The sequence below is a fragment of the Diuraphis noxia genome, unplaced genomic scaffold (genome assembly GCF_037042655.1).
Source record: "Diuraphis noxia isolate RWA-SAM2 unplaced genomic scaffold, SU_Dnox_SAM2 contig0005, whole genome shotgun sequence".
Classification (NCBI taxonomy): Eukaryota; Metazoa; Arthropoda; class Insecta; order Hemiptera; family Aphididae; genus Diuraphis; species Diuraphis noxia.
Window position 1 is genome coordinate 7,766,401 of NW_028301715.1, and position 65,210 is coordinate 7,831,610.

Consider the following 65,210-nt stretch of genomic DNA (forward strand, 5'->3'; position numbering starts at 1 on the left):
AACCAGTACCAGAGTTTTAGTAGCCAGTTACTGGCTGCCAGTAGGTAACTTGTCATCGCTAATGAAGAAATGTTATATCTTTATATTCATATAAAATTAAAAGGTTCTTGAATAAAATATTTAAAACGCATTATAACTGGTTAGATACAATAAAAATCAAACAGTTAACGGGTTGTTTAACTATCTATTATCTGTAATGGTTAAAACTGAATAGGTCATAAAATATTGTTTGAACATTTTTATTGAAATTTCAGAGATGATATTCGTCAGTGAAAATATGTCAACTATAAATATCATATTCGTTGTGTAGCCTGTGTGAAATGAGTTAACATAATGTTTTGGAGATGAAGTTTTAAAGTAGATCCAAATATGGGATGGGGCAAGTCATTTTCTATTTTTCAGTAGGTTTTTTTTATATTGTTAATTAATTAACTGATCAGGGGATAAATTGCCTGACATTTTAAATTAATTGTTTTGTAACCACTGGTAAAACACTATTCAGGCTATCAACAAAATCATGATCAAAATTAAGAAATTGGTCTGGTATAATATTAAAAAAAAAATTTTTTTTAGTAATTTCCTCAATGATATTTAAATATTTTCACCAATTATCAGGTATGATGACCTGTAGGTACTATAGTGACTGGGAGTGTGAGAGTGGGGAGTGAGTGAGAGGGTAGTGTATGATAGGGTGAAAGGGGGAACAGAGAGACAGGTAGAGAGTGAGGTAGAAGTGGTGTAAAGAGGTGGGAGAGAAGCAGAAAAAAAGCGAGAAAGAAAGAGTGAGAGGGCGAGTAAGAGATTGATATGGTGATTGAGAGGGAGTGGTTGTGGGGGAGATAGTGAGAGAGATAGTTGAGAGGGAGGGTGTTAGTGGTAGAGGATTAGGTTAGGGTGGGGAAGGGGAATAGTTAGGTAGAATAGTTATGTTTACAATTTCGAATACGTAGGAAAGGATCTTGAATTGCAAAGGTCACTCGACCCATTGAGTGAAACTACCAGATTAGGTAAGGTTTACATCCTTCGACTTATAGGATAGAATAAAAAGAGAAGGTTGGTTAGGCCGATTAAGAGGATATCAGTGCAATTTTTTCTCTCCGACTCGTGCATTTTTTGTTTACAATAATATAAAAATATTATGATTATAGTGAATGTATTTTGTGCGTGGGTCAGAGGGAGAAAAAAGAAATGCACTGACAGACTTAAGTGTTATCAAGTTGAAAAATCTCTTGATTGTTAATTGTTTAGGTATATTATCACAGTCTTGTAAAAAGCATGATTTTGGTCATTACATGTAATGTTGTTTAGACATTTAAAAAAATGTATTGTTTTTCATGTATGTATTTATTACCTATTCAATATTTTAAGTGACACACGTGTTGTTATTATTAACTAAATTAACAAAAAAACATTCTTGAACTTGATGAAAAATAGACGTACAAGTACTAATTATCTCATATAATAGATAAGGTTATGGTTTATATGTGTTTAAAAAGTAAATTTGGGACCTGCAGGTGTGGTACGGTGGTTGGCCGAAGTCACTTGTTCTGATATCTGAAGTCAATTCATCGACCGGCGTCGCTAGCTCCTGGATGGATGACCACCTAGGTTCTTAGTGACGAATCCTCGTCCTATTTACATAATGTGAAACCAAACAATAATATCAAGTTAAACAGTATTGATCATTTGAAAAAAATTGCCATTGGCCTGGTAGGTATATGCAGTACACACTAGTCATATACTAATATAAGAATACAAAAAATAACATTTATATTTAGAATACACAAAAGTGTATTTTGGGGCCTGGTGTGGCGCGATGGTTTGCCGTGGTCTAACATCGTCTGACGTCAGTAGCTCCTGGATGGGTGACCACCTGGGTTCTTAGTGACGAATCCTTGCCCCATATGGTCACGTGTTTCTAAAAAAAACACATGATGTAATTATGGCTATAATTGATGATGGTTTTGTTAAAAAAAAAATCTATTATGTAATTTAAAAAAATAATACGGATCCAATAGTACATTGTTTAAGTCTATATAAGATATTATAGTTCATAGATTATAACTTATCAATAATATTTAACAATAAGTCTGCAATTTAAATAATTTTAGATGACTAAATTTTCTTCTAGACACTTTGGTCTTTATTACCATATAAAAAAATACGGACATTGCAATGTAAAGATTACATATCATACAGCAAAATGTTATGTTGAAATAATAAAAAATAATATTTTATAGGAGAAAAAATTTTGTAAACATTGTTATAGAACATTTCACTTAAACAATATTCAAAATCGTAATAATTCAGCTTCTGGTGTCGAGGGTCGTTTATTTAAGTTACCATATAAAAATTAAAAATAAATTATCATGATGCCACATGAAGTTTTTGGGGTCAGAAAAGTATAATAACTATAATTTTAGTGTGTTGAAAGGGGACATAATTTAGATATTACCCCATTTATATAATCATATTACAAAAGTTGTTTAGCTTTAATGAGGATGTCTCACTTGTCCAAGTATTCAGTTATATTCATACAAGTGCAAGACTATATAAAAAATATATGCTCAGCAATTACCAATAAGTTGATAATTTTTTAATAATAATAGGTAAATTCTCTTCAACAGGACTTTTGTAAGTCGGAGACAATACAAACACATAAATCTTTAATACTTATTAGTTATCACTTCTACAATTTACGTCCAATCATACTTCCGAGTTCAGATCATATTTTTTGATCAGACCTTGATAATAATATGTACTATGGGTGAGCCTATATTCATTACACTTCAAGTATACGTATTTATGCACTCATTACGACCAGACACTTGTCTGATAGATATGTGCTTAAAATTATATACACCAAAAAGTTGGGCATGGCTCTATTCATAATATACGTAGATATTATCAAAGAGCAAGTGGCACCGAAGTCCTAAAAATCTAGTAGGGCGAAAACTATTTCAAGAGGCCCATATATCTTTATAATTAAAGGTGTTTCTAAGAGGTTAACAATCAATAGAACAACTTGATAAGTAAACACTTTTATCGGAAACCAACTAAGGATCTTTTTATTCAAAGTGTCCTAGTTAACCATCCGTATGTCGCGCGTTACACAAATACTATTTATTTTTCTACAATCATTTAGATTGATACTTATTAAACCCAGTGTCGTAGTTAGCCTTCCGCGCCGAGGGGTATTGGGTGTATACTGTATACACATTTCCCCTCCCTAAATCCTAACCCTGGCTACGGCACAGCCTTCCCCGCGGACATGCAGATGGTTAATTAAGTCATAAGGAGGTCTGTTTAGGTTATAGGTACCTATAGCCAATGGTAAGTTAAGCTCAGTTGATGATAGAAGACTATCATCACTGGTAGTGACTTTTGCATTGATTTTTTCCTACTAACTAACAAGGTATTCGAGTATTCGACATTGTAAACATAACAATGAAAGAAAATATTTAAAAATTAACGAGGAAAATATTGATAGCATACCTACTTAATATCATATTAAATAGCGTATACTTTTTATTAAACTTTTATAATTAAATAATTAAAACTTGAAAACAAAATTTTTAATATTAGTTATACCATATGGTTAATATTTTCGTAATTTTTAACACGATTTTAGCGCCATATTAGTGTTATACCAGTATTTCATAACAATTAACAACTGTTAATTACAGTAAATATTGAATCCTCTGATCAAAATTTGTTCTATTGTTATGAACTTATTGTTCTCAAGAGTAAATGCCATTTATTTTCTTGGAATTACATACTGGAGTCTGCAATTGTATAATGTATATACTTATATTATAGTTGTTTTCAAATTATATTTTTGACTATTGAAAAACAATTGCCTGCGGGCGACAGTTCCCCACCTTTTAATTTTTTTTTTCATAATTTAATTATAATTGTTTTTTTGTGTACACAATTTTCTAAAAAATTATACCAATTTTCATTATAAGTTATCACTACTAAAACCCTCCAAGCATTCCAATCCATATGCCTACGGCTAATAACCTCTGCCCCTTGGTATGTTACCAATAAAAATCTACATAAAGACCTGAACATACCAACCCTAAACGACTTAGCCAAATCCTATTACTCAAAATTCCACTCAACGCTCCGCACTCATTCAAACCCCATAATTAAAAGTTTATCGTCTATCTCAATCATTCTTAGAAGGTTAAAAAGGCAATGGCCAAGAGATCTGCTCAATACCTAATTAAAAAAAAATAAAAAATATTAAAAACCCTAATTATAAAAAATAAAATAAATAAACTCAAACCCTAACTTCTTGTCAGGTGGCACTGCTGGGAGCCTTCCTTCTCTGTAACTAATGTTATTTTTTTTTCTTTTTAAGTCACCACACTGACTTATTATACACTGTATGTATAGATTATAAATAAACTTTTATCGTCAATAATAAAAAAAAAAAAAAAAAAAAAGTTATCATTAAATCATGAATTAATTGATTTTAAGAGTAAATCGCATTTATTTTCTTGAAATTACATATACTGCAGATATTCAGTGTGTATTCTTACATTATAATTTTTTTTAAAAGTACAATAATTGGTTGTTACATTATGGTGAGCGGTGTTTCGTCCTGACTAGGAAATGTAATTTGCTAAGACTGTGAATGGTCCGTCTCCAAGTGTCTTGTTTAGTCCCATCTGCCTAATCATCTGATGAGCTCTTGTCCTCGTCTGTCTTGTATGTATATGATTCGGTCATTAGGAGTGGTTGTGACTTTCCTGCTATACGTCGAAATTCGGGTCTCGAACTTAATATGCTGGCCGTTTCGTATTCTTTCACATGGGCCTACAATTGTTTACTAAGAAGAAACGTGTGAAAACACTTTAATAGTCTGATTAATTTTATATCTTATTCACCACATTCCATTGTTGACCTCCACATGATTTTGATATCAATGACTTAATAGTTTTAGTCATAGTTAAGTACCCCTATATTATAGTCACAATTGCGTGCCATCTCATACATACTTTTGTACTTTTTAGGTAGGTAACAGTAGTAATCCCAAATCTAAAATGTCGTCTTGTATTTCACATCTATATAGCTATTTGTCAGTATGCATCATTGTTTGTACTTTTAAACATGTTCTCATGGATATTTATATGGCTTTTAAACAGCATGTGTTCTCATATGGGTTTTTAAATGATCTGCACGAGAAAACGTTCGTTTACATATATCACATTTAAAGGGTTTTTCTCCTGTATGTGATCTCATATGGGTTTTTAAATTTCCAGCTTGAGAAAACATTTGATGACAAATCTCACATTTAAATCGCTTTTCACCAGTATGTGTCCTATTATGTTTACTTAAATTTGATGAATTAGAAAACCCTTTATCACATAAAACACATTTATAATAACACTTATTTGGGGAATGTGTTCTCATATGGGTTTTAAAATTTGCTTTATGAGAAAAAGCTCGTTCACATATTTTACATTTATATGGCTTTTCACCAGTATGTGTTCTTAGATGGACTATTAAATGTATCAATTGAGAATACTCTCGATCACAGGTATCACATTTAAACCGCTTTAGTCCAGCATGAACCTTTTTATGCCTTGATAAACTTGATGCCGAAGGAAACCTTTTGCTACATGTATCACATTTATATGGCTTATCTCCGGTATGTATCCTAGAATGAGTTACTAAATTTGATGAGTAAGTAAATTTTTTATCACACACATCACATTTAAATGGCTTTTCTCCTGTGTGTGTCCTGGTATGGAGTCGTAAACTGTCTAAACGAGAGAAAGTTTTCTTACATATATCACATTTATGAGGCTTTTCTCCAGTATGTATTATCATATGACCTCTTATAGCTGATTTAGTATAATATGATTTATTACAAATGTCACAAACAAATGCCTTTTCTCTTTTACTGCTATGAATCTTCTCTTTTGACGTCAATAATTTATCATTCACATTGTATGTCTGATGATTATTTTCAGTATGAATTTTCTTACGCCTTTGATATTTATTTGAATTAGATCTCATGTCCGAATTCATTTGAGTAATAAATTCAGAAGTATGGTTTTCATTAGAAACAGTTCCTTCAAACACATTACCATTGATATAATCAGTTTCTATTTTTATTTTTGTTTCAGTTTTGTTAACTTCATCTTCAAATTGACTTACAGTTCTAAAAATAAAAATAAATATTAAGTACAATTTTATTTTATTGATTTAAATATAAAATTTGAGAATTATTTTAGTTAGTTTCTAAACTAAAACAGGGTACCATGTTAAAATATCTTTTTTTTAAATACAATAAATAATTTCAGCACATTTTTCAATTCACCTTTCAAGCTTTTCAATCTTAATAAAATGTTTATAGAAATTTAAAGAAACAAGCTAAATATTTTTTCAAATTTCAAATTTCTATAGATATATTGCTCAAAATATTTTTAAAACACTACCATATACATATATAAAATATAAACATTATATGAAAAAGTCAAGTACCTATGGCTATTATTATTATTATTTTTTTTTTAAGTTACACTCTTCTTTTCTTACAATTTATCTTAAGCGGAAAGTGTTTAAAACCTTATAAATCCACCTGAATGATGTGTAAACTAATATAAACAATGAAGACTATGATAAGATGATCAAACTCATACAACTGCCTAAATGAAAAACATCCCATAATGATTCTCACTATTAAATGGGCTGTACTTGTCCCTAGGGTTGCTACTTTAACCCGTGTAGTATAGAAATATTTTATTAAGTTTTTTTTTGAAACTATATATATGATATTGAACCATGACCTTTTTTAAGTTGTATAGCTTGTACAATTATACATTTATATACTTTAAACATGCGCATGTGTGCATATTTCATAAATATATTTTTTTTATTTCAATATTCTGTAAATAATCAAATTATATAATCCGTGTTAACACTATACTTAATTATTTCATACCTGAATTCATAGTAAGACTGAGCATAATATTCCACGACGCACCTTATATATATTGTCTCCTTGAACAATCATTTTATATTAATATGTATTGTTATTTGTAACACTAAAATTTGTTTCTTAAGAATTTTGAATGTTTAATGTGTAATCGTACAAGCTATATTGTTTAAAAAGGGTCATAGTTCAAAATAATGTATATATTTTCTAAGAAACTTAAAAAAACATGAATTATCCTTAAATTACACAGATTTAGGTAGCAACCCTAGATCCCGTGGTCTCCTTATTCTAGTCTTCATTCTTACAAGTAATAATTTGATGCAAAATCAGTTTCAAATATTAAAAGATAGTTTTGTTATAAAGTTATTTTGGCCAGTCATTGGCTACCACTACAGCGCTCCATAGCAGCTAACAGCGGGTCGTCACAAGTTACAAATGTTACCAAGTAACTTCTAACTTGATAAATTTATATTTTTCTTCAATGATTGTTTATAAATGTTTCAATTTCTACTAGATATCACAATTCACATTATGATGTAGAAAGAAACATAATTTCTAAAAAAAAGTACCAACCAAAAGTTAACCTAAGTAATTAATAATTTCTGTTACTAGTGTCTAGTACCTATAGTATACACGTACTAATGTGATTCTCTAATTAGATGACTCCTATTTTTATGATAAATTTATTAGTTTGTTGGTTAGGTTAGTAAATAGTTTCATTCAATTTTATATTAAACTATAAAGCAAATACAATTCTTACCCTATTTTTGATAAATGATTATCATCATTTTGGTCTGTTTCATCTATAATTTCCTGTTTAATAACTTGATCATCACATCTGATATATGGAATTACTATAGAACTGCGAATCATATCATATTTATGGTTTATTTCATCTATAATTTCCCGTTTGATAATTTGATCATCACATCTAATTAGTGGAATTTTCAACATTCTAGAACTGTATAAATTGCAGAAAAAAAAATATTAATTATTATTCAGTATTAAATCAGATACAATGAATTAATTACATATATAATATTTAGGTTAAAATTTCATATTATTGTAATGTTCCACTACCTAATAGTGTACTTGCTTACTTGGAATTTATTACTGGATCACTAGAAGATGTTCTTAAAGGTTCCATATTGAAGTAGGTATGTCCTTATTGGTTTTCAATTCCTGTAAATATGAACCATTAAAATTATGTATATTTCAGGATAAATCGGTCATTTGGAGGGAGGGATTGCAGAAGGATTTTATCAATTAATGATTGATAGTTCAAAACAGCGAGGTATTTATTTTTTAGATTCTGAGCGGAGCGAGGAATGTATTGATTTTACCATGATGTGTTTTTATTTTTTTTGTGTCTGTCTTCTGTCATCACGTTTTGGGACAGTAAAAGTCCTTTGATTTTTGACTTCAGAAATTCGTTCGATCAAAAAGTGAATCCAGTTAGTACTTTGGGGGGTCAAAAGTAAAAAATATTTTTCAATATTTTTCTATATAATCGGGATAAACAAACTATAAATTAAGGGAAAAACAGGAAATCTTACGCACAATCAGTTTTTGACAAAATCGATTTTGGTTTTTGATGTAACTTTAAAACAAAGGACCATAGATACATGAAATTTTCACCGAATGTTTATATAAGTATATTCTATCCACCATGCAGTTATCAAAAAATTTTGATTTAAGTTTAACTATTTATAGGCATATGCATTTTTGATAATTATTAGTTTTTTTTAAATTAATATTGATAAAAATGTATTTGTTGGGTAGAAAAGCTTGAAAATAATATAAGGCTCCTAACATATTGTTACAATAGGAGTTGAAAAATGAAATAAATTCATAATCACAATTTTTTTTTTATACCTAAGCATTCAAAGTTTGAATTTTGACAAAATACGTTAAAATCACAAAAATTCGCAAATTATTTTAAGCTAGAAATTCATAAAAATGTTCTCTTTAAATCTAAGATTTCAAAATTTAATACAAGATTCCTTACAAGTTTGTCAATCTTTATCACAAAAAAAATGTCCACCAGAAATTCAAATTAAATTTTTATGAGCATTTGAAATTTAAACTTTTACAACATTGGATTTTCACTAGATTTCTCATTTAGCAATTTTTTTTATTTTGGTGTAACTCTGAAACAAATGACAGCAGATACTTGAAATTTCCACTGAATGTTTATATTATAGGCATTTTATATATTTTATAAAATTTTCAAAATATTTTGATTTGTTTTGAGCTGTTTACTGACATTTTACTTTTTTTTTCTATAAATATTGATAAAAATTGATTTGTTCCTTTTATATCTAAGATTTGAAAATTTTTAATAATCTATAATTTATCGTAGACAAATAAACCGTCTTCACTCAGAATCATTTTTCGTATACAATGATATATTATTGAATTCAAATTTAATTACATCCATAATTACAGTAACCCACTCGTAGCCTACTGTACAGCAGAGCGACATCCACGACTTACCAGCTTTAAAAAAAATGTTCTTGTCACTATAAGACGTGTCGTGTAGTTATTAACACATAAAAGTTGATTCTATAATATTGTTAATTTAGTAAAAACTAAATTAAACTTTTTAATATATACAATATTACGTATAATCGTAGTGAAGTTGTAAATCAATTAAAACAAAAATGCTTTCAAAACTTTAACCTTAAAATTAGGCAGGTAGATATTAAATTTGTATTTTATTACAATAGACTGTCGAAAAGGGATGCATTTATAGAAGTTACAAAGTACTTACTAGTTACTGATCATTCACAATGACACTGTGTTACTGTATTATGATTTAGCTGCTAGGTAACTAATTTAGAGATGTTGTAGCAATTCGGGATAGTACTTGGTGCTGAATGATGTGTCGAATTTTAGTAGCAATAGATACGAAAATAAAAACAAACCATATATAATTGTAGAAACCATTTAAATTATAAATAATTACTATTCGACATTAGTTGTTAAGACAGTAAAGTTGTAGCTCAGGCACAGAAATACAGATTATAAGAATATTGTGATTTGCGGTAGCTGCAGCAAGACGCAAGACAAAAAAGCATGGTTAATGGTTATATTATAGTAGAGCACTAAAAATTGTCACTTACCTATCAGACAATTAGTACTTGGCAACGCACGACGTCTTGGAGAGAGAAATTAGAATTCGAATTCGATCATGTCATCATGGACCACGATACAAGCTTAGCAGCCGGGTAGGTCGAGTGTCGGCCACGGAACCAACCGCGCTCAGCCTTGCCGATTGGCATTCCGAAAAACGGGCATGAAACCATAGATATTAAATATCCTTTAATATTTATGCATGAATAATATGCTTATAACATAAATTTCAAATTTTCACCGAAAAGATAATACTGATAGTAGTACCACTAGTACCGATAAAATGTTACTGTCTGGTTTTTCCTTCGTGCATAGTGCATAAAATATGATAACATTGATGACTAACGATAATGTTATCATTGAATGTCAGAATTAACTATTACTTATTAGACACATAATATGTTTGTTCTTTGATAATATAATATTAATTATTATGCCTTAAGAATTACTCTCCTGTATTATTTTCCTCGTTGATGAACTGATATTTTGTATTTTTGTTGCTACTCAATCGATTTCTTTAAATTATCTTCATTTTAATACGTTATTTTAAATAATGATGTGCATAAATTACTCAATCATATTATTTAGTCACATTTTTTAAATAATTGCATATAAGTAATCATAGGTACTTATTACATTACGTTATTATGATAATTTGTGTTACACATTTTTTTTTTTTAATTAGATAAATATGGACGAAGACTGTTCCGTGCTCCAAGAAGAAGAAAGAGAAGCCTTGCTTTCTATTTATGATGGCGATGAAGCTTTTAAGCAAGTTTCTCCTACTGTTTATCAATACAAGGTAAGAAAATATTGACAAGCAAGTTTTCTTTTTTAAAAATGAAAATGTTTTTGACAATGTAATCCAATTTCATTTAAACTAAAAATTTGGAATTCTGGATCTAATTTGTTATTAAATATTTCATAATTTGTGCAAGTTCAATATTTTTGTAACTTTTTTCAAATGATTTTTGTCATAACTATTCAAAAACAAACATAGAACTTTAAAATATATTTGAATCTATACATATTCACTTTGCTTGTTAATATTTGTTCTGAATAGTACACGTCATTATTAGTTTATTATTATTTTATTTATAATATACCTACTTTACTATTTTTTTCTTTTACAGTATGGAGAAGATAACGATAATAAATCTTTTCTATTGGAGGTTGAATGGCACAACAATTATCCAAGTGAAGCACCTAAAATAAATTTAGACATGTTCTACAATAAACACATGTATGGATAAATTTGATTATGAAATAAACTTGTGTAATATAACGTGTAAGGTTTGGATGATGTAACAAGTTAAGTTTAGATATACAGCATTGATGCCCAACCTTTTTTGTTCAGCTCGCCACTTTGGTAAGCAATCATCTTGGAACGGGCCACCAAATATATGTATTTTTTTTTATTATTATTATCATTACTATTATAAAATAAATAAATATAACTTTACTTTTTTTAGAATATGTTGTTCGATTTAAAAATTTGTGATGCGGGTTGGGCACCACTGGTATAGTGTCAAATCATTCATAAAAAGTATTCTAAAATTATTTTATTTTCACATTAAAGTAAATGAATTAATCAATTAATTATTTGTTTAAAACTGTTGGTTAATATTTTATAGTTTTATTGAGGGATAAACTTAAATATCAATGGTTATTTTATTAAAACATAAGCAATTTTCAACTTCAGATTATCAGAATCAAGACTAACTTATAGTTACTTCACTCTTAAACATACTGAATATTACTTCTTAGAAGAATTTAATTTAATTTATAAAAATATTAATATTAAATAAACATTTTAGAGTAAGTTCAGTCAAAGAAAATATTAAAGATAAAATTTCAAAAGAGGCTGACCACTATTTGGGAGAGTCTATGACATTCACTCTTTTTGAATTTCTTAAAGATTTTGCTGAGGAACTCGTTGCTGATCAACCAGAAAAAGAAGTTACTGAAAGTATAACTAAACTTGTATGTATTTTAGTATATTATTTTTAACATTAATAAAATACATTATAATAAATGTTACAATATATAATTTGTACTTTTTAGTCTATAGATGATGACGATTCTGCAAAAAAGACAACAAAGAAAGAAGTTATGAGCAAATCTCAAAAGAGAAAACAATGGGATCGTTTAGATTCCAAAGGAGAAAAACCACGAGGATATGATTGGATAGATGTTGTCAAACATTTATCACAAACGGGATCATCCAAGGTAGAAATATCTACGTAATTAAGTTAAATAACACTGTGATATGAATTATGAATTTTTATGTTTTTGTGAAAAAATATTTTCATTTACAATATTAACACTGATTAATATTTTTATCCGAATGTCTATAATTAATCCATTAAATCCTATCACCAAGAAGCCCTCCATTCATCAACTACTAGGTGATGACTTGTACAGCTCCAATCTAAAACAATATTAAAATGTTAGTAGTGAGTCATTGATAAAATAATAATACATAAATACCTGACATTTTAGCATGTAGGAGAAACTTATCAAAGTTTTTATTAACAAATTCGCATGACAGTTTAACATACTCTGAATGTGTGCAACAAAATTGAGTGTTGTTCAATGTATATTTCATCTATAATTTTTTTTTTAAATATATTAAGTATTATGCTACTATTCACTAATGGAACTATTCTATTTAATACTTACAGAACGAAGAGAATTGAGTTTTATCATTGAAAATTTATTCTTGGGACAAATTAAATGACCTAATATGTTAGCATGAAAATATGCTTTTAAAATATTTTCAGTATTAATATTTTTATCTAAGACTACGCGTATGATGTCTTTATGCGTATCCACAATTAATATATAAAGATAATCTTTATACAATTCAATGTGATCTATTATATCCCACGTCGTTAATGTGTTTGTATACAACAAATCATGGACAGATGTTCCCAATTGTATTTTAAAAGAAGACAGCTTTTCATCTAAAAAAAATTAGTTAAAATTTTTTAATCTAACCATAAATTGTTAAGTTTTTGTTATTAAAGAAAATTCTACATATTAATATCAATGATTAAATTTAAATTAATATCTGTAAACAAGTGTCTTCAACCTGCCTTGTCTTTAATTGTGGTCTATGAACACATTTTAAGCACAACACATATTTTTTATTATATTATTTAATATAATAGGCTGTTACGCTTAAAAGATTGAAGAACCCTGATATAAATTTAAACTAAAAAAAAAAGTTTTACCATAAATCTGTTAAGCTGTAATAGGTGCTTTAATTTTATACGAACATATAACAATTAAAAATTATATAAGTAAGATTAATAGCAAATACAATTTACCTTCTAAAAAACAAGCTTCTCGTTTATTGATATAATCAGGTTTTTGTACATCATGGTTTTGCGAATCATTAGACAAATAATATTTAAGAGTCAAATCATAACGGGCACTGTTGAAAACATTGATGTTTAAACTTTTGACTGCTTTGTAATTGGCAAACAAATGCAAAGAAGTTACTACTAAGTATATTATCCATATCAATCTAAAAAAGTTGTAATTAACATTTATCATTAAGATTTTATAAAAAAAATAAAACTAAAAGGATATTGTATCTGTAATGACAAAAAATAATAAATGTTTGAGTGTGAAGACCTTCATACTTACAAAATACGGTTTTCAACAATAGGTAACATAATTAATCCGATGAGAAATGCAATTAGATTAATACAAGTTTCTTGACTACCGTCTTTTGCTGAAACATCTCCCATATTTTCACGAATAGCCTGTTTAAAGTAAAAATGTATTGTATAAACATAATATATTATTTTAATAAATAAATACCTGGTGCTGAGTTAATGCTGCACGTGTGGCTCCTCCAGCAACACCTACAATGGACTTAGCACAGCTTGAAAATGATAGGATTATTAATGAAAATTGTCTAATCCATGGTATACTTAAAAGTAATTCAATGAAAATTGCAAAATCGTTAAGTGCATCGGCTCGAAGTCTCCATTTTTTACATTGTGTATCTAATTCAGATCTGAAATCAACAAATTTTACTAATCAATGTTTTTGCAAACATAACTAATACAAGTGCTTAAATATACTATTTAAATAAAAACAATTAAATTAATAACTAGTGAATATCTATATTAATAAGTTAAAAAATAAAATAAAACTATTGGCATCGGTGCATCAATTCTACATTTTAATAAATATGGAAGTTTACCCTTTCCACCACGCAAAACTAATGCGCCCGACCATGCCAGCTCCATCTTTGAGTATATAAGTAATGGATGCAGCAAGAGCTGTAGCTTGAGCATCGCCTACACCGACACCTTTCAGAATAGCATTTGTGGCTAATATGTTTGAAATTGTACTACAAAACGCCTAAAACCGAATTTAGGTACAGTTAATCTACTGAAGTAATAATTTGTACACCAATCAAAACTAAATTTCCATTAAATTATATATAGGTCAATAGTTGATTTTTTTTTAATACTTTAATAGATAAATACTTCAAATGTTTAACATAAATATAATAGTATTAATCGATACCTAAAATGCATTATTTTAGGAATACTAATATGTCACCTGTATGGTATCCCACATTTGATATTCCGTATAGTCTTTGCTCACACTATTTGGAAATCCTCTGGGCAAAAATACTTCTTTTAGTATATTAACCGAATTACGAATGAAGCCAGTAGACTGTTTCCGTCTTTCAGATTCCAATATCAATTGTCGTTGGTCTAAAAAAATAAAACCAGTGATGAGAGTGCAGTTATTAACTGAACTATAATACGGGAATAAGGCGCTATATCATATTTTCTAAATCTTCCAAAATATAATTGTACCACGTACTATTATGGGCATATTGGTTTTTAGCAATGAAAAAATTATACGAATCTTAAGTTATTAAATACCTACCTACAATTTTACATTTTATATCAAAATTTGAGGGCGATATTTCATTCTCTACTGCGCTGAATCAGATTTGGGGGGGGGGGGGACTAAAGTTATTAGAGCTTGTCATAACCAAAGCGGTAAGTAAATCGTTTTCAAATACCGTGTCTTTTGTATATGACATTGCACTCTTCCGGTCCGTATTCTTCGCTCAGAAGTATTTCGTCGTGATTTTTCGACATCCTCTTTGTAGGTCGGCGCCCGTTGACGGTTGACAATCAGTGAGAAAGATATGAAACGGTGTTCAAAGAAGTGCGTTCGGAAGCCAAAATAAGGCGGCCATAAATCGTGAACATAGTGGGGTCAGCGGGTGCTGATTTTTTTCGCAAGCACTGCGCGACTTAGCGACAACTCGAAAGCTTCAGAAAAAAGTCGTATTCCGATATCCGATAAAGATTGGCGGCGTTTGGTGAATTGTTCCATGACACGAACGTCGATTCAGTGACGGTTCGACAGTCCGCACGAACTTCGGTCACGGAATAAATAAATAATGATAATAATAATATTATGTTTGACGGCCGAGTCAACCACGACAGCCGCTGATATAGTGTTATCACGATTCGCGACATGACGACAACTTACTTACTACAGAGACAGACGTCCTTTGATCATGATATAATTATTATTTATTATGATCCAAGAAACAAACAAACCGTACAAAACTGAAAACACAAGCCATTAAAATTATTTCAACGACGTAGGCAAAAAACACATCAATATTATTTCCACAAAATTCGTCTTCGCTGTCTCTTGTTCGGTTATTGGAAGCTGGTACCCGATCCTACGACGGACCATTTTGTAAACAGTAGTAATGTAAAAAAGAGGCGAACTTGCGATATATACCTATTATATATATATGTATGTGTGTTTACCTCTTTTGTGTATATCGCGTATACACATGCAAATTCATATAATATGCAAATCATAATAGTTTGATTATTTGTACATTAAATTAACTTACCCCACTTCGACTCAAGTCTTTTTTAGTGTTTGATGGACGAAGGAAGGAGAAGTAGGTTCAACACTAATATTAATAATTTATAATTCAATATTAATTGACAACACAACTGTTAATTTAGAGATATCTAAAATGAGCATATTTTATTATTTAAGACACAGAAAAATTACATTTTATATATTATATAGAACGGCTCTTGTATAAAAGGACATAACGATGTGTGACCACAGATGTTTATTATAATATAAATATCTGTTTGGCTGTACCTATTATACCATATTATAATATAATAATATGTATTATGTGGAGGGGCGTGATGATTTGGCGCCCAGGGAAAAATTAAAAATGTTCGCCCTCTTAAAGTTTAAAATGTTATCAAAAAAAATGTCTGGCGCCCCTTTAAACGATGCGCCCGGGGCATATGCACCCTAGCCCCCCCCCCCACAACGGCACGGCTCTTATGACACTCTTTTTAGTATTACCTAGTTGTGGAGGGTGGCAAAACATTTGTTATGTACCCAACACAACGTTCAACTTAGAATAAAGATAGAGATAGTCTTTATGTTAACCATGATAATTGATAATATCATATTATAGTAAATGGCTAGACGCTGTTATGTGTAATGGCGTCTGATTTCTTTCTTTTTTTGCTCTTACGCGACAGGACGACTGTATATCGGCCTTGTCAACTTACTGTTCAGTCCTGCAGCAGTGACCGACTCATTCGTAGAGTGCTTACGCAGAATAAATGATCACAACTTAAAGAGTTGATAAAATATATATATATGTATATATTATTAGTCATTACATTAATTTAAAGTGTGTAGGTTATTTTATTATTCTTTTCTAAACAATCGCCTGATAAACGAAGCATCATTTGGTTTTCACCTACTGCAGAGAACGGAACAACAAATTGTCGTCTTTCGGATATAACTGAATACGACACAATATAAAATATAACGCAGCAATTGGCAGCATCACAGTCCATAAACGCGGTGCTCATAACACATTCGTTTACAGGTAATTACCACGTACTTACCGTTATAAAATTACACTAGAACAGTGAAAATCGTTAATTCGGATCGATATGCTGCAGTTACAATGAATATTATGATCTAGAAAACAATCGAATAATATTAAAATTGAATTTAGCAGGTTTGGCAATTATTTCAGGAGTCGAAGCCTAAACAGTCGTTAGCAATCGTTCAAAAATTCGTATAACATTAATAGTTTTGACAAGTCGTCTTTTGAAAAACGTAGCCTATAATATACGTTTGTACTATAAGTAGACATTATTGGGTAATTACCTTAAAAGTTTTAACGCCCACCAAAGTTATCGGTATGATAATTACTATAATCATAATTAGTGACGACACGTGGGTACTTTCAAGGCTAAATAATTAGGTATGATAATAGTTTTCCGTTTCTATTTTATTCTATTTACATTGTCAAAAAATGAAAAATGGAAAACTACGAGTAATGGTTTTGTGTGTAGAATAGTGTGGGGGGGGGAGGAGGCGCCAGCCGAATAAAAAGTGTTTTTTTTTTTGTGATGATACCTAATTATTTAGCCATGGCCTAATCTAGCCTAAGCCTAACCTATTTACTTAAATTATAAATTATAAAATGTACCAACTACGCTGAGATAAAAAAAAGTGTTATGCATTTAGTAACTAAATTTTAGTTGGACGGCGCTTTTTTATCGTATTTTAATTTTTGATATCCAGGCTTTTTTTCCGAATACCAATAATACCATACACATACCTAGTTTTATGTATCACATCTAACTACAATGAACTAAACATTCATGTGTCAAAATAATTGGTATATGACTTTAATATAAAAAGTATAAACATAGCCATATTATAGCATGTTGAGCTTGAGACGCGTATTAAAAATAATTGTAGGTATTTATTCTAATATTTAGTTTAATCGGAAATTAATAAATCTATTGTATTGAAAGTATTTGTTAGTAAACAGTAGATTGACAGATTCGAGTATACCGTTTAAACATGACATTTTCATTATTAGTATTTCCATGTATTTAATGGATAAATGTTAATCAAACTGTCTTTAATAATTGATGTTAAAATAGTTTGCAGGTTAATTTTAGTCGTTTTTGATATACAGTTTGGATGGTTTTGTTTTGAATTTCTTAATTGGTGGTAATATAATGGCTTGCATTCTATTTCTTTTGAACAGATTTTATCTACGACATCCCTGTGATAGTTATAGTTGGGAGACCTTATTAAATTACGGGTTTTTTTTTTAGATTATTAATTGATCGATTTACCATAACATGTTTTGAAAGTTATCCGAACAGACCAATTTTTGTTGCATAATTCTTTTCTCTTGTTGAAAGTTATGCTTTTTTATGTTATCTTTTGCTTCATTTGTCCATTTGCTAAATTCATCGTTTATTCTGACATAAATGTACAGGACTAAATGTTTTTCTTGTGGCTGTTTTTCTATTTTCATGTTTAATTTCTAAAAACATTTCATAGAAGGTATAGGTATTGGTCAGTATATACAATTTTAATAATAATCTTAATTTTATGTTACATATTATAATGTAATCATTTTTATTTTTGTATACGACAATTATTGATAAGAAGATGCCACACGTTTTAAAAAAACCTTTCGTGCGAAAAATATACACTCAAGCCTCAAGCTTTACAGTCATATATAGTTACAAACTACATACTATTTTTATACATCACCATAAAACGGTACAGAGAACAATTCATTAGTATCTAGTATTAAATATATTTTTTTATTATTAATATTATACTCGTGTGTTAAGATTTTCAAACTGATTACTTAAGTTATTAACACTGTACTGTGGTACGCGATATTAACAATAAATTATGTGTGATTTTGATAATTTATAATTAATAATATAATATATAATTAATTTATGTGATATTTTTATTTTTTGTCAATTATATAGCACGTATTATAAAAATAAAATATCCTTAGAATTAAAACAGACATTTGAAATTCTTACTGATTTGTAATTGCCGTATTCGTCGATTTTGAAATATCCTTCGAGTCTCTTTTTATTTATATTATAGTTTTTTAACGACTGTTCATAATTTTTAATTTCAGAAACAAACTTATAGCTAATATTCAACATTATCGTTAAGATAGCTGGCTCGTTATAACTGGTAATAGAAATTTCAAATACTTGACTTCTATGTTTTTTTAAATTTCCTTTAAGCGGACATATTACAGCTGTTAAAATGTTGTCGACTGTACACCTAAATCACATTATTTTTGAACAACCCCTACCTATTATATATCAAGTAAATAAGAAAATCATACTTTTTCCATTCGTAAATAATTTCTTCATCACTATTATTATACAGGCAAAACATGGATTTAATATTTGATAGTGTAAATATCGGTTTAAGTATTATGTTTTCTATTGATAAAAATATTTCTCTATCATTTTGGATCGGTAAAAATGATGACAAACCATGTCCTGGTGAAATAGCAGTTCTGGTATACGATTCGCCTTGTCCTAAAAGGGTTATTTGGCGTCTGTAATAATTGTTTGTTAGTAACATAATTGTAGCCTATAAAAATATAATGTTATTTATTTGAAAAATTATTATTATTTCCGTTAAATTTGTTTTGTTTTTTAAACTACCTCAAACGCACATAGTCTGTCGGGTGAAAATACAAATAGTATTGGATTTACAGATTTAGGGCTGAATACTCCACTTGGGTTTAAACAACGGAAATATGGATGTGCGGGTGTTAATGAATCATCAATTATTGAATATGTTACATTGCAATTATTGCTGTTATACACCCAAAAGGCCTGCAAAGTTTAATGAATTATTATATTGTTATTGATTACATAGTGACATATATCATAATGCACTTGTGCTGGTGGATTAGGATGAGCAATGAATATTGGTACAAAATTGAATTCTAGTTGGTCGGTTGTGCCGTATTTTGGATCAAATGATATCAAACCATCTTCGAACGTTTTGGGTTCTATTAGCAACTCAGTGTTATAAAATAACGTTTTGTAGAATCCAATCGACCAATTATAACTCAAATTAGCTTCTTTGTCTATAGTATTTAATTCAATTTGCATTTTTGAAAAATGTTCCATCTAAAATATTATCATTTTCATAAGTATTTAGTATACATATTGATATTATTATACTAAATAACTAATAATAAACGTAAAGCATATATTACGAAGGTAATCAGTAATTACTGTGAAATTTGTTTTGAATTACTTTCAAGTTTACAGTTGGGGTGATTTTAACACTCTTGTAATGCATGCATTTATTGGACAGAGTATTACAGTTTTTGTGATTATTATTGTTGTTTTTGTTCTCTGAAGTGCAGTTTATGCATTCGTTGTATTTTATTTCCCAACTAATTGGAACTTTAGAACGATTATATAACTGAATGTCATAAGTGGTCGATTCAGAAATTACAGGTAAAGTCCATATTAATCGTGATATATTCTTTTTATAAATTTTACCGAGTTCGTTGTTTATCCTGTAATCAGTTTTGTGCTTATATATAATATAATAATAATAATATATTAGGTACCTATAAACTAGGTGATGAAAATATGACCTCTCTTGTTAATCTTCATTATAATTACTTTAAGTGATGAAAAAGTTTGTTCAAAGCCAACTTTCCGAAATAAGGAATAGAATCGTTAGATATTCTTAAGATTTGCAGTGCACACGTTTTGACGTTCATACTGACCGTTATTGTATTCTCGTTTTCCGGATAAGGTTCCACATTAGGATCAAATTGTATGTTGACGAAAAACTTTTGAAATCCCACCTCTGTAGGGTATATAGATAAATCCATTTTCTAAAAATAATTTAGCATAAAAGTTAACGCGTGCAATCATTGAGAATATTAAAACTTAAAAACGATTAACGTACACACTGGTTTTGCTGGGGCGTGAATCGAAAAGTTTGCGGATTTATTTTACTAGTCGGTATAGGCCAAATCATAGAATTGGCTGAAGTCGTAACAAATTTGATGTTTGCGTAAGAACGACTTTTATTTTCGATTATAAATCGTTGTGTTCTTTTCGTGTTTACTATCATATTGTTCAAATAACATTTTTCTGGCGTTATCTATAGTAAAAAGAAGAAAATTATGTTACCAAATCATTTATTCTTATTTTTCGTAGGTATAAATAAAATGTAGGAGTGGATTTATAAGTTATTGTACCTGTCTACTGTATTCTGTACCTATGATATTCACTATTATCCAGAGAATAAAGTATTTATTTTACAATAAATTACAAGATCTTAATAACAGTAGGTTAGGTTAGGTATATTAAGAAATCGTGAATGGCAAAAATGTAATAAATAAATAAATGGTGATGTTTAAAAAACAACTTATTTAAACTTTTTTGAAAAAAATTAGATATATTTCCATCTAAATATTGATGTATTATATTAGAAGCTATTAGAATTATTATTTATGTTTATTTTTTAATGTCTTGGATTTATGGTAGTAACTAATAAATGGTTTCTTGTTAGGTGGCACTACTGAGGGCCTTCCTTTTCTAATCTCCTTAATGTCATATAAATAAAATTTTGTCATCATACTTACTGATTATTGTAAAAATAGATTGTAAATATATTCTTCTAAATAAATAAATTAAAAAAAAAAAAAACTAATAAATAATGATAACAATAATATATTGCACCAAATTCCACCTAGCATATATATGACAATTTTTTGATTGTAAATGCGAATTTTGATATAAATTATTCCGAAAAAAAAACACTGACCGATACAGTGTTTCTCGGTATCCATCAGGTATGTATAAAATATACCTATGTATGGGATTATTAAAGTATTATTAAATATAGATAAACGAATGGATTTATCACTGTTTTTGACTTTTATTTAAAATAAATGACTAAGTCACGCCAAATGATTTTATAAAATATTTTAATAATTTATCGGTAAAATGGCTTAGTGATTGATGATGGCAACTTTGAAAATTTTAAGCTCACCTGGAACCGCGTTCTGCATCCTGTGCCTTCGATGGTGATGGGTAACGCGTTGACGATTTTGGGATAGTCGTCGCGGTCGCACGTCAAGTAGCATGTCGCGTCTACCGTGTACGTTAAGTTGGCCGTCGGGCAGAACGACAAACGCAAGTTGCGTCTCTCGTTGGGTCCCAACTCGCCGACTAGCGAATCGAACGCAAACACGAACGGCCAAGGCGTCGTCCTCTCGGCGTCTCCCTGCAGCATCGATGACAGTGGTCCGAACTTTGTCGGAGACGCCATCGAAGAACTGATTGAGTACATGTCATAGCTCCGATTCGTTACCGTCGACGAACTTTCATCGTCCGCTTCAGGTCCGGCTTCCCCCTCGTCCGGTTCAGCGTACTTCGATTTGACGTGCTTTTCCGGTTTAGTGTGCTTTTCCGGTTTAGTGTGCTTTTCCGGTGCGGCATGCTTTCCCGGTGCAGCATGCTTTTCAGGTGCGGCATGCATTTCTGGTCCAGCGACCATTCCCAATCCACCTTCTTCATTTTTCGATTCGTCGTCGTTTTCTGATCCGACGTCAATTTCCGATTCGGTATAGCTCTGGTATTCGTCGCCGATCTCTTCGTCATCGAATTCTTGCTCGGCCACTGAAGCCCACGAATAACGACGTTTAGTGGACGGAAACTCCATCAGCTCGTTGTTCACCGAATGGTGCTGACCGCTCACTTTTATGCAGTACCGCAACCAATGTCGGGTCGTGTTCACTATCGGCACGCGTTCGTCCCGTATTTCACACCCCACTTGAACGTCGTTCGGCACTTCCACGTGATTTCCATCTCCGATCGTCACGCACCCGAATTCTGCGCTCGCGTAGATGTCTATGGTGACCTGCAACCGATTGTTGATTTTCTTTTAGTTCGAATTTATCATCAACGGCGTCATGCCCTGCACTGCTGTACAGTGTGGCGCAATTTAGACTATACTTTTTGGTGATCGTTTGAGTTTATGAGATGGCATGGATGGGGGGGGGGGGGAGAGAAAAAGCTCATTCGAGACCTGCTGTTAAATCATCATATAGAATCCCTCTCCGCTACACAAAAAAAAACCAATTGGTGCAACAAACTTTTTAACATTATCAATAATAATATAATATTAATCGATTATGAGTTTATGACACACAGTGCAATATTATTCAGTGTCGAGCGAAATTTCAAAGACAGTTATTTTATGTCATCGTTACTGACGTTACTTAAAATATAACATAATACGTTCAAATTTTTATGACAATTATTATGAACTATGCAAATTAGACTAATGATTATTCGTTTAGTAAAAGTAAGGATTGCTTCACCCGCCCCTCACGCCACTGACATTGAAATTAATATTAATAAATAATTATTTATTTATAAAAGTAACGTACCGAATTATTTTTGGAATCTGCATCGAACACTACGTTCCACCGTTCAGCGTAAAGTGACTGTTTATTGCTTGTTTTCATGAGTTGAAACACTACAATTTGGTAATCGCTATTTATCATTCCCATCATGGGTTTTGCTAAAAACTTTCTATAATATAAATATTTAGCGTCAGTGCTTCATACACGACTGACCACATGACCATATTATAATGTATATTGTGTATATAAAAATTATAAAAATTATAAAATAAATAACGATAGAATTGTCACGGGTATTCAATTTCAGCTGCAAACGGATTGTCCTCAAGTTTTTTTTTTTTGTTTCCACGAGTTGTGTCCCCTCAATTTTTTTTTGAGATTACACGAGTTTCTTTTAACTTATATAAATAAAAAGTAAACAATAAATACACAAATAATCATTATAATAATATTTCAATATTGATTTTAATACACAAATATGAATTTAATGACAAATATTGTTTCGTAATACTCGTTACTAATATATCTAAATTAAAAATAAAATAATTACACATTGAGAAAAAATTCAAATAGGTACAATTTTTTTTATAAATTCTGATTGAGAAATTTGTCCATTACAATATTATGCATTGTGTTTTGCATGAAAAAAAATCGATTTGAATTTATCAGCACACAACTCATCAACTCAACTTGTCTGAAACCTAATAGAACTGCCGGGACACAACTCGTGTACCAGAAATTTGGTCTGGACACAACTGCGTAGATTTCAACAATAATTTAAGATATACTTAAAAATTAGATAGGTATCCTTTAATCGTGATTCTAACTCTTTCAACATAATATAGGTACCTATATAGTACATGAGTGCTAACTGACGATATATAAATATATTTTTGTGTATTTATGTGGTGCAGAATTGAGAATATACAGTACACCGTACACATAATATATATTTTAGTAAAGTAGTAAACTCCTGCACAGTAGGAATTTATTAGTAATAATATCGTTAGATGACGTATGAATTAAGAATTTGAATTAATATAATTTAAAAGTATCATTTTAAGCTTTTTTAAAAATGGTCATACTGCTAAATTCTTTGATAAAATTGATTGATATCTTATCATTTATCATTGTTGTTTTCACTTTTCATTCTTATCAGTTTTCTAAACCAAATATTGAAGTTACTAGATACAGGACGGTCTACAATCAAATACATTATTTAATTATTCATTTTAACTTTAAAGTTAGTTTTGTTGGTAACCATACTTTCAGCTTTTAGACTTATTGTTGTTTGAAACTTAAGTAAAAATAAAAATAAATAAAGGTTTATTGTTAATAGGCACGTCTACATAGAGTTGAATAACAAGAGAAATCAGTTTCTTCAACTTTTAAGGTAATTTTTTTTTTTTTTTAAGATACCCGCTTAACATAAGCCAGGAAACGTCTATTATTTACAAAATAATTTAATTGTAATGATACCTAAATTCTAACAAATTTTTGTATTTTTTTTTTTAATGAGGTAGAAATATGAATTTTTAATTCTTATACCAGCTATTTACCTATTTAAAAATAACTTTTTTGATTAATATTACAATTTTACTTTTGAATCAACCTATTTTATTTAATTTATTGGAGATTTTATGCCTTATATTCTAATAATTACGAATTAATAAAATTATGAATTTTTATCTGTCAGAATAGCATTTATCTCGCTCCTCAAAATTAACTGACCATAGAGTCTGGGTCAGAAAAGCACACTGAATCCTAGGAAAACCTCACAACATTAACTAATTCGTGGTTTACTTAATTATTTTTGTGATCATGTAAAATTATGACATTATTGTGTCCTCAGTCTTATTTACTATACCTAATATTGCTTTTTACTCTATTTTTTATTTTTATACATGTTCTTGTATAGGTTATTAAAACTAAAATAACTTGTTAATTTTCATATTTTTTGGTATTGGTATTTCAATTTGTACAAGATAAAAAAAAAATTAAATTGGTATCTAGTATTGAATTGTAAAGAACTTATACTTAAAAAAAACTTTATTGTATATTTCTTGTAAAAAGAATTTGCTACTAAGAAAATTATTGAATAACTAATGAACTAGTAGGTACAAAAATACTTCCCTACTCTAGTTACCTACTAGGTACATAACATAATATTTAGGCTATTTATAAAAACTTGTAAATACATAATGTAAGTGTTAGTATAGTTATTAATTCTATATAATAATACAGTTTATTCTATGATTCAATAAATTTGGGATTTATTGAGTCTGCAATACGGAAGTCTGAAATTATGGATGGAATGTTTACTAGATCTCTGCCATAATGAAACAATTTATGAGCCAGTATGATTAAAGTGGGCAATTTCATGGAAACTATTACCTAACCTTCTATTTAATGAACACGATTAGGTTTAGTGTGATTTAGTGTTTGTTAAAAATAATTAGTAGGCACCTATTAGGATTTTACATTATACTAAAATGTAGGTAGGTACATCTAATTTATTTTAGATTCTCTGGACTCTCAATGATTTTTTTTTTTCTGAAAAACACTGATCATTAAAACTTTAAACGAAAGTTGTAATTATTACTTTCTTAGATATTAAACTATGCATTATACACTCCTATTAATTATTATGATACCTATTTTATATTTTATGAGATATTTTATATCGTTTATAAGTTTATAAAGTTAAAACAAAAATTATCTTATTTATTTACAAAGATATAATCTTTTGTATACTGTATATAAAATAATTCAATATTTTTAAATTATTAAAGTTTAAATTACGATGAAATGTAAGAATTATGCTATGATTTTATAATTATTATTTTTATGTATCCAGAAAAATAAAAAAAAATAATAAAAATATCATAAGATAAGGAATATATTGTACTTTGTACTTTATGCCTCCCACTATACCATATACTAAAGAATATTCTACATTTGAATATAATATATTATGTTGCATTATGTACACAGTTTAAGAAAAAATTACTATTAGATTTTCTAGTTTTTATTACATAAATCATATTAAATGTAGTTTTTGTACATTAAATAATGAGAATTAAAGTTTATTGTTATTCTAATCATTTTTAATCTAATTGATAGTCAATCCATAGTTGATAACTCACATAATATGCTTATAAGCAGTACCTAAGCACAAAAGAAACTTAAATTTTGACCTCATAAAATTATCGAATTTAATGTTTAAGAGGTAGGTTTACTAGGTAGTAAAAGATAATCAATGTGTATACTGTTTCTTAGTGTTAGGTACATATCTATTATACTTTTTGTTTGTGTAGGTAAATACTAAGCTACTGGCAATTCGTATAAAACAAAACAATTACAAATTACAATTAATAGCTATAAGTGAAATGTACCATCAAAAAGCATAATTCTCTTATTTTCTGTTTTTCTTCAATTTTTGAATCATTATTTTGAAAAATTGACTCATTCAAAATGAATCCCTAACATTTTAATTATTTTTTTATTAAAATTTAACAATTAAACAATTTTAGAATTATAAGTCAATATTCTTTACACGCAAAATAAGTGGAGAGGAATTTAAATGAAATATTCTCTCAAATAATATGCATATCATTGTTCTCATAAATAATCGAAAAATATGCACTATGCATTCGTTATTTTTACTTACGATTTATTAGGCGGTAGTAATTCAAACATGGTTGGTACTCGGACGATTCTTTTAATTAACAGCGTTGCAAATACGGGCTTAGAAGCCGGCACAGTAGGCGGCATTACTATTACGCGGTTGTTGAGTTTACACGTCGATTTCCATCCGGCAAAAGGCTTTTCGAAAGAATGGCCTAGATATAAGTACAATTTTATTTAAGAATAGGTACCTACGCGTACGCCGATGTCTTCGCCTCGGTCATATCAGGGGCGCCATTTCAGTTTTTTTTAAGGGTGTTGTCCATACAATTAAAGAGGCCAATTGTCAAAAAAACATTTGGCTTTCATACATAAAATATTACAAATTAATAAATTAAATATTAATATTTTAGGTACTAGATATCTTACCATTCAACTATTACTATTTTGAAATTTTTTACGCATACATTTAATTAATAGTTAGGTACTTACCTATATTTGAAATTAGAATATCAATAAAAATATAAAATACAAATCAATCATTAAAAGCAGTTTATGGCCTAAACCATAATGTTAAAGATAGGAAAACTGAAGGCCAAGGCGGCAAAGCCGTGTATCAGTGACGCCTAGGCCAATAGCAAATAATAAATTCAGGGTGTGCAAGTGCACACCTTGCTCCCCCCGCCCCAAATGGCGCCCCTGGGTCACATGAGTAAAATAAATTTGAATACATGTTATATTATACAGGGTGATTCTTTTAAGTGGGTACACTAATTAATAATTATCTCGAAAAGTATTTACTTTTTTCAATATATTTTTTTACATGGTTTCAAGTTGTTAAAAAAACAACGTTTTTATTAAAAAATTATATTTTTAAATATTTTTTATCCTTATCGTTTTTTAAGTTTTTTACTTTTTTGAATGACAACATAGAGTTTTAATTTTATATTCCAAAGCAGAATATTTTTCTAAGTATTTTGATTCATAACAATCAAATTTAGGATTAGTAGTTTTTGAGTTATAAGTATTTAAAGTTTAGATTGGCAGAGTGGAGTGGTACGGGGTTACCCCGCAAAATGTTTGTCCACTACTCCACTTATCTAAACTTTTAAATACATATAACTCATAAACTACTCGTCCTAAATTCGATTTTTATGAATCAAAATACTTAGAAAAATATTCTGCTTTGGAATATGAAATTAAAACCCTATGTTGTCATTCAAAAAAGTAAAAAACTTGAAAGATGATAAGGATAAAAAATATAATTTTTTAATAAAAACATTGGTTTTTGAACAACTTGAAACCATGTAAATTAAAAATGTATGTTGTTATTCAAACAGTAAAAAACTTAAAATAGTAAAAATATAAAAAAGTTCTATATTATTTCTTAATGTCTTATATTAAATAGATCAGATATATAATCTTTGCATATGCGTACCAGTGACCGTTATTGAAATGCTCATTGGAGCGACGTATGTGGGCATTGGAAATGCGTCATATCCAGTGTAACAATCCAACGGCCGCGGAGAGTCGGTGGCCCCGAAATGGACAGATGCTTCGAACTCAACAAAGTAAATATTTGAAACGAATTTTGGTTGAAACACGCACTTCAGCCTTTTCGAATCATGACTGCCGATATAAAACTGTTTTGGACTTATTGCGAAAGAATTATCACTGCCGGGTTCTGTGTATGAGAAAGGATAATGTTATAATATATAATATATATACCCCAGGTTAATATTTAGACGTAGAGCCGTAGATGCTATAAGTCTGGTGAAAATTGTCGTTTTCCACCGCTAGCCTAGCTGTTAACTATACCAGGTTTCCTTGTAATTTGTGTTTGCATTCAATTTAATATCTTGTTGTTTTCAGTATTATGATTAAATTGAAGGGTTAAAATATTACAGTATTAATTTTTAAAGTACGAATTACACAATAATGCCAATATAGGTATATTTAATCAGTGTAATTTTACTCCTACCGCCAAGGCTCTAATTTGTTTACGAGATACAGGGCAAGTAGGTATCAACTCGTTTTTGTAATGAAATTTAGGTAGGTATAAATATAAATTATAAATACTAGTATTATTTAGTATTTATAGTCAATAGTAGTGTAGTAAACCTTTCTTTATATGTGCTGTGAGTGTGTGTATAACTATTGTAACTATTATTATTACTGTTATTAACAGTAATATGTTGGTAATGAATTAAACTATAATTATAATTAGAGAACAGATAAAATAAAAATGTTGGACCCCCCCATAAAAAATTCCTGGGTAAGCCCCTGCCTTGCCACACACTGCATAAACATTTACGTGTTACAACCTACCATCTTAAAAACCTACAAACAAATACACAAAAATAATTCCTACCGTATCATCCCACACCCAATGGTCTATGTTGCCGTGGGTTCCCTCTTATAATAATAATAATAAAAAAAATGTAACGTTAAATATTTAAATAGAAACAACTGAATACCATGAGAAAATATATGTTTTTTGAAACGTTTTACTGAGAATTTTTATTACAGCGAGCGTGCGTTTAAAAATAAAGTTTTTAGATAATTATTTGAATAAATAAATATGTTTAACCATATAGCACCGTATGATAAATTGAATACAAAATTCATAAGTCATAATATTAACTTCAAACTAATAAATAAATGATATAAAAAAAGGTAATTTTTTTTTAATATGAAAATCGAAAATGTGTGTTCAGTTACGTTTTTGTTATAGTACCTATAAATTTATGATACCAATTCAAATTATCTTCAGATTCGCTACTGATTAGGTATAGTGGTATGTGTATACTTGATTATGCTGGACAGATAGGTGGTAATGTGTATACGATAATTTTTTATGAATATAATTAATGTTTAACCGTGAATCCAATTTATGCAAAGCGGCGTGTCGGAATCGTTGCGTACATTAAAGGACATGGTTTTTGCATTCCTTACGTAACCGAATCGTAATTCTTTTGGTATCACGGTTACTCGGTGTTGTACGTCATTCCTTGGGTGCGCGACGTCTTTAAAGAATTCGGCGTATTTGTTTTCCGATCTCGGCAATGGTCCGAACGGTGACCTGAAGTACGAAAACGGATCCATCTTCATTGTACCAGAAAATGCGTATATATCAATGTAAACGGGATGCTAGAACATAATATATGCGACTACCTATAGAATAAACGCTATGTAAGTGATCAACAAGTTATATGATATTTGAATTTCTACCGATCGGTGGTGACTTGTCGCCTCCGTACATTATAGGCATATGATATTTTGATTTTTTTTTGGTCTACATAAAGGATTAGAGCATGATAAGTTTTAACGTGCATTACAATAGTTTATAACAAAAAATAACTGTCGAGATGTTTTGGAGAAACGCGTATAAATATGAATGATATAAAATATAAATATAAAGATCGTACAACAAAAATGTTAATCCGTAATTGTAATAGTTAACCTGAATTGTAAATTATAAAGTAAATAATTAAAATTATTTTATTAATTATACTTCGTCTAAAATATTCCACGGAATACATTATTAAATTTAATCTGGTTTAAAGAAAAACGTTTTATACTTGAATATACTTTTTATCTTGATAACATATAATAAAAAATATTAAATAGTAAACACTAAGATGCTTAAATGTGTATATATTATCATTATTTAAAATTGAAATCAGTTAGGACATTAGGAACGGAACTATATCCCATGAAAATATAAGTGGCTATGTGCCTTACATATAATAATATATGGGTGTATAGAGCTTACGTGGTACGCGATCAGAATGTAAAGCCGTTTGTAATAATATCCAATTTGAAAGGGTTTTAGTTCCAATTTGATCTGAAAGCGATTTTGAACGACTCCAAATGACGGATGACATTTTATCGGACAATTTGTCCAATCGTATTGCACTTGATACTGCCCAGGCATTTTGGAATTGTTTATAAGGTTTACGGACTTGACTGTTGGTCCATCTCCTCCCGATTGACACATGAACACTTTGGTTGGTGAAACTTTCACCGATGGTCCTTTAAGTGATTGGAAAATACAAATTTCATATTGTGTACTAATTTAATAATATATTTTATTGAAACATTGGTAAGAGGTTCCTACGACCCTACTATACTATACGTACGCTTTGTATGCCGTAGTATTATTACAATAATAAATTAAATAATGAGTTTACAATACAGCTTTAAATATTATAATATACTCGACCAAAATAGTGATATGTTATATGATATATTCACTTATTTCACAATATTGTTTACGAAACCCTGTGGCATTTGCGTTATTATATTGTATTTAGTATCATAAATACTATAATAACAAATAATAATACTACAAATACTTGTATTTATACTATTTATAGTCAATGTGGTATACGCACCTACAATTAAGTATTCAGTTCGTTATAATTTATGAATACAGTTAAATATTTAATATTTAGCGTGACTATAACTACAGCACTTACCGTAACAAGATCCTTTTACGCAAACTGTGACGTTTTGTACTATCTCATCGACAGCACTGTGTTCACTCTGCAGTGATTCACACTCGGCAAATTCATCATTAGTTGTTTTATCTTGATCGTTTATCGAAAATAGTGTAAAGTACTCTAACGTATTTTGTATGAGTTCAGATTTTGGAGAAAATATAACGGTAAAAGTCGCTTTTTTGTTTGGAAATATTGGTGGAGTTATTGATGGCTCAAATTCGATGGAATCGGCCAAGTACATAGATTCATTGTTATTTTTTACTTTAAATTTTGTGACTTTCTAAAAAATAAACAATAACAGTAATAATAAAACGTAAATTATTTATTTTTGGTGTTATCGTTTTGGTATTTAAGTAGGTACATACGTACCTATCAACAAATACATTTTGCATAAATTATAGGCTCCTATAATATAAGAATATGTACCTATTACAGGTATTATAAACAAAGCAACAAACTAACATAACAAAACATTTAATTAAAAACAAACACACTTATTTTTAATGTTTAAAAGTTATTATATAGGTATAAATAGATTGGTTCTTTTATTAGTTTATGTCAACAAACTCTACATTTTATCCAACTTGAATTTAGACAAAATTTTGTGCAAAATCATTGAATAAATTATAAATAGTGAAAATATAATGGTATATTGTACCATAATATATTTTATATTTACTTAATAAATGAGTAAATACTCTGAAATGTTTTAAGATATTTAGAGAAAAATCAATTCAAATACAATATTGTAGTGTGCCTTCAAAATATATTATTAACTAAATTGGTTATCAACAATATTTTATCAAGCATAATTAATCAGTTTAATCATTTAAGAGTTTTACTACGTAGGCACTTTATATCACTTTTTGTTTCTATGTTATTTTTTTGAATTTAAGTTTCTAAAAATAGAAAACACTACTTCCATTTCAGATTGTTCATGATTTTGATTTGGAAAATAAGTAAAAACTAAAATAATTATCTACAATAGATTACTTTCAAAAGTATTAAGTACTTACGTAGTTGTGTATGCGATATGTAATAAAAAAGGCTGCAAAAAAAAATTATTTTAAATGAAGTGAGGAAATTTATTTTTTGACCCAATGCTATCACTTATCAGTTATCACCTATTTACATGTAAAATACTGTAGTACCCAAGGCCGTACTTAGAATAAATTTCAAGGGGAGTGGAGGTTATACAAATCTTAGTAAGTGGTGAAAACAAAAATGATGTTAAATTTCTAAGCTTGGGTACCTAATGCGAGAAAATTCGGGGGGGGGGGTACCCCGAACATTGCGTATACCCACGAATATTTTTAGCAATACATCACTGGGTGTATAATAATATATATGAACATAGTAGTTTTTAAAAATAACTAAAAAACAGAAAGTATGAACTTGCTTTTAAGTCGTTGGTTATATCGATTAATCTTTTACGAACGGATCCAACTGGGATGGCACCAAAGTCAATATTTATGAAATATTTGTTTGTGTTATCTGTGGTTGTTTCAGATACAGAGCGCATAATGATTTATGTTGTACCGTGTTTATTATACTTATAATATACAATTAAAGCCTCATTACACCAGAAAACAATAAATTAATATTTTATATTATTATTGCGAAATATGCACTATACTGATTAAATTTAGAATAAACAATCTATGAATCGTCATAGAGATTATCATAATTATAAATATAGAATTCAAAATAATGTGCGTTTGAAATAGTGAGTTTTGTTGATTTATGATTATATTTTTTTCTAATAATTAGTTGACGAGAAAACTACTTAAAGTGCAGCTTTTACGATTTATATTTTTTTATTATTGAGTATTTACATTATTAGTTATTCAATATTATTTATATTATATACGAATTATTATGCCAATTATGGGATATACTTATTTAATGTACAAATAAAAAAAAGGTATTTTAATATGTTTGTTGGCTCACGCTCATAGTAAGGGCGAAGTAAAATATTTTTATTCGAGGTATCGAATTGAAATAACACATAAAAAAATAATATTTTTTTTTTCAAAATATACGTAATTTAAAAACGGTTTAATTTTAATATCACTAAAGCAGTTAAACCTTATTGTGTTGTTTAATCCTTCGAATCAAGTCCTAAATCCTAATTACACATCTACACCTGCACACCGCTGCACATTTTGAGAATAAATAGGTATGTAATAACGAAAAAATATACACAGATTTTGTTGTACGTGTGGATAAATGTTATTTTTACATCTTAATCGTTTTATAATTACATAAATCTGTTTTTAAGTCTTAATATTTTGATTTTTTCCATGCCCATGCACGGGAAATAAGTACCTACATACCTGGCTATCTGCATAGTACTTATAGCTTTAGGTATAAAGTATTACGAAAATATTTTGATGACGTAATCATTTTAATTTCAGATTAACCACAGCGAACCGGTTTGTCAGTGGATCCCCTCCAGCTTACTGTGTACCTAGTGAATTACGTGTTCACTGCTGTCCACTGGTACTTACTAGTTACTACCACATTACTATATAACTAGTGAAGTATATAGTAACTACTATTTACTATTATTTATATTATTTACTACTATAGTAGATATTATAATAATTAGTTTCCATTCGCTCCGAAAGTAAGTATTTTCGACGTCGTGTTTTGTGACGACATTATATTAAGGAAAACACTAAATTTAAAACTTTGTTTGATATTTTTATCGTTGAATCAAAAAAATCTACTGATTGACTATACAGAGATGAGTGGCCGCGCATTACATTTCGTGTTCAAAATAGCCGAGAGAACGAAAACCATTAAGTTTTTTAGAGAACTTTTGGGAATGAAAGTAATTATCTTTCAAAAAAATACATAAATGACTTCAATGATTATTATTTTATTTTTTTTCCAAAGATATTGAGGCACGAAGAATTCACTCAAGGCTGTGAGGCAGCGTGTAATGGGTAGATATATTTTTTAGTTAGAGTATATTACACATATAAGATGTTCATTGTTCAGTCAAAAATTATTTGTTATGCAATCGATTACTTACATAATTCCTATCAATTCAATCCTTGTAGACCATATGACAACCGATGGAGTAAAACTATGATCGGATATGGACCAGAAGACACTCATTTTGTAATTGAACTTACCTACAACTATGGTGTTGATGATTACAAACTTGGAAATGATTTCCTTGGAATAACATTAAAATCTTCAAAAGTATTAGAAAATGCTAAATCGCTTGGTTGGCCTGTTGAAGTTGAGGACAACACGTCTTACGTTGTGGCACCTGGAGGATATAAATTTTATGTGATTGATGAACCTCAACCTGTTGATAAAGGTATGCATATTAAACATTTTTAAGATTTAACTTTGTAGATACTATTAAAAATACTTAAAATATAGTAATATTATTGTTTTAGATACAATAGATATCATTTATAAATACTAGATATTTAATAGATGTATGTAATAACATAAAAACTTTAAATACTTCTATAATTGCATTCTTAATAATTTGATAATATTTTAAAATTTAAATCATCAAATCATTAATTAGAAACCGTAAGAAACCTACATTGTTACATTCAAATAATTTAAACACAGCTAAATTATGTAACTATTAAGTGTGTACACTGTACATTTTAATAATCACAGTTTTATGTGTTTCAAACTTTCAAATAATTTATAGCTGTGGTACTTATAAAACATAAAAGTGTGTTTGTACTTCCAAGAATATTTTTATTGTTTTTAATACCTGAACAGCTTGACTTAAAATCGTAGACATATTAATAATATGTCTAATATGTCTATGCTGCTTAAAACTTTTCATTTTTGTTTAATTTTTTAATTTTTTCATCATCTTGTGTTATGGATTTTTTTACCAATTATTTACATCTTTTGTTTATTTTAATATCTGGCTGTCCATTGCGCTTTAATTGACATTCTACTGCATTATTATTGAAAAATAAAAGAATTAGTCTTACAATAACTGCTACAAAACAACTATTAATGTTTTAACAGTACAATTATTAATAAAGTAAATTATTATTTTATTAATTTTTTAAAAGTAATGTAGTAGTAGTAATTATCATTAAATTTGTGCTTTAAAATTGTATTTTTAATTATACTAATACATCATTCTAATTATACACTTAAATCTTTATGATGAACAGATGTTTTCCTTCATCTTGAAGATAATTATTATAAAAATAACAATATTAGTGTTTAAAATAAGCGGCTTGGTAAATTATTCATTGTATTGTATTTTATGTTTGATAGAACTAATTTTAATATTATAATTTGGGCACTTTTTAATATTATATTAATAATCAAATTGTATTTTTCTAGATCCTGTTATAAATGTTATGCTATCATCTACAAATTTGACAAGATCTATGAAATTTTGGAACGGCATACTTGGCTTAAAAATTTTCAATCAAAATGAATCTGTAATAGAATTAGGATTTGCCGATGATCAAGCTAAGCTGAAATTAAGAGATATTGGTAATTTTTAAATATGTTTTTTTTTTCATTTTTTTGAATTATTAGTTTAATATTTATATAATATAATATGCATGTAAAAAAATGAATGCATGTTTGGATGAGGCTGATAGACATAGAAATGACTGTATCGTTGTTTCCACCAAATTTTGCACATATATTCCTTGAGACTATATTTATAGTTTGATTTTTTAATCTAAATAGGCAAATTGTGTGCACCATATTTAAGAAATAAAATTTTTATTTTTTAGATTATTCTTAGAGATATCAAGAAACTTTAAAGAGTAGTTAGAACCACATTAAAAAATATACCTTATACTTTATCTAATCTGCCACAGTCTCACAGGTCTTATATTTGTTCATTATTTCAAGAGTGATCGGGTTATACAGCTAGTTTATTATAAAAATTGTTAATTGAATATTGTTATAAATAAATAAAAATAAATACTTATAATAATATTTATTTGCATGTATACCATACCTACAATCTACATAGTAAAAATAAAACATTTAAGTAATATGCAACACTCCATGTAACTATAAGCCATAAGCGTGTATTGGAGAGTTGAGTTCAATCTATAAAGTTAGCTAAACAACAATGTTATATGTATGTCTGAAAGAATATAACAAAAATAATTGAAAGAAACATAAATATTTGTTCAAAAATTGTTAAAATCTAAATTTAAAATTTAAATTTCTTAACTTTTGAAATAATATAAATTAAAGTTAATTTTATACCTACATTAATTTCAATACAATAATATAATTGTTTTCAGGAGAGCCAATTAACCATGCCACCGGATATGGAAGAATAGCATTTGCAGTTCCTACATCTGAGTTAAAAAGTTACCAAGAAAATGCCTTAAATAATCAATATAAAATCTTAACTCCTTTTGTAACCTTAGATACGCCAGGAAAAGCTTCAGTTTCGGTGGTTATTTTTGCTGATCCTGTAAGTTAAATTGTCTCAGTGCATATTAAATTAAATTAATTATTTAAGTTATTTTTTATACTAAATGTTTGATTGTAATCCATGGAAAATAATCAATTTGTAATTTTTTAGGATGGACATGAAATATGTTTTGTTGGAGATAAAGAATTTCGTGAGTTATCTCAGTTTGATCCAAGTTCTGAAAAGCAATTAGACAAATATATTGTTAAAGATGAAGCAAGAAAATTGAAACATTAAATGTTTGTGATAGCAACATTTTTTTTTAAATTTATGTTTCTAAATTTGTATAACCAACATACATTTCTATAGTTTTATACTTATATTGTTGTACATGAAATAATGTTAAAGATAACGGGTTAACTTATTTTGAAAATTAAATAATATTTATAATACCCAATATAAAATATTGTTGATATATTGAAAATATCTCATAAAATTATCCTGAAATATAAATGTTATGTTCAAAATAGGTATAATATTTCATGTTTGGCAATTTGGCATTAGGTGTATTTGTTTTATATACAAGAATATTATTTAAAACAAAAAAAATAATAAGATATTTAATCTTAAGACGTTTATAATTTATTACAAATCATTAAAGCATTTACATTTTTAATTGCAATGATTCTATTAAATATTTTTAATAACAGTGATTTACCGCGGTCGTGAACACGAGTAATAACTGATCCACAACCACTTCAGTTAGTTTTGTAACAATATGCGTTATTTTCGATCAAATAATTATAATTCATACCATAGAAGAATATGAGTCGTAAAATTGGTTTATTAAATAATAATTAACATGTTAATGAGTATAATAAATTGATTTGTATTTTATTTTAATTCTCGAGTACGTTTTTTCATAGTCCGATAGTCGATTTCAAATTTACTATGATAGACAGAACTAATTTATTAGTAGTATCCAGAGCCATATCTAACAGTTAAGAAAAAATACAAAACAATTAAGCTAGAGGGGGACCCTCTTGTACTTACAAAGGATGATAACGATAAGTTAAGCCGGTTCCAATGTTGCGACATATATACAATAGATCAGTGAATTCAATCAAGAGGATATTTCGACATAAGCCAAGATTGATGACACTATTGCTGAGGCAGCCATATCAGAGTATGAACTTAGTGGGGGCATCAAATCTGTCTATGACATATCTTCAAGATTATATAAATATCACTGGTAGGGAACCAATAATGGTATTTTGGAATGGAACAAGGATTTAACAATAATTAAGAGATTATGGTTAAGGGGTATATTAAAGTATTTAAATATAACAAAACATAGTGATTAAAATAATAATGAATTCCATTTAAAACTAGTCAATATGGAATTTAAAGAAATATGTTCCAGTAAAATAAGAACAGTGAATAAAAATAGTAGAATGTTGAATTTATTAGAGACATGTGGATTAATATGTGACATGTATCTCAGTATCACACATTGTCACGATCCAGTGGCTGATGTAGCCATGTAGGTAATTCAATCAAAATGCATTTTTAATCATATAGTAGTATACTATCTAAAATTAAACCAACAACATTATATGGATTACCTATGGTAAGAGGTATAAAAAAATAAATAACAATAATAAAAAATGATTATATATAGGTAAATAGTAAATAAATAGAATACTAGAATACAAAAAGGTAAATGCTAATATAAATTACGTTTGAACGCCTTTGAAATTCATTGAGGAATTAAAGAAAATCATAAGCACGGAAGTACATATCTATAAACTTAAGGAAGATGAAATAAAATCAATAAAACTTACACATTTTGAATTTTTGAAAGCTATAATAGGAGGTTAAATCAACCTTTTGAATTTAAATGATTAAATAAAATAACAAGAGATATTGAGTTATTTATGAAAGACCATTGAAAGGGAGAGTGTAAGGAACTTTAGAAAATAATTCAAATGACACATAAATACCCAATTATCCTAAATAAAAAAATGTAATTTGGTAACTGACTTACTTGTAACAATTTTAATTCTAACTATTATTTACATAGATAAATATATTATAATAATTATTTTGGTGAAGGATTCATGGATATTATTATTAACACAACTATTATTGTAATTATCTTAAGGGCCTAGCCACACTATGCGTTTTGGCGGGTCCGGGTAAATCGGATGCGTTTTGACCAGACGGTATTCACTATGCCACACTTTGCGGTTTTGTTCCTGCCAAAACAGCCTTCTCTCACCATTTTTTTTTTCATTTTTTCATGAACCACAACAGTTCAAACGCTTATATAGGACTGACGTATGATTCATTTGATACTTAACATCTCATTTAAGATTTAACTATAATTATTGAATACTTAGAGAAATATTGATATTATTCAGACACTGCTTAATTTTAAATCAAAACAATTTGATATTATTTTACAAGTAAGTAATTTATATTATATTATATTTTAATTTCGTAAGCTTTACACTTTTAAAATACATTAATTTATATTTAATCATATGTAATATAGCTTAAAAGTTATATTTAAGAATGAATCGGCAAAGGGTTAAAGTTGTTGCTGTAGCTGAGGCATTCGGTTTGTTAGACGAACCTGTAGAACGGAGGTACTGGGTGCATCCAATGAATAATGATCGAGAAAATAGTGAACAATTTAAAAAAAATATTGAGAATATAAGGCGTTACCCGGAAAATTTTTTTGAATACTATCGAATGTCAGTCTCGAGTTTTGATGAGTTATTGGAAAATGTACGGCCTCACATAACGAAAACTACCACAACATTTCGTAATCCTATATGTGCCGAAGAACGCCTCACAATTACATTGAGGTGAGTTAAATTTTAAACATCAATAATAAATTTAGTTGCATAAAATTATGAAAGAAAATACTAATAATTGTTGTGAATATAATTTTTATTTATATATGGTTATAAAAAATTACTATTATATTATATAAACAAATAAAAAAAATAATAAACAATACAAATTTAATTATATTAAATGAGTATCCTTTTAAATATCTGACTTAGATATAAAATAACAATAAATAATTAAATGTTACAAATATAATTTTAAGGAGTGTCCTTTTCAATATCTAACTTAGATATAAAACAAAACAAAAAATAATAATAAATAAATAAAATACAAATTTAATTGTATTAAAGAAGTATCTTTTTAAATATCTGACTTAGATATATAATAGGAAATAATAAATTTTTTTTTTTTAAATGCGAATGTTAAAAATATAAAAATATCATATTGGGATATATATATATATATATATATATATATATATATATATATATATATATATATAAACATCATAAAAATAATTATACTTAAATTGTCTAAATTGATGAACAGATTGTAAGCAATTGTAAAGATTTCTGTCTTTTACAGCAGACATAACCCTTTTTTTTCATGGGGAGGTGTCGCGGGCTATACGAAATGTCAGTACAAGTTATTATTGTTGCGGATATATAAACTATCGCACTATAAATTATAATGTTGTGCTATTTTAAATATCAAGTTGTAGGTATGAGATAAATAGATCAAACCTCTGACCTTTCAAAATGTATTAATATATACCGTGTTCAAAACAAGACTATCGATCATCAGCTCTGACAGCCAGGTATTAGAAATCCCGAATCTCGGCAGACCTTCTGAAAATTAAGATTCGACTAACACGATTTTCTACGACAACAACAACTCCACCCTGCAAATACGCAAGCCGCCAGATCGAAGGAACCGCCATAATATAAGGACGCTTGGATCACGCCATAATAATTAATTGCACCATATGGTCGCTAAGATCTGAGCACCTTCACGCCACTCAGTCTCGTGAACACACGTAGGTACCTACACGCTATTGTACATTGCTATATAATTTTTGATTTATTAAAAATAAACGATCATTGGACATAATATATAACTCGGACTTTATCTGTAAAATTCGTCATCAAATAATTGATAACTGGAAAAAAGTCCGCACGCAACAATAGAAAACAGTTAATAAACTGTCAGACTATGATCATATTATAAATTAAAATAAATTAGTTTAAAAAAAACACTGAACACAGTGAATACAATTCGATAATAGGCTCAACGTTGTGATTTAAATTGAAAAACACAATTTTAATATAATATTACACGCATATTTGAAATATTTAAACAAAAATAGGTAGGTGAAATTTTATATCATGAAAGATAATTAACACGAATAATAAATAATAATGAATACCTCCATATTTCAATTGTATTAAATTGAAGGCTGTAAAAAAAATTATTTTTTTAATCTGTTAAACATTAAAATAGTTTGTCAATTGAATTTCTTGGTTTACTTAAAATTAAAAAAAAAAAAAAAAATACTAAACAAACTTTGTTCAACGTCACCTTACATTCTTTAGGTTTAGTATTCTTTTTTAATTTCATACTCCGTAGCAGGGAATTTAAAAAATGTAAGTGTATAAAAATCGAATTTCAAACAAGTCGGTAGTTAATAAGTTGTAAGTACCTATTTAAACTTAAAAGTTTAGATAAGCCAAGTGAAGTGGCACTACACATTCCGCAAAATGTCGGACTACTGTTCCGCTCGCGTTGACTTGAAATTTGAATGAAATTATAAGACTTTAATATCTTTCGAGATATCTAAAGAATGTTTAATGTTGAAAGAATCACTCAATAATAAGCGTATTTAATCTATGCTTATTAGCGCGCTTATATTATTAATAAGTTTGTTTTTTTTTCTTTATTTGTAATACACAATCTGTACACAATCGGCACAATAAGAGTATGAGCTAAGACAATAAAAAACATGAAATTATGAGCTAAGATGCCACCCACCGATGACACTTATGTTTTTAAATTATTTGTTTTAACTTAATTATTATTATTATTATTATTAAATATTATTAATAAGTTACATTAATATTCTGATATTCACTGACCTCTGTACCAACTTGATTGTTATTGTTAACCAATATCGTTCGTTTGTAAGTATCGACTGCATAATTTTGTTTGCTTAATCTCTAAGTTTACAACATCCAAATGTGTTTTATTGTTTTTTTTGAACATGATTTAATCTGTCACGATGCATATACCGAGTGTCCACAAAAACAGGGTAGGTACACTTGTTAACTCGGTTACTTACTCATATTACTGAGTAGGTACCTTATACTTATTGAATTCTGTTTGCTGGACATGAGACTAAATTTCAACAATTTCAACATTTGCAACAATTTCACTATATCTGTGTACCGACCCAACCCTGTTTTTGTGGGCACACGGTATTATACAGTTTTATACAGGGCGTGCCTGTAATTTTTTTTTCGGGGAGGGTTTCAATATTTTTACTAACACGTATATCAAATGTATTTATTTCACTTGATAATAATTTAAAATTTTGTGGAGAGTACCACTCAACTCCCACCCCCTCCCCGTCCCAGGCACGTCGCAAACTAGGTTATTATAATATAATAATAATACGTTCTTACAAGACTAAAAGGGAAATTCACTTTAAATTAACGGACATTAATTTAAACTACAATTTACGAAATATTATAAAACCGTAAAATATTTACGGCGAGTCTCGTCCGACATATTATCATAAAAAAACACGAATGCGAGTTTTTTAATAATTTCATATTATTGTGCGACGTACACCAACATATAAGCACACGACACAACCAAAGCGAGAACATCTAACCACTCGAAATGCATTTTTAGTAATATTATATTATTTATATTGAATCGTCTATGAACCATAATGTCATTATTTAAAAAAAAAAAATGTTCAGGCCATGTTCTATAGATAATTAAGACCGTTTCGTCGAAACTCTTTGACACCAATCGTCGTTAAAATATATTTACATACAAATATACGCGCCATTACCTACCCATAGCATCCTGCCCGGGGATATTCTGTTTACAGTTTGTTAAAAAAACCAAATTATTTTTCAAATTAGTGGCTGGGTATGATATAAAATATATTTTAATATTTTCGCATGCTATTATAACTTTTTTTAAATTACGTACCTACAACTGCACAAGCTGTATACCTACCAGACATAAACATTATGTTTATCTTAGAAAAACAAAAAAAAGGTCTTTTTAGTGTTTACCCGTTTCAGTTTCTAGACCTTAATAATTAATTTCTTGCAACTTTTTAACATATACATATATAAATAATAAACATAATAGGGATACTCTTATTTTTAGAACAGGAACTAGTTTAATATTATGCGAATCTGCGGATTAATTTATTCCTAGTTTTGACGTTTCAATTATTATTAATATTATTATTAGACATCACTCGAGTAAACCGCAGCTGTATGGTGATTCGCATATAACAACGATTTTTTACTAAGTATTATGTTTACCAAAAAACTTGAACACTTGTCTACGAAACCTTGAATTCGTCAAGATGACGTGTTGAATTTTATTAAATTGAATTATTTCGAACGCATAAAAACTTACGCTACGAAAGCGTATAACATTATTACACCAAACTGTTAAAATTTAGATAACCCACCGTACTTATATTTTGCGGGCGCCCACCCAGTGGCGGACCGAGATTAAATTTTAAACGACACAATTTCATTTGTTTGACCTCATCAACAAAGAGTTCTGGGACTGCCCACCCACTAGTCCAGTGGCGCCGAGTGGCGCACTCAAAGCGGTGCATCTGAACCACTTGAAATGGCGGGTGGGTGGGTATAGGCAGGTAAAAAATTATTCAGGACAATTAATACTATTACCAATGTAAATAAATACTATATATAATAGGTACTTGCGCAGTTATCGGTCACGTGGATGAGCTTTGCCAGCTTTGGTCGGAATTATTACACTATCTTTTGTTCTTTTTTTCTAACCTTTGAAGAGCTGACGCAATAGACCATTTTCTCATAGACCTGTCCATTCTGTACCAAATACATTGATAGCTGCGTGCGGACACGACGCAGTGATGCAGCCAGGATAGTGAAAATATTATGTACAGGAATAAACATAGAAATTCATAAAATTTGTACCATAACAGATTAATTTAGTAACCCAAAAGCGTCACCTATCTTGACACTGCAGAAACGTGAAAATTGCCGCGTTGACGTGGTCTATTATTGTAGCAGAACTTTGACGCATCAGCCGCGTACAAATTGAGACTTTCGGCCCGCCACTAAACTATAACTTATCGCACATTTTACGACGAAATAAATTGTTTGGCGAGCAAATCCCTCATGCATACATATGTATATGTATATAGTATCCCTGTCGAGTGGGTCACATGGTCGTGTGCCGTATCAATGGCGTGTAACAATATATTGTCAATTTTACGATAATATTTCGTATTTTTATTATGTAATGCTTTAAAAAAAAAAAAATATCAAAAAGAAACATCTGTAGTCATGCTACACCACTACGTATATAAATATATAGCTGATAGCTATATATATATATATATTATATATATAATATATAATATGATATTTCGACGTGCATAACGGTGGTAAAACGAATTGCTAAATCCAAATTACACCTCGGCCCAGACATATTTTTAATGAGCCTATTCGTTTTTCCGTCGTTAAATTGAAAAAAACCGCGTGCCTATGTACACATTACTATAATACCTATACTTACATTAGGTATTATTATTTAACTTGTAAGTTAATTATAAGTTGTGACACGATTCAAATTTTATATGAAAAACTGTCTGGACAAAAATGTTTTGTGGTTTTCTTAAAGACTATATAAGTAGAGGTAGTGTATAGAACGAAGAACGCATTAAAAAAAAAAAAAGTCTATATACCTATATTGGTACACAATATACCGTAAAAAAAAAAAAACATCACATAATAATAAAAATACGAACTTTTTTATTTTTATATTGAATACTTCCTTTTTGTGTTAGTGTACCGCCCGTGGACGGTATATCATGCCCCATCATACGCCCATATCATGGACGTATATATATGTTGATATATTGTATATATAACACATAAGTGTATAGGTGCGTAAAAATATGCCTACACTCAATACGTATGCCATAATATTTTCTCGGTGAACAAGAATATCAGATAGCCGATAGGTATTATTATTCGTGCGTATGTGTACGTATATTATTGTATAATGTATATATATATAGTATATTATAATATACAAAGTATTTATACGTCTAAGGGCCCGTATTGCAATATAGTTGAACTCCGGTTAAACCACGTAATTCGGCCGGGAAAATCAGTGGTTCAAGCATAACCGGGGTTTAAACTATGATTGTAAAACGGGTCCTAAATAGGGCCGGATTTAAACTTTAAGAGGCCAAAGGCAAAGAAGATTTTGGAGCCCCCGAGTGGTCCATAATAAAAATTGCATACTTACCGTGTGTATATATACAAAGTATATAATATATATTTAGTTTTTATTATGTAAATAAATATTTATGTCAAATAAATTCATCAAATATTCTGATCTAAATGTATGTCAACGTCAAGTACCTAGCGGATCTAAGAGTGAATCAGGTGGCGATTTTCAAAAACTTTGAAGTTACAAACATGTTCAATCCAATGTCGTGGATCGCCGAGCCATCACTCTCTCCGTTCTCACAAAAAATAAAAATAACGAATGGCACAATTCTATCAGTATATTTATATGCATTAAACCCGACTATTACATATACTGTAAATACCTACGTATTGATCATGAAAATTATTCGGTACTTATTGGCACACAACAATAATATTTAGCTTACTCTAAAAAAATTGATTTAAAATTTCCAACGTTAGATCGGTACATCGTTTTTTCTTTTCCAGAAGTCGTGCCGTGTGGGGTCTATGGGGGGGGGGAGGGGTGGTTGAGATCACTCTTGTTCCACCACTATGCACTAAGCTTATACAATACTATAATATGTAAATTGTCAGTGAGTATGGTTTCTGCAGTTATGTATATGCAGACTATAGGCTAAGTTCTACTTCACATCACATTAATACGAGTGAGTATAACAAATAGGCATAACAATTATATGTATACACACATAAATTATAATAATATTGAATATGGTTATTACTTTTACTTTGAACTAAAGTTCATAAACGTCTGACAATTCACATAGGTTTTCATATCATTAAAGTCAAAAACCATAACCCCGTTAGAAAATCGTAAAAAATACATTTATGTAGGTAGCGGATATTTAAAAAAATTTAACACTCTCAGTATAATAGTGATTTAAAGTATAAGATTCCGAGTGAATTAAAAGGCTTTACATTGAAATAGTTTTGTGATTCATTACATTTAAAAATAATATGTCTCTTTTTAAACATTTTTTTTTGTCACCATTAAATAAAAAAAAAAGGAATGATTAAATTTTAGTATATTTTAAGAAAATAAATCGAATCGATTTCTTCCTTTTTCCGTAGGTATATTGATATACGTATAGCATAATGGTCTCGGATAGTTGATTGTAAATTTTATTTTATTTTACTCGTTATGTATAATTATATATGTATTCTACGTTTTACTTATGGTTATGACTTATTTTTTCTCAATACATTATTCGCTTAGAGGTAAACATATTATACCTAATAAAGTATGGCGTGATGAATGTGTCAGCTTTGCTTTTTAACTTAAACACGTTTTAGCGGATAAAAACGTTTATATTATTAAAATAATATGTTGTTCATTATCTGCACACGACGGACAACGGTCAATTTGAATGTTTTATGCTCGACGATTGTCTTATTATGTATAGGTATAAGTTTTTTTCTTCGGTTCGAACTCTGCAACTTGGAAGATTAAGATTTGCGATTCGCAAAAATGGTATGACACCGACACTTATTTTTATAGTAGCTGTTGATATTTAGACACAGTATTTAGAGGGAAACTAATGATATTAAAAAAGATAATGATGGTGTTGGCGTGTGTGGCACATTTTTTTTTCACCATAAAACTATTCAGTAAACGAGTGCACAGTGGCGGTCGAGGAGGGACAGGGGGTTGATATATATTTTACAATGGATGTACGCATAAAGGACTAACAGGACTTGAATTCCTTCGAAAACGTCAAGAGTCTCGAGTTTTTTTTTTTGCGATAAAGAACGAGGCAGGACGGATGTGACGTCTTAGCACCGAGTTGGTTGTATATTATTATGAATTGAGTTTTACGAGTGTGCACCTATTGTTGAAACGATGTTGACGAGTATGCGGTTTTCGCGGCGAGTGCGTCGATTTTGGAATATTTTTCTCATCAATATCGCTGCGGGTTTGAAGCGGCGCAAAAACACACATATTCGCGTGTATATATACACATACATTATTGTATTTATTATTATCGTGTGCAACGACATTGTATTGCATAAGTCGTTATATTATTACACAACAATACACAACAAAAGTATAGAAATGTTTTATTGGCCACGAGTCCTCGTCGGCCGTTCACCCCCCCCCCCCCCGTTCGCCACATAGCCACGAAATAATATTAGGTACCTATTGCAGTAGATGCGCGTTTATCATAATTAATCAGAACATATTTATGCATAATTATTATATGCGTACACTGCAGCAACCCGCGTTGTTGTGTACCCACCTTACCTACCCGTGTTTGAGCCGGGAAATTTAACGATTTAGCGTTATGGCGTAAGCTATATCATCTACATATTATTATGTATTCCGTGTGTTCCAGTATATCCCCCTCGTGATAATTTATATTATGCGCCGTAAACAAAATGGTTACGTTTCAATACCTTTTATCTATTATGTGCGGGTAAACAATGCAAGTTGCTGCAGTCTATGACTATATTGTTGGCACAACTATGTCAATGCAGATTTCTGAGTGATAAAAAATAAAATAATTATAAGGTTATAAATAGGGCTGGGATTTTAATGCCCTCAAAAACCCCGAAAAATGTCCTAAAAAAAATGCTTTTATGACCTAAAAACTCTAAATAATGCCCTAAAAAAACACGAAAAATGGGCAATAAATCTACAAATTTTTTTATTTTTAATAATTTTAGTATAAATTATAATAAAAAGTTACTCAAACCTTGTCCGATAATATAATACGAATTAGGAGTACCTACTTATAATCTGTTATATTTATTTAAAAACCATGTTGGTGTAAAAATCTTAAGATCTTAAAATAAAATTTCAAATTCATGCACTTGGTTTCCAAAAACTCAAAAAATGCTCCAAAAACTCTAAAATGCCCTAAAAAATTAAGAAAATGATCTAAAAACTAAAAAATGCAAAATAAACTTTCTTATTCTCATTCAAATGTATAAACATAAAACAAATTTGTGACAATATGAGCATTGCACAGTAAGCTTTGAAAAACAATGCAAAGTGCATCGAAATCCCAGCCCTAGTTATAAAGAATAAAAATCGTAGTTGCTATAGTGTCAATTAATGTCGTAGGTACACTTTATGAATTTCCAAAGCGCTATAACATGCATAGGTATTATATTTATGTACAAATAAATGCCGTTTTAAAAAATATAGCTTGTTATAACCTAATAAGTTTGTTGTATTAATTGGCCACATCGGTCGCCTGCAATGTCATAATATTATGTATGAAACGAATTGTTGGGTCAAAAATAACAATAGTTAAGAACTGTCTTTAGAATTCAAAACAATATATGACACAATATAGTAACATATCGACCCAATTGATATTATTGTAATTGATCTGAAATTAAATATATAAAGTATAGTAATAATAATATGTATAATCATCATTTTCAACCTTTCTTTTAAACACGGCACACTTGTCAGCTATAAACGACGTTTTCTTCATCAAAAACCATTTTTTTTTTTTTTAGATAGTCATTTAATTTTTTTACACCTAATTATATAAACAAAATTACAATTAATTGTACACTTAATAATATTTAATAGCCAATGTGTCGTTACTTATTGTATTATATTTTTATTAAAAAAAAAAAAAACTTTCAAAAAAAGCTCGTGATACCTACACAATGTTTGAGGTACACCGGTGTACATCATACAGCACATCGGTTGAAACCCATCACTGTCGTATATTATGCATAAAATTATAATATAGATTGTATATGGCATAATAAATGTATGGATAATGATAGTAAATATCAATTATTATTCAACTCAATACACATCATCTCGAGGCTTACAGGTTTTAATGTATTATTCTTCGTAACGACATCGTTACACAGTATTTATTTTAATTTTAATCTGATCCGTACTTCAACATTGAAAAATAAAATTCGGTATTGTTGCGAGCAATCAGAATCAATAGGCACATTTGGCCGAGCATTTCTCGCGAGAGTCGTATAACGGGCATGGTCGAGAATGATGATTGCGTTTGATTATACAACTGTACAGATACAAAATACATATACATATAACCTACGTTTTTCGCAGGCGGCGCTTGTCCGCAATTTTACCATACAAATTACATATTGTCGGACAATTGTGATTAAATTAACCTCTTTACATGCGCCGTACCTTTTTAGAGAACGAGTTTGGGACATTATGGAAAACGTCATGCGTAGATATATCGTAGGGTCGAATTCGGGACGAGTTTTCCGTCTGAATACTTTATATACACACTAATGAAGATCACTGAACTGCGATTTTCGTAAGATAATGGATTTGAAATTCCGTACGTAGGTACGTCCTCATCAGTGCGGCATAATAGTACCATCAGAGTATAATATATGGTTTATGATACAATGGGACACGCGGAGAAGAGGGGGAAATGGCCAGAATAACATTACTGCAACAGTATGACTTAAATGATATACAGCATGATATCGGGATGATTCACCGGCAAGCATGCTCAACCTCATTTTTTTCGTTTATAACGAATTAATTCAAACTCTGATTTTTAGGGTGCTCACAACCTAACCTGCAGGTGTAATATAGTAACATTAAGAATATATTGAAATTTTGATTATTCAATTTTTTTTTTTTTTTTTTTTTAATTATCCCGCGGCAACTAAGGCCATTGGGAAGGGGGTAGTACTGTAGGTTCTTATGGCACTGTAGGTTGGTTTTACACGTCGTGGGTGAGAGTTTTGGCAGAATTTCTATTGGGGCACCCGTAGGTTTCTGCCATGCCCCGGAGTGGGGGATGGCGGCACTTGTTCTCCGGGCAAGTCACGGTGTCCGGAGAAAAATGCCACCCGATGGTCGAGGATCGAACCTGGTCCGGCTGGCTCACAGCCGACGCGGTAGACCACTCGGCCACCTCGTGCCCCTAATCAAAAGTATTTTATACTATATTGAAGAATGTCGCCAGACGATACAAATTTCTTTTCTTTTTTTTTTCAAACGAGCACCAATTTTTTTAACAAATAATAATTTTTTGGAAAATTCTGTTGTAGCCAAATCAAAATTCGAGCTATAATTTCTGAGCTATTAAAATATATTACTAACGATAATCGTGCTTACAATTAATCTTATAAAAATACAAAATAGATGTAATATCGGGATTTTGCATTTATGCTATACTTAGGATATTTTTACGGATAATAAAATGTTGATGGATTAACATTAATAAATAATAATACATACATTTTAGTATATGTTTCAAACCACTTTAATGCCCAAATCTTACGAGTCAAAATTGATGGGCACTTGAAAGTACTTGAAAAAGTTGTTTTTCACAGACTGTTTATCACTCACATCACTTTTTTCGTCTTTTTCGTTTATGTTTTCGATGACATCTCCACATCCTAGAGCTTTTTCTAAGTCTTCCTCTGATTTTAAAGTAGATGTACTAAAGGCTATCTTGTCGTATGCGCTCTACCATAGATTGCGGTCATCTACCTGCAATTACGGCACGCTTGTCGTATGCGCTCTACTACCTAATTTATCTATTAAAGACGAGACGATGACAAACGGTCTTATATAAATACTGTATACCACTTTAATAAGTAATATAAGTAATAATAATAATAATAATAATAATATTACGTGTGTTGTTTATTTTTATTTTTTACTTCTTTTATTGACTATATGGTTTACGTGTATATTATTATTTTTTACTTTATGATTTAATTTATATAATAATTTTATTTTTCAATCTATAAATTGTAATCGTAATCCGTGCCGGCCTAGAAAATATTATTATCTTCAAAATTATCTAAAATGCGATATTTGTCGCAATAAAATAAATCTAAAAATACGGTTTCCAAATTTTCCCATAGTTCGACTTATCTATATATAAAATCAATGCTTGTACCTATCACCTGTGTATGTATGTATGGTGTAATAAAAATAATTATTACTCATATTACTTATTAAAGTGGTAGAATCAAACGGTAGAGCGCATACTGCAGTCGTATAATGTCGCCGGTAGAGCGCATACGACAAGATAGCCGAGGTAGAAAATATGAACACTGCGGATAATACCTTTACAATTTATAACAGTTAAAATTCACTTTATTTTTTATACTTACGGAGCTAAACGTGATCTGCTAAGCGTAAATTTGCCATGTTACACGCTTGTAAGGCGGAGACAACACATTGTAGATATGATGGCGTACATTGGCGTCTTCTCAACTATAATAACAGACTACGCGACGTCGCCGTAGCGATAATAATCATTAGAAAATATCGAATAGGAATTTTTCGATTCCATTTTGAAATATAATCTAAATAGCTATAATGTTCGTGCAATATGCTATGTGAACACTTTATCGTTACAAGATTACGGATCGGTTCATATAATCGATATGCATTTGTGCAGCGTGATGTACTTGATTTATTTTGCACACTTGCAGGATCTGGGCAGGGTACACTTTGTCTAGTCCAATGCCCGATCAATTTATGACCAATTTGAGTATTAAAATGATGATTCTTACATTGCCCAAAATGTATAACAATGCCGAATTTTCTACTTTGCCTGTAACATATTATAATATATTATGATACATAAATATTAAAAAAAAAATTTAATTGGCACAAAAAAATATATATATTCTCTTTTGAACAGAAAAAGTTGGTAACTATAAATCCACAGGAATACAGGATACCCCTTAAATATTATGAAAAAACCTGACTTACTTAGAAATTCTAAACATCAGAATTTGAATAAATTCTTTTTTAATGGTAAAATATGTGGACGAAAATATAGGTATACTCGATAAATCATTCTGCATAATTAGTATATACCTATAATATTGCATAATACAACTGCAGCCAGCGGAAATCCATGAAAAGCAAATCTTTTTATTTTTAAGGCAAACCACATTATATTATAATCTTATTAGTGCAGTATGTACCTATAGTTACTATTATATTATAATTATGTATTGTGACCCGTGTAAAAAATCGATCCGAAATGGCGTTGATGATACAATAAAAAAACTAACACTCGAATTCCTAAGAAAAAATAATATATATACCTAAATAACCTAAGCGAATATTCATCGCATTATTGTTCGCCGTACGCATAATGATGGTCTCACGCCGCCGTTATAGATTATGTATTTTATTAATATTTACCATCTCTTCGTATAATATCATAAATTATTACATAATATTGTTTTATAATATTATATTGAATATTCACGTCTCCATCATGTGCGTCACGGAACAAAAATATTTGGATCGCGTGCGTGCGATGTATAATACACGCTGCTGCAGATGATGCAGTAATTCAATTATTACACTGTATTATGTTCCGGACATGGCGTAGGTATTATATTTAAATTACGCGATGGCACGTGGGTGAATTTTTGGGTGGGGTGCCCGGTGTCTTTACCCGCCACCACCACCCGCGGGTGGTTATTCCGTCGTTGCGGGAACACAACATCGCCCGAGGCTAACCGCGCGTTACACCGCCGACTTATTACTGTAATAACTGCACCACGCATATAAGAGGTCAAAAACGTCGACTTACGATATAATAACCTACCGTGTTTTGGAGGGTCAAGGTTTCGGTCGGCCGGGCGGCGAGTGTTGCAGGTGTGTAGGGCCCTGGTCGCGGCGAAAGTTTTTTTTTCCCCCGATATCGAATAGGCACCTATACATCCACATCGTACACGATGGTATTATATTATAATATACGATCTCATCGTTTTGCTACGGTCGGCTGCAAACGGGCCACCGGTGGTCGCTATTTAGCGCGTGTTATGCAAATTTTATACCGTACGATATTGTATTGATCCGTTTTACTCTGTTCTTTAACGGCCGCGATGGTCGTCCGTCGCGGCCATGTGGTGTTGTTAAAACATTATTATCAGTGCTCGAATTGGGGGGGGGGGGGTGCGCGCAGGGGGGCGGAGCTCCCCTACTATTTTTATTTTTTTTTGCGCACCCCTACTATTTTTTTTTACTTAAGCGGGGGGGGGGGCGGTACAAACTAATGTCCGAAATAATTTTTATTAAAATATGGATTTTTAATTAATGGCAATTATATAAAAAATTTACTATTTTTCATATCAAAATTATTTTTGATATAATATATAGTTTAATAATTTATTATATTTTTTCCACACGGTTTAATATCTACAGCCGTGCTTTTCTACGGTCCACAGAATAGATATGGTGCACAGATATAGGTGTGCGATGGTACTATCTAATAAAATCGTGTTTTGAACATATAGGGTAAGATCTTACTCTATGGTTCCGAAATGTTATCAGTAGAGCCCGGAATTATATTCTTTAAAAATAGCCAAGATAAGATGCTAATATTCTCTTAAAAATTTGAAAATATTCTTCCAATATTCTTTAAAAATAATAATAAAATATGCCAAAAATATGCTTTTTGCTTGGAGCTAGCTATTTTTGTGTAGTAATTCCATTTTTTGTCGGGCATTGTTATCTTAGATAAGTCACATATCTTATATACTACAGTGGATTGCAGCACATTACTACGTAGGGTATAACAATCGTATATACGATGGACGATGGTATATAAATATATGGTATATTTTCAATATCATATCATTATCACTATTATCGGACATAATATAATTTATATTATTTACGACATTTACGTGACTGCAACCAAAAATATCGAACATCTATATACAAATTAATCGATATATTCTCTAATATTCTTTATTATACGGATTATTCTTTTATCTTGAAATATTCTAAAATATGCAAAAAAAACTTTTGCCATTATTACACCTGTTTCATGATTCGTAAAGATTTCGAACCCCCGCCTGACTGCATAGACTCATAAAAAATATGAAAAAGAATATAATTCCGGGCTCTAGTTATCAGTTCCAGTTATTACTGTTATAGTTATCATTTATGAGTGTTTTGAATTTTTCGATTTTGCATTGTAATCGAATTTGACGTATTTCGACTTATCGACTCATTTTGTGTTCAATTAATTATTTAAATTATAATAATTGAAGACATTAAAAATATTATAATATGTTTTCTTTACAAATTACACATTCACATAGACCGGAACAAGATTATAACAATCAGTATTTTTCATATACCTAATACAATTATGTGTAGCTGAAAAGTGGTAGGTATTCAAAGTATACGTAAGGTGGTTGGTGGGAAGGTGTGTGTGGGGGGGGGGGGGTGAAGCTCCCCACGGGTCTGCTTTGATAAATTGTGCACTTGGAACGCAGTTTTTAAATCGTTGGATTGAGCTCCTCTACTTAATTTTTCCCAATTCGAGCACTGATTATTATTATAATATTCACACCTATTTCAATACTTAGTTCGGCGGCGAGAACGAGCACATAATAAATAATATTATGCTAGGTCATGCGATGTCTATATAATATATACAATAAGTACACCCGTACGAGTATTTTTCATCGCAGACAACGCGACGAGAGAAAAAAACCGTAGACGACGACCAATCGTGCAGCAGCTGTACAGTGTAAGACAATCACTTAGGTACGCTTTATACTAAGTGCTTTGGGTGTTCACAATATTTGTACGGCTCCCAAATCATTACGAAAAAATCGAAACAGCACACGGATACAATATGGGAAATATGTTATATGCGGGCGATAATAACAGCGACTTTAGTACTAGAAATAAAACTTCAAATGGTCGAATCGTAAGGTGTGTCGTTTTCATTTCCATATAATGATTGCAAATTATATTTATAATAATTATACATTATTATCTAGGAATGATGTTGGTTTTCGGCGCTTTGACGCGGCTCCCTTTGCAAACTCACTCTGCATAATACGCGATCATTGCAGTTGTAACAAAATAATATGATTTTTTTTTCACGAAACCACACGCGAATATTAAACAAATAATAGGAATATTACGTATAAACTCTACGCGGATTTCGCTGATATATATATTTTCGTTAACACGCCCAATGAAAAATATCCGAGATGCAACGGGTAAATATAATATCGTCCCCGTTCGTGCAAAACACACCAAGTCCAAAAACGTGATAGCGGAGAATCAGAGTTTGAAATTTTTCTTTAACTTTAATTACCATTTGTATCCAAATTTGATTTGTGCATGTTTTAATTGATTTTATTTTAAGCTAAGTAGTTATTTATAAATGGTTGTAAATAATTTGAGTAGTATATGACGCTGTGAAATTTATTTTTCTAATTATAGTGAAAATACAAATTACCGAGGTGAACTTGCAGGTGTTTATTTGCTTAGTTTGCATGGACTTAGTGCGGTATTTATGAGTTGTTGGTGAAAAATAACCAAATGCAAAATTAATCACGTCCGTTTTACATATTGTTAAAAGTGAACTTAGTGTGTTCTGCGTATCAAGGAAAATATCGAATGGACTTGTTGAAATTTTGAATTATTTATCGAATACTTTAAAAATTATATCAGGACTTAATTGAATATAGCATATTGTAGATTTTCAAAAAATCGATTTTTGGTCTTAGTGTGTTTTTCATGAACGCGGGGACGATATATAATTCGTCGTAATTTGGCGATATAGGTACATGCACTAATCCTTGCGCATTTCACTTTAAGTGATAAGTGCTTAGTTATTAAAATCGAAAGTAGTCTTTTGTTAACAATGTAAATATTTGAAAAAAAAACACACACTTACCGATGACGTGACAGAGGAGAGTAAAAGCAAACTGCAGGTATCGATGTTCAGCGCATTGAGTGAATTATTTATCTGTTGACAAGTCGAATTATTACGATTGTATATGGTTAGGTTAGGTTGTGAATATAGGCTGTGAATCGATATTATTAAATACGTCTGAATCGGATAAAAAGGACATCGCACGATTGATTGTTCAGGATCATTCATCTGCAGCAGCAGCAGCAGCTGTCAGTGTAACATTCGCAGGTGTTTCATACTTCGTTTCGTAACTGTTTCGCCAAGGAACTATTATTCCGTATGAGGATTTCACTATTATAGGAATAATAGGGATAAGTAGGTTCAGTGTTCGGTAACGAAATGAGTGTGCGGGCCGAATCGAGAATAAATATAATTTGTGCTTGGGAAATCGGCGAAATCTAACGAGACATCATGTTAGAAAAATGAAATAATATATTTCTAGAAAATACTATTTTTCCACGGAACAACGTTACTTTTTTTGTACGTTACCTACCCATATTATACTTACCTGTTACCAGGCCAACTGAATTCTAAGAAAAAAAACCGAGAAAAGTTGGCATAGAAATTACTTCTTTTATTAATTCCCGGATAGGTGCATCATCGGGTATACAGTTAGGTAGTTCATATTTTTGGTATTACGTATATAAAATATCGCATTCGTGCGGGGTTGCGGTTTACGGTTTTGGGTCGTTTCCAAATTATCAAAAACACGAGAACAATACATCCAATAATCCCTGCATAGGTACACCGTGCGGCGTGTGTCATCTGTAATAAATAAGTAGTCTGCCCCGCGGAATACCTTGGAGTCACCCAACAATATTAACCATTTAGTCGAACCGTACGACATCGACCCCATTACAAATGGCTTCGAACGTGCCAGTGGAAATCCTTTTCCGTGTAAATTCGCTAACACACGAAAATAATGTAAAAAAAGAAAAATATTCGTCAACGGGAAATAAACTGTTTAGACATTGGGTACACGTGTACGCGCGCTGCAGTGTGTCTCTCGACTGCTGTATTTTAATTCCAATAGTTGGTTTGGATTTGTTTTTTCCGAACGATGACCTAGTACCGGAGTACAACCAGTGGCGGTATCAAAAATTCTTAATTGGTGGTGGGGAGGAGGTGTTATAAATAATAATACATTTTTACGATCACTTTTTGCTAATACCTAATAAAAAGTATTGAGTAATGACTATAATGACTCTAAAACAGTTCTTATAACTAGTAAGTAGTTAGCTTTAGGTCGGCAAAAAAATACAAATGAGCAGTAGATAATAATATAACTATCCTAACCTCACCCCCTGAGCCGCCACTGAGTATAATTATAATATACAGTCATGAGACATACATTAAACGCATTATTTTACATTGCACGTTGGTATTGTCTTCAAAAACAAAATAACACGTTTATAACGAAAATATTATGAATGGTACAATACAATAAAATAACAATAATAATTACAGAATACATAGATGAAAAAAAATGTAAATTATTCCTCGCATTTAATTCTAAAGAGCAAAATATAATATGTGAAATCTTAACTTTCCAGTATCAGCGTGAAAATTGCGTACGTTAATTTTTACATAAGTAATATGAAATGTGCAAGTTCCTACACGATAAAAAAAAAAGTTATGTATGCATATAAGTTCTCCTATACATGACAGAAAAAAATTACTATATTTCATTTTCATACACTTTGATGTAATATTTCATAAATGTAAAAAAAAAATTATACTTATTAGTATTATAAAAATTATAATTTTAATAATTATGTATAATAATACAATTTTCAGCCTTGTATGACCTTACATATTATGTACCTATATATTTTTTTTTAATCATTTTGCATCTTACACATCTTATTTTTATATTCGCGAATAAGGAACTAAAATACGTACCATCTTTTTTATCGAATTAGGAACTTACATATTGTTAATAATAATATATTACCTATGTACCTTTTTCTATCGTGTAAGAACTAACATATCTATTTTTTTTACCTATTACTCTATTAGGTCTCGTTTTAGGAATTTATGTTCGTCTAATAAATATGTATGATTTACATTTTACAGCTTTATTACCTCTCGATATTATTATTATTATCATTATCATTGCGACGACATAATTTAATAATAGATATGTTTTTTTTTTTTTAAATTTAAAAATTATTTGTTTCGTATAATACCTGCTTTAATGTTTAATCGACGAGCATCATGAATTCGATCTAAACGTCATAATATTTTGATGTAAGCCAATCAGAGGTTGAAATTTGTTTGATGATATCTATAATCGAATAATCGATATCATGTATAATTTTAATAATATGATATACCATACAAATAGATAATATATATGATATTGTCTACAGCTAAAACGTTTTGTTCTACAGTGAGACGGAGAACCTAATTACAACTACACCACATTCGTGTCGATACCACAACAATTAAAATCAAGGATTTTTGACTGTTTGGATGGACGTATTATTGTTGAAAACCGCAATTCTCTAGTAACTTAAGGTATTCCGTGCACGGGTCCTATTGTTATGATTTATACACCAGTTCACACGATTTATGATAACAGATTGTCGGCTAATTATAAATTTGATTTAAATGTAATACTGATTGTAACACGGATTTATGATTGAAATAAAGTGTTTGTTTTTGCCAATTATTATCGACATTACACCTATTTTTTTTTTTTACCAACACGAATATAATATTAATTTAACAAATAATACGGTAAAAAATAGTAATCTTTTCACGCCTTATTTCACTCTTGTACTAGTTACTATACTGAATATGACGTCATATCGTGTAATTTCCATGTTTTACATTTATTTTTGTAAAAAATCTAGTTAAAATATTGTGTGTATTTTTTTCACAAAAACACATCATTCGATAACTTTGATTGTTAAGCCTCACTGTTAATTAAATTGCTTATGATACATTAATCATATTAATGTGCTGCTTTTATTGTTGGTAATAATTGTTGTTTACACATTCTAGTTTCTCGAAACCAATAGAGAAGCGTGTAATATTATTTAGCGCTGTTTAGTCGGTTTCAGCTGATATCGACATGATTATTAGTTATTTTTTTAAATTTAATAGGTTTTTTTGTTCCTTATAATTTTTAGGTATATAATAAAATATGCCTTGATGACGTGACTTTGAGTCACATATGCATGTTTAGTCTGAATCATTTTGTGATCAACGCCGAGTAAAACATAATATGTACTACACACGGGACCCAGAAATCACAAATCTGTAACAATATTTAAAAAAAAATATATAATTAAGTTTTCATAAATCCTTGAAAAGAAGAAAGAGAGCGTTGTTACCAAATCCCCTTAAGTTAATTTATTATTTATTAATTATTATTATTATCATTTTTTTTTTTTATTAATGATAAGGCTTCACATCTTATATAGGTGATTAGCCTACAATTTTAAAAATGTGAATATAAATAAAATTTACAGATATTTACAATTTATTTTTTAAGTGTAGGTATGCGATGGAAAAATTTGAAAATTGCTTCGGCGTTTTCTTTGCCGAGAGCAAGTCGGAGGGAAGAAGTTGTGTTTTTAAAATTTGTCCGAGCTTCGGTGTATTTTAGGCATCTATCTAGTGACAATGTGGTCGATCGATAGGTTCACGTTGCATGCGTCGCATACTGGAGCAGGTCCCTTGGTGATGAGGAAGGAATGGGTGAGTCGAATGTGGCCTATTCTGGCTCGGGTTATAATGACCTCGTCTCTTCTTTTTATATTTATTATTATTTAGTAAGATTATTTTTACGTGGACATTAGCACAATATTATCTACAACGATAAATGATCATACTTCACAGCTCAACATATGTATTATAAATATACATATTTTAGACTTCAGTTTAAAACCTATGCAATATTTTGATTTAAGATAACTTTGATATCTCAAGTTAAAATACACGTTTTATCAGTTCTTTTAGATATCGCAGAGAATGTGCTTTTATCCAACTCTAAAAAAAAAAAGTTTAAAATCCTTTCAACAATAACCGAGGTTGTCATAGTGGTTTATTATTGTTTCATTTTTTTTTTTTTTTTTTTTAGAAATTTAACCATCGTTATTCATTAATAATAATAATGAAAAATTATAACCTATGCCAAAAATCATAAAAAGTGCATATTCTTGGTATAATAATATGTGCATAGGCAGTTAGCACCAACCGCTTTTTTTTGGAGGGGTGGAAAATAAAATATAAAAAATATATTATGCTCAATTGAATTTCCTGTTGTTTTGTGTTTTGCAGTTTTTTCATAACTGTCATTGTTTCTTATAATACCTAGTAAAAATGAATACATTCTACCTACCGTTGGTTTTTATTTTGTTTCATTAATATGATTTGTGTTTAGCAAACCTGCAATTAATAGCAACGATTTATTATATACCTATAGTAGGTTTAGTGTATATGACGTGTAATTAGGTCTATTAAACATGACTTGAAGACTTTTGTCAACCAAAAAAAATAAATAAAAAAAATACAGCTCATTAACTGTAACACATAAATAGTTTTGTTGATCACGGGATATCTTGTGTGGGCACTGAAAAAATCTGATTGGGTCGCTAATTTTTAGCCGGATAAAAGTTATGCCATTCAGCTACTGTTATACGACTACGAAAATAGTTTCTAAAGTTTGTGGATTATCTCATTTAAAATGAACGCAAGAATAATGAGCAGATTACGAAATTCTGAAACTAAAGAATTTTAAAATGCGCTCGACGGAGTCGTGCACTGAGAGTTATATAATTTGATATACTTACGCTGTTTATTCGCAATACAACAGCTATCAAAGGTACTTGAACACTATGTATTTTATGTGCATACAATATAATGATATTACACTTCATACATATACAGGGTGATTTTTTTATCACATTCGTTCGAATTTTATACGGTTAAATTATGCATATATTAAAATTCAGATTTTTGATATCTTTAAACACGCTTGAAGATCATTTTTCAAATCATCGATATATTTTGTACCATTTAAGGATTATCCCATGACATACAAACCTCAGTCTTCCTTTTTTTTTATTCTTTATTAATATGCAGATTTTGTTTTTTGAGAGTTCTGATGTTTCTAAATCAAAATTCAAGTTAGCAGTTTTTGAGTTATACAACTTTGTGTTTTAAGGATAATATGTCTATGGTAATAGATTAAGTAGATAAGTGGCTTAAACGATTTGAAAAAGGTAGCGATTACTAGTGATTTATATCAATATAAATAATTTGTAAAAATGATCCAAATATAATAACTATTACATCCAACATAATATAGTTATTATTTTTGTAAAACTATCTTTAAGGATTATTATCCTTATAGTATAAACATTTTACTAACTCAGGAACTAAATATTAGAATTTTGATCTAGATACATATACATTTTCGAAAAAGTTATTCGCTATAATAATTTTCAGTAAAAAGGGGTTTCTCGTTTGTAAAACAGAAGTTGATATCGCCACAGTAAAGTTAATCGCCCTTAATTACAGTATAAAAAATATCAGAAATATGAAAACATGGTCTTTAAGTCTACTTAAAAATTCTAGAAATCAAAATTTGAATAAATATACTATTAAAGAGAAAAATCGGGGTGATCGTGCTTAAAAAATCACCCTGTATATGCAGTCAGTCCGTAATATGTACTTAGCACTAATTGAATAATTTCCTAATCATACGTATTATACTGGTGATTAAAATGATTAAATATTACTTAACGAACAGTGTCAGCGTGATGGTTTAATAGACGCCGTCTACTATTGTTCAGACATTATATATTATTTCTTGTTATTAAGTAGGAATTTTCTTTTTTTATTTACTTAGCATGATAGAATGGTATTATATGTACACAAAGAGAAATGTGCACGTATTTCTTTTTGAAAGCCTAATATTTGGCTCGGGGACAATTGGTTTCATATTTTTAAATTAATAATTTTTTATTACAGTTAGACATAGGTACCTACGTGAATGTTTTATTAACGACGAAGTTTAAATAAAAAAAAAAATAACTAACATACCATCTAACAGACTTCCAAAAGTTGTGACTCATTAATGGCAGAAAGTATAAGCTGCTTGGAGACATTAAGAGTATAAAGTGTAACGTCTGAGACGCGTAAAGTCTATTCCTCTCTGTGTGAATCTTATAAGTATCGTCAAGTGGTGTGGTGAAGTTATGTTTACGAATAAGCCAAGAAAATATTGTTTTTCTTTCAAAAATAAAATGAAAAATACATAATTTTGCCCGTAAACCAAATCAATGAAACGCGTACCTGCAGCAGAGTCAACTCATAGAATAAATGACAACAACATAATTATGTCGTTTTAATAATTTTTCCCAATAATTTACTCGTCTAACATGCACATTATTGATTTATGCTCGAAACAGCTATATACAGTATATATATTTTAATTTCTAGTGCTAAAAAAGAAATATCGTGTAAAATGGTCAAAATGATATCAATAAAATTCAACTTTTGATTTTCGAACAAATATTTATAAAAAATGTCATTAACGTTTTAAGCGTAAAATATTTTGTATAATAATATACATTTCTTATGGATTTTTAAATGCTAGATGCAATATATAAAAATGGTATGATTAAGACATACGTTTATAGGTGTAATAATATACAAAGATTTTTTCATAGAGAAAATAGAAGAAAAAATTTCTGTAAGGTATAATTTTTTTTTTTTTTTGATCCATGAATTATTTATTTAGGTCATACTTTTTCGATTTAGGTCTTGCTGGTTAGGTACCACTTTGGTGATTTTACGGGAGCACACAAGTTGAGTCCAATAAACTGAAAGACCACATTTTAAATATAAAAAATGATATTTGCTAATGAAATTATTGCAATTTTATTTCATTGTTTTGTTAATTTAATTGTGCTTGCATACTAAAGCCTTAATTATTTAATTAAACCAGAAGTTTTGACAGTGAATAAATTTTCAAATACGTCATCTAATACTAAACACTACAATAGAACAGATATTGGGTAAACACGTATAATCATTCGAAAACCTAATTAATTTTCGGTCTACTGCAATATTAATTATGACTACGGCGGAAATTAGGCGAATATTGTTTTCCACCTTAAATAATGGTCTTAAAACCATCTAACAGATGTTTTAATTGTTATTGTTAAGCCTCAAATATTTACGAAGTTCTCAATCCCCTTGTGTTGTCGAGGCAACGTCAAAACGACATGAAATGCTGTGATGTCATTTCCAATTGAAAAAATTGCATGACAATGCAAATAATATATTATTAAATGGTTTTATATCTTATATAACTTTCGAGTTTATAGTATTTCGAGTAATTTGATGAAACTCAAAATTTTCAAAGATATATCTTCAGTATATAGGTAGGTAGGTACAGCGTACATTTTGTATTTTTTCTTAGCCATAACGAAATGAAATATTTACCCGTTTGAGTCGTTGCCAAGAACTCTATCCACGCTTCAATTATTTAAGATGATGTTGTTTTTTTTTCACGCCCAAAATAAATTCTTACAAGCAACAAAATTAGACAATATTTAAAAAATAACGTCGTTATTAACGTTTTAAATATTATGTAACATAGTCACGTAATGAAAAACAGGCAAAACAGTGTCTCAATTCTCCTAAAAAAAAATCATTATAAATGTATAATTAAAATTATTAATTAATTTATATCGATTCAACTTATACCTACACATTAATATGTAAGTGACTACGCGTTTGATAAAATGTTTACTGTTCTTGTTGTATTACGTCATTAACAATTACCAATAAATATTAATCAATAACTACTACCAAAGGTCTTAGGAATTAATTGTTGCTTGATAATAATGTACCTATAAATCTATAATACATGCTTAAAAAATATTATCCTTGTGCCAGAAAACAATGATAAATTAGTGTAAATATGTTTTATCCTCTTCAAAATCATGTTTCAAATGCTGCAGTTTTTTTCTATTAAAACAGTATAATGTATAATAGTGTAATAGAGAAAATATAAATGCAAATCCAAAAATAAACGAATGTTTTAGCTTATGTTTTGATATAAATACTAAATACAATATGCATTATGCTGTATAATGAATACATTTTTGTCGTGATGATACTAATGATAAAACGATTCATCAATTATAAATTAATAGTTAAAATTCGATTTAATGTAATAACTTATGAAAACTTACTGTAACACGATATTTTTAATTTTGTTTATATATAAGAGTTTTAAATAATACAATTTTTTTAAACATATGTCTTTAGAATTTTTTTTTCGTGTATATTAATAAATAAGTAACACTTTTAATAGGTAAATAAATACATTTTTTTTGTTGCATATTTTGCCTTTTTTTGCTCCTATAACTTCCGAACCCTACTAATAATAGTCACTATAGTTACTAAAAACGTTTGTATTTTTACCTCGTCTAGATAAATGAAACTATTATTAGATAATCGAATAACTGTTTCGTTAATTTCCACTTGATTTTTTTCAGCAAGGCGTCGCCCAGACTGCGTAATATAATGTCACGTGTACGTTTGCCGAGAGCATTTTTATAAAATAAACAATAAATTATTTTATCGCTGTGATTTTCCATGTAATAGCACGATCAGCTATTTGAAGCATCTCTATGGAATCATTAAATATTTAAATCTAAGTGGTTTTGCTAATATTAGTGGTTTTATCTTATGTCAAAATAATTTATCCACCACGAATACCTGCAGGGTTCAAAAGTTCCGAAGATCATATTATTAAATACCATAAACACGTGGCCCACGATAAACCATAATTAATGTGGTTATACGACCACCCGACCAATATCTGAATGCATGTTATTATAATGGATTGAATTGTTAATTAATTTAATAATAATAATAATAATGTTTGCTGGCGCCAATTACAAGATAAATAGTATAAATATACAAAGAATACAGTTAAAACTTTCGTCCTCTTTTCAAAAGCATGCTTGTGCGGCTGAAGAGAGAGAGAGGGTTAATGCACTGATAGATGTTTTCTTTTACGATATCATATACCTAGGTAAGAAATAATAATTTTAACCGACATTTTAATTGCCACTTATCAATTATGTAACTTTGATATCGCTTCTCGTTATAATTGATACACGGCAAAATAGTGTTGTGAACTCAGATTCGTTACCATCAGTTCGAAGGGCTTATTATTATTGTAAAAATTACATTTTAAGATGTCTTTTCACGTTATT

At 29.5% G+C, this 65,210-nt stretch overlaps 5 protein-coding genes and 1 pseudogene across 8 annotated transcripts; 3 read left to right on the top strand and 3 right to left on the bottom strand.

Annotated features, from left to right (window-relative positions):
* Window positions 1–4,474: 4,474 nt before the first annotated feature.
* LOC149054847 (uncharacterized) lies at window positions 4,475–10,356 on the bottom strand. 3 transcript variants are annotated; one of them, XM_089228195.1, is made up of 5 exons: window positions 10,078–10,356; window positions 9,726–9,827; window positions 8,053–8,134; window positions 7,713–7,913; window positions 4,475–6,175 (listed from the first exon to the last, which is right to left on the bottom strand). In XM_089228195.1, the coding sequence occupies exons 3-5, from the start codon at window positions 8,097–8,099 to the stop codon at window positions 5,146–5,148; spliced, it is 1,278 nt and encodes a 425-aa protein (XP_089084321.1). In that variant the 5' UTR covers window positions 8,100–8,134; window positions 9,726–9,827; window positions 10,078–10,356; the 3' UTR covers window positions 4,475–5,145. The 3 variants fall into 3 exon arrangements, with proteins under 3 accessions (XP_089084321.1, XP_089084320.1, XP_089084319.1); XM_089228194.1 differs by having other exon boundaries at window positions 9,726–10,003; XM_089228193.1 differs by lacking the exon at window positions 9,726–9,827.
* A 145-nt stretch (window positions 10,357–10,501) lies between these two features.
* Window positions 10,502–12,429, top strand: LOC149054848 (RWD domain-containing protein 4-like). Its single transcript, XM_089228196.1, has 5 exons — window positions 10,502–10,712; window positions 10,773–10,889; window positions 11,221–11,330; window positions 11,905–12,070; window positions 12,152–12,429. The coding sequence occupies exons 2-5, from the start codon at window positions 10,779–10,781 to the stop codon at window positions 12,332–12,334; spliced, it is 570 nt and encodes a 189-aa protein (XP_089084322.1). The 5' UTR covers window positions 10,502–10,712; window positions 10,773–10,778; the 3' UTR covers window positions 12,335–12,429.
* Window positions 12,356–15,548, bottom strand: LOC149054849 (RUS family member 1-like). Its single transcript, XM_089228192.1, has 9 exons — window positions 15,147–15,548; window positions 14,672–14,829; window positions 14,307–14,467; window positions 13,919–14,117; window positions 13,742–13,860; window positions 13,420–13,619; window positions 12,770–13,053; window positions 12,578–12,695; window positions 12,356–12,518 (listed from the first exon to the last, which is right to left on the bottom strand). The coding sequence occupies exons 1-9, from the start codon at window positions 15,223–15,225 to the stop codon at window positions 12,463–12,465; spliced, it is 1,374 nt and encodes a 457-aa protein (XP_089084318.1). The 5' UTR covers window positions 15,226–15,548; the 3' UTR covers window positions 12,356–12,462.
* A 2,332-nt stretch (window positions 15,549–17,880) lies between these two features.
* Window positions 17,881–31,939, bottom strand: LOC149054850 (uncharacterized). Its single transcript, XM_089228200.1, has 16 exons — window positions 31,505–31,939; window positions 30,799–31,058; window positions 29,903–30,173; window positions 28,462–28,707; window positions 27,067–27,238; window positions 23,421–23,565; window positions 22,019–22,888; window positions 20,927–21,124; window positions 20,635–20,852; window positions 20,258–20,525; window positions 19,891–20,127; window positions 19,654–19,827; window positions 19,326–19,579; window positions 19,009–19,261; window positions 18,295–18,488; window positions 17,881–18,221 (listed from the first exon to the last, which is right to left on the bottom strand). The coding sequence occupies exons 1-16, from the start codon at window positions 31,767–31,769 to the stop codon at window positions 18,029–18,031; spliced, it is 4,218 nt and encodes a 1,405-aa protein (XP_089084326.1). The 5' UTR covers window positions 31,770–31,939; the 3' UTR covers window positions 17,881–18,028.
* On the top strand, window positions 24,621–37,820 carry LOC107164371 (glyoxalase domain-containing protein 4-like). 2 transcript variants are annotated; one of them, XM_089228197.1, is made up of 9 exons: window positions 24,621–24,639; window positions 24,736–24,789; window positions 33,946–34,157; window positions 34,276–34,364; window positions 34,430–34,479; window positions 34,597–34,862; window positions 35,873–36,028; window positions 36,802–36,977; window positions 37,089–37,820. In XM_089228197.1, exons 4-9 carry the CDS (start codon window positions 34,278–34,280, stop codon window positions 37,212–37,214), a joined length of 861 nt encoding a protein of 286 aa, XP_089084323.1. In that variant the 5' UTR covers window positions 24,621–24,639; window positions 24,736–24,789; window positions 33,946–34,157; window positions 34,276–34,277; the 3' UTR covers window positions 37,215–37,820. The 2 variants fall into 2 exon arrangements, with proteins under 2 accessions (XP_089084323.1, XP_089084325.1); XM_089228199.1 differs by lacking the exons at window positions 24,621–24,639; window positions 24,736–24,789 and adding an exon at window positions 28,455–28,594.
* Window positions 37,821–37,868: 48 nt separating this feature from the next.
* On the top strand, window positions 37,869–38,551 carry LOC149054851 (uncharacterized; annotated as a pseudogene).
* The last annotated feature ends 26,659 nt before the right edge of the window (window positions 38,552–65,210 follow it).

Excerpts from the sequence above, each read along its gene's own strand:
- LOC107164371 (XM_089228197.1), top strand. The coding sequence starts at position 34,278 with ATGAGTGGCCGCGCATTACATTTCGTGTTCAAAATAGCCGAGAGAACG. Across the intron at positions 36,029-36,801 it reads GCTGAAATTAAGAGATATTG|GAGAGCCAATTAACCATGCC; the intron begins GTAATTTTTAAA and ends AATTGTTTTCAG. Across the intron at positions 36,978-37,088 it reads TGGTTATTTTTGCTGATCCT|GATGGACATGAAATATGTTT; the intron begins GTAAGTTAAATT and ends GTAATTTTTTAG.
- LOC149054848 (XM_089228196.1), top strand. The coding sequence starts at position 10,779 with ATGGACGAAGACTGTTCCGTGCTCCAAGAAGAAGAAAGAGAAGCCTTG. Across the intron at positions 11,331-11,904 it reads ATGTTCTACAATAAACACAT|AGTAAGTTCAGTCAAAGAAA; the intron begins GTATGGATAAAT and ends TAAACATTTTAG. Across the intron at positions 12,071-12,151 it reads CTGAAAGTATAACTAAACTT|TCTATAGATGATGACGATTC; the intron begins GTATGTATTTTA and ends TGTACTTTTTAG.
- LOC149054849 (XM_089228192.1), bottom strand. The coding sequence starts at position 15,225 with ATGTCGAAAAATCACGACGAAATACTTCTGAGCGAAGAATACGGACCG. Across the intron at positions 14,830-15,146 it reads TGTCATATACAAAAGACACG|ACCAACGACAATTGATATTG; the intron begins GTATTTGAAAAC and ends TTATTTTTTTAG. Across the intron at positions 13,054-13,419 it reads AGAAGCTTGTTTTTTAGAAG|ATGAAAAGCTGTCTTCTTTT; the intron begins GTAAATTGTATT and ends AATTTTTTTTAG.
- LOC149054850 (XM_089228200.1), bottom strand. The coding sequence starts at position 31,769 with ATGTACTTGGCCGATTCCATCGAATTTGAGCCATCAATAACTCCACCA. Across the intron at positions 20,128-20,257 it reads CCCCAACTGTAAACTTGAAA|ATGGAACATTTTTCAAAAAT; the intron begins GTAATTCAAAAC and ends ATAATATTTTAG. Across the intron at positions 19,262-19,325 it reads ATTATTTACGAATGGAAAAA|GTGTACAGTCGACAACATTT; the intron begins GTATGATTTTCT and ends AATGTGATTTAG.
- LOC149054847 (XM_089228193.1), bottom strand. The coding sequence starts at position 8,099 with ATGGAACCTTTAAGAACATCTTCTAGTGATCCAGTAATAAATTCCAA. Across the intron at positions 7,914-8,052 it reads GATCCAGTAATAAATTCCAA|TTCTAGAATGTTGAAAATTC; the intron begins GTAAGCAAGTAC and ends CAATTTATACAG. Across the intron at positions 6,176-7,712 it reads AATCATTTATCAAAAATAGG|AACTGTAAGTCAATTTGAAG; the intron begins GTAAGAATTGTA and ends TTTTATTTTTAG.